Source organism: Cuculus canorus, chromosome 3 (assembly GCF_017976375.1).
Source record: "Cuculus canorus isolate bCucCan1 chromosome 3, bCucCan1.pri, whole genome shotgun sequence".
Taxonomy (NCBI): domain Eukaryota; kingdom Metazoa; phylum Chordata; class Aves; order Cuculiformes; family Cuculidae; genus Cuculus; species Cuculus canorus.
This window is the reverse complement of record NC_071403.1, coordinates 113,789,603-113,861,691: the sequence shown is the minus strand read 5'-3', so window position 1 is coordinate 113,861,691 and position 72,089 is coordinate 113,789,603.

Sequence of the window (72,089 nt, the reverse complement as noted above, 5' to 3'; positions counted from 1 at the left end):
TAAGTGTTCTGAGCAGACCTGCTGGATTGGACCTCTATGGAAATTTCAAAATAACCTAGATTGACTCTTAATCACTAAAAAACTAACATGGGTCATTAATGGTACAAAAATTGTTATGTGGGCTTCAAAAATACTGAGACTGAGTAAACATGAGCACCCAGAAGTCCAGGTGATGATCCATCTTAGAAGCCTGCATTCTGCATTCATCTTGTCTTGAGCAGGAAGCAACGTAGCAGACAGTCTGACTCTCCTCCTGGGCAATTCAGCTGGCCAAAAAATTCAGTTAACCTTATTTATCTGTAGCTTAGTTCCATTTTTACAATGTAAGCATAACCCCTCTCCATTTCACCAGAATCTTTGGAATGACTGTTAACAGAAGATGGTAAGATATATTTTGTTTGCTTTTTGAGGCATCTCTTTCTTAATTGTCATAGAATCATAGAATAGTTTGGGCTGTAAGGGACTTTAAAGATCATCTAGTTCCAACCCCCCTGCCATGGGCAGGGACATCCCACTAAATCAGGCTGCCCAAGGCCCCATCCAGCCTGGCCTTGTCAACTCAGTTCAGAGCAGCTATTGGTCTACACATCATAGAAGGTGAGAAAATTGCAGGGAAGGATGGAAAGTTATCTAAGGGCTAACTGAAGGTCATTTAAGCCAGCAGCTTTTCACGTATAAAGCATCAATAGTTGAACACTAGAACCAGTGTTATACTTTATACATTAGTACAAGAAATAAGGCACACTTACTAAGTTAATTAATTCCAAAGCAGCTAAAACAGACTTCATATATAAAGAAAAAATAATAATTTTCTTGAGCAGGACAACATCATCCTAAGTTTAATGTGTAATGGAAATTTTATATGAATTTTACATACAAGAAACTTACCTGCATGAAACTTCAATAACACAACATCGAGCAATAAAAGTGGTCAAAAGACAATTCATTCCATAATATTTTTACAAGTTATAACTCACAACTGCTATAGTTGTACATGCCACTTTTCTCAGCTGCACTGAAAGAGCAAAGTAATCATTATGTGTTTAAAATATTTTTTTGTCCCACTTTTTCTGGTTAATGCCAGAACACTGTAAATGTTAATTTCATGCTTGGGCCGTTTATTTCTCTGTGTAATACTACATATATTTAATGGGGAGAAAGTTATTGTCATTTGGTTGATGTAGTCAGTACTTCTGCAAACTATACAAGAAAAACATTTTCTTTTCCCTCTTCGGAGCAGATTCGAATAACCTTATTCATATCCAATAGTATATTACCATATAATTAATTCCGATTAAGTCTATATAATTGCTTTTAAAATGTTATGCACTGAAAATGGATAAACATTTTACTCTTCGTTTAACTCTTACAAATCACTAAAACTTCAGCCTGTAATATTTCTATAATTTAGCACCATTGTAAATTTTGTGGCATAATCACTAAGTTTCACTGAAGTGAATGAGGTTTTTTTATCAGCATCAAAGGGCATGGGGTCATATCCTATTCCAATTTACTTATAGACTGGAATCTTCAAAAGCACTCAGCCTTGTTCCTAACCCTCCTCCAAATTATGCCAAAGTAAAAATCCCAGTAATTTCAAAAGGAACACATATAACCAATATGAAGTACTTTTGAAAGTCCTACATATAGTTAATATTTCAATTTTAGCACCTGAACTACATCTCACTACATACACTCACAGAAAATATATATTATCTGAACTGTTTCTGTTAATGGTCTTTCAGAGACTCTTTGATACAAATGTTAACACAAAAGAGCAGGAAGAAGAGAAGAATAACCTTGCTGCATTTGTTCAAAACAAGGCATAAAACAAGGAAAGTGATATTCTGCTGCCATTTAAATCAGCAGTACAATTTCTATTTGCTACAGTAACTCCAGAATTTCCTCGTCAATATATCTCAAATTACTTAAAAGCTTCAGAACATTCCTTCAATGAAGTAGCTTAAAAAAGAATAAAATCCAATCCAGATATTGATAGATCAAGTGCTGTTACACAAATATTATACGCAACAAAACTGTAGCAAAAATTTACACTTGCTTGAAAGCACATATTCCTGAAAACCTGTCGGAAATGTATTTCTGACAGCTAATTAAAGCTATTCCATTCCATCAGTCATGCTTGTGTGAGGTCCAATGAAACCTGAATTTAAATGTATTGCGAGGAATACATTTCAACAGTCAAATTTTCTTTTTTTTCCCTAGTATATCCAGAGGTTAAACTCTTGGTATTGTTGTCTCCAATGGAAATTTTGCACAAAATTTTAAACCGATTATGTTTTACCAAGTTGCAGATATTATTCAAGTTTCCTTATTTCTGAAATCGTAGAGTTACAAAAAGGATATTCTAGAAAAATCCGGAAGTCCCAAGGCAAATATATCTTCACCATATAACCCTTTAGTCTGAGTTGAATCTCTTACACAGATCAAAACGCTACCTCAATTCCCAATCCGAGCAATTTCTTCCTTAATCAAAGCAGATCATTTCTGAGAAGTTTCTTGTTGCACAAGCACCTCAATGCTCTTCCTTTCAAGTTTATGTTTGGGGTTTCTGTCTCAAGGCAGTTCTATTCATGTAGTCATATCCCAAACTCATATTCCGTGCAGAATAAAAGTGAAAAATTCCTGTGAAGCTACAGCCACAATCTATCTGCAGATACGTGGAATTAATTTACCAATATCTGAGTCTGTCCCTGACAGGATCAATTGTTTCACTCTAGCAGCAGGCTCTATAATTGTAGTTATTTCTCTGCAGTCTACTTGTATTTTTTCATGGAATCTCCACTTTCTAGACATTTACTTTACTCTGCCAGTGAATGTGTAGTTGTATACACTAGAGGTGCTATAAGAAACCATCCTAACTTCTAACCCATGCACTGGACTTAATCCTGGTGGATGAGGAGCATCACTGACTCAGTGAAACAAAGTATGAACTGTTCTTATGAGTCTTCACAGGTGGTGTACAGAAGAATTCATAACAGCATAAAAAAAGGAAGCAAAGTATACCTTTACCATTTGCATTAGGAAGAGACTTCAAATTAAATACAATATAGCTACTTTGTGCTCTGTCTACAATACAGTCATTTTGATGAGACAAGTTAAAGAATGAACCCAAGAAGCCAATTTTCCCTTTAGAAAAAAATTGTTGAAATCAACAGAACTTGTACTTCTGTAGCAGAAATCAGCAGCGTTAAATTTTTACTTTACCAATTACATCTAACTTCTGAATATTTATTACTATACCTCTTTCAAGTGTCAAGTTTCAAGTATCAAATATCAGGTATCCAATGTGATATACTATGATGCATTTGAACAACAGTAAAGACTTGGATCAATTAAATGTTTATTAAAACTGAACATTAGCCAGTGACACCAGAGATGGCTTCTCTTTTTATGAATTGACACACAGACCTCGTCTGAGAACAGAGGCTCTCTGTGGCAGGAAGAAAAAAAGGAAAACAGTAGTAGTACAGAGTCTTCTCTTGATCACTGTCTAAATCAACGAGAACTCTTGCATGACTGCTAATTCTTCTCTCATCAACTGACAGTGGAAATTTGCTAAATCCATACATGTGATAAGATTCTTTCAGAGCATATGAAGGGATATTCCTATTAGTCTTTTCTTTTTGACAGTTCCCTGACAGATGTAGCATTTGGATTAAAATATTTCCTTTAATTGCAAGAAAGAAGACATAACAACACTGGATCTATTTGTGCCCTAAGACCACCATAAAATAACTGTTATTTGTGAATGTAATTTACAAACTGCTAAAGTAATATTAGTAAGTGGAAGCACTCGATGCTAAGGGGATTAACCATAGAGTAAAGAAACTTTATGGACAGATCATTAATCTCTGACTGCAAAGAGTTTGACTTGATTTTATGCCAAATGGTTGACTCTAAAGAGTTTGCCAAATGGCAAAAGCCAAATTATAGAAGAAATACATATTAAAATAAGACCATTTAAATTTTACATCTACTGTGAGAATAGGCAAACGCCATCACATTTTGACATAATCTCAAAATGCAATTCCTAATCCAATAAAAATATCTAATAAAAAATGGCATAAATTTGTAATAAAATTAATTAATGAGTCGTGGACCACATTATGTTTTCATTTCCAACTTGTTAAAACAGCAAGTTTCACCTCTCATTCTCATGCGTTACATTTCTCTCACTTTTCTCGGTGTTTGTGTGTGGGCACATAAACATATTTCCACCAAGAAAGTACAAGGCTGTAGCTGAAAAATGTACGTGTTCTGCTAATAAGAACACATGACAATCAGAAAATATTTCATCACAGCTTTTCAAAAAGAAGGAAGAGTAATATTATTAGACTATGTACATCGGGCGAGAGAGGCAGAGGGCTGTTTTCAGATGATCTACAGTAGCTGTTTAAAATGTCATCGATATTCATATGACATTAAAATTTTGACAGAGGACGGAAGAGTGCCCTGTTGCCTACTTTCTGCCGGGCCCTAGTACAATAGGGAGAAACGCTTGTGTTTCCCAAGAGAAGCTGTCTGCAGTGGCTGACCCATGGACTTTGGTGTCTCTTGGAAGACAGCTATGATGGGCAAATAACCTGTGAGGAGCACAGACTCCTGCCAGCACAGAAACAGGGCAGAGGCAAAAAGGACCAGGACAGAAAGCTGCCTCGTGTGGTAATCTGGCTACGTTGTCCAGGTCTAAGCTTGTGAGTTAAAGATGCTGTGAGTCAGCTTTCATCCTGAGAGGAACAGATGTATGGTGACCTAGCTTTAGGGAGAGGAATAAGAGAGAGAAATAAAACCATGAAGGATCAGGTTTTAGAAGGGAAAGCCCTGAGGGCTAATCCAGAACCACAAAGTAGCCTTGCTATGTTATTAAATACTGTGTTTTGTATAAGCATCACTTAAACCATCTCCTTAATGGGATACGGCAGCTGCATGCCAGGGCCCAGCAACATTTAGAAAACAGCTGAGGAGAGGAAGGATATAAAGCTTTCTACAGGATGAACTCTGTAAGTTTATGATGTAATGAGCTGAGTCAGAATCTGGCTAGGATGCTGTAGTTAAGCCTTTGAATGTTGCAAAAAAATGTCCTACTAGCTATTGAACCACCCCAATATTAATTTTGCTGGGAAGAAGTCTAGAAAAAGTATTCTGCCCTCTGCCACCTAACAACTCCAGCACCAACTTGGACCCAGGTTCTGTACAATCTCCAGGGGAAAAAAAAAGCCACCACTATTGTTTGTTGCAGTTGTTTTTTCTTGGTATTCTTCCAAGTAGAAGCGATCTTAAGAAATAGTACCAACTCTGCATGGTTTGACAGGGTTGCATGCAACATGGTGCATCTCCCAGAAAAATCTGCCTAACAGCAAATATAACAAAGCCTTCTACTCCAATATCCTTGAACTTGTACAAGCCAAAACAGCCTGGGAATGGGTTTCAATGCTTTTGGCCTTGTTCTTAACTTGTTTGCTCTAATCTGATTTAAGTCAAGTGTTCACATTATTTCCCTCAAGAATAAACACCAGTATTTGCCCTCAGTTATATTTCTTCTAAATTTACTCAGTTTATCTTAATTGTATTTATGATAAAACCGAGAGGAGACATTACAAAAAAAACCCAAGCTTTTTTTTTTACATAAATACTAGTCACTAATGCAAGTATAAAGACTGTGACTACTGTGATGACCAGGAGCCAACGTAATTTCAGCTTCTAAGTTCAGTTAAATTTACTCTTTAAGGACTTATCTACATTTAAAAATTGGCCATAATTCAACTCAATTTGTTCAATTAAATTATGCAGACTTCACATGTGGATTTACATCAGTTTAAAGCAGCACTGCTTGCACCCAGTCTAATAAGTTATTCCTTTCACCCTAGAGGTGAAATTTTGGTAGGATTCAGTGATGGTCTTACACGAGCACTGCTGAATATTTTCTCAAGTGTTCCATTTGGCAGAAATGCATGATGTTACACCCACAGCTATTCCACTGCATTTTTTACATAGTTTTCATCAAAGTATTTTGGGTTTTAGCTATCTTTGCCATACATAGTTCTTTTTAGGGGTCAGAAGCGAAACCAGGGTTTGATTTTGAACAATTGCAATTTCCAATAGGAAAAATCTCCTTTCTCTGACCCAACCTTGCTGGACCACTTACACAAATAAGAAATTCTGTGCAATATTATCCCACTGCAACTACTATAGATAAAATAACTCTACATAATGAATTAAATTGCAAAGAATAAATCTGAAATGCTTTTCTTTTCAAAGCATTGTAAAATCATGTCTGAACCACCGCTATGCCTGGCAGATGACCTATCTCACATCCTGTACACCTAAGGCACATAAACTCAGCTCTTGGTACTCAAATTATATCTCTTTCATAACAAGTCCAGGTATAGTGTTCTTGGCTAAAGTATAAAGGCCAGAAGGGCATCTAGTTTTGATCTGAAAACATCTAAGTTCATCATCCAAATATTCAAATTTAATTATTCTGTTTTCAACTTGCAAACATAATTCATTTTACCTTTAGGTTCTATTCATTTGTGAAACAATGATTTGCATCTCCCCAATCTACTGTCCACCCTGAAGCCACCTTCAGTCCAGGTTTTGTGCTGGATTAGAAAATAAAACTATGTATTAAGCAGAATAAGAAACAAACCAGGTATACAGCTTTACTTTTCTCTCATATTGTACAAATGAAACTCAGTTTGATTCATCACATCAGTAGACAACGTATTTCCTAGCCTTATAAAAGGACACACTGCTATCCAGTGTGATTGTGCAGGTAATGTGAGCATTATCAAGCTAGAAGGACTTTTTCCAAACAAACCTTAATGTTTTTATATATGTATATAATAAATGGAGATGCTACTACCTGCAATCCCATGACTGTTGTAGTGGGCCTTGTTCTCCATCATCCTTTATGCCTTAATTTGCAAATAAAGAAACACAAACTTTGGATTCCATAACTATAAAGGACTTATAAGAAATCACGTTGCTGAGAAGTAGCTGTATTCAAAAGACATAAACTTGCCTTTTAAATTTCCATTAGTCCTCCACTTTTATTGAATAATGATGTCCAAATACAGAACGGTATACACAGAATAATATGTTTTAGCTACTTTTGGGAACAGAGAGAAAAGGATTAACATAGGTCCATTTTAAAACCTTTTGCTATCTAGAATCGGAGAATCAGGGAATAGTTTGGGTTGGAAAGGACCTTTAAAGGTCATCCAGTCCAATCTCCCCTAAAATAAAGAGGGACATCTTCAACTAGATCAGGATGCTCAGAGCAGTGTCCAACCTGGTCTTGAACGCTTCCAGGGATGGGGCATTCACAGCTTTTCTGGGCGATCAGTTCCAGTGTTTCAGCATCCTCATTGTAAAAAATTTCTTCCTTACGTCTAGTCTAGTTCTGGTCTCTTTTAGTTTAAAACCTTGTCCTATCATAACAGACCCTGTTAAAAAGTTTGTTCCTATCTTCCTTATAACCCTCTTTTAAGTACTGAAACACTTGAATAAGGTCTCCCCAGAGCCTTCTCTTCTCCAAGCCAAAAAACCTCAACTCTCCATAGGGGAGGTATTCCTCTAATTATTTTGGTGGCCCTCCTCTGGATCTGCTCCAACAGGTCCATGATCTAGTTCTGTGAAACTTCTAGTTCAATGATGTCCAGTGTTATGACAGATTGAGTCAATTAATATTTGCTTCATACAAGAGTGGGTCAAATGTGCCTTTATATAACTCATACAACTTTTATTCTGCTGTAACTTCATCTATTCCAGAGAGTCATCTCTGAGATGTACAAGCAGCAAAAAGAAAGTGAATAGACCAATTTTCTCAAGACTAATATAATTCAGTTCCTCTTTAATATGCAACTGTTTGCATCCCCGCCCCTTATGAAAAATACTGAGAACCTAAACAAATATTTCAAAATTTTAAACAAATATTTTCTTTACTCAGAGAAACAGAGACTATCAAAATCTGTCAGAACTCATCGGCAGCCTTCACATTTCAATGTCTATTCTGCCTAGTTTTTTAATTTCAAAGACTTCCTAGCACTTGAATTGAGATGATTCTCAACTACTACTGCAACTCTTTTCCTTATTTATATTTGACATGTAGGAAATGAGAAGAGATGAACAGACGAGGAATGGTCAACATGCACAAACCCTGAATCCATCTTCAGGTTTTATAGCCCAATGTGTTGTATGATAACATTCTGGCTGTTGTGAGAATTTAACGATGCCTCAAAGATTAAAATTCTAAGGCATGAGATCACTCACGGATAAAAGTACTTTTAAAACAAACATGTTTTTCCTGACAAATATTTTTATGAGACAATAAGCAGCCCTTCCTTTTACAGTTCCCTTAGAAAATAAGCAGATGCTGATTCACTTCCAAGCTGATGAAAAAATAAGAGCTCAGAGGAAAACAAAGCAGATAGGGACAATACTGTTAATGTAAATGAATGAATACATTCCATTGACAATTCAGATTCTCAGTCAGACTCTAAACAGCAAAAAAAACCCCAGACTTCTAGGGAATGTAAGTTTCCTGCTGAACTCTGGCATGTGGTAGAGAGTCAAGATTAACACCATAAAATATTTTTCAGAAGCTAAAATTACTAAAATATTTTGATTTATAAGTGGCAAAGAGACTTTACTAAACATTTCCTTTTTTATAATCTTGAAATGAGCTATTTTGAAATTTTTGAAGTATTGAAGTATATTACATTTTAGAAGTACAAAACAAAACACAATAAAATATTATTTAAATTTTTAAATTATTAAATAGCTTTCCTTAAATCAAGCCCTTACTATAACATAATTATTATGTTTTATTTTAAAAAGTCCGCAAAAACCTATATGCTAGTCTATAAGTTAATACGACAACAGTTTGAAATGAGTCCATTAGAAGTACATACTGACACATTCATTGAAAACATTCTAATTTTGGCAAAATAACATTTCACCTCACAGATTGTTGACTCTCTAAAATACTTTTGGTCTCTTATTCTAAGAAAATGGCCTCATGCTGGATTATGCATCATGACAACTCATAAATTCATGGGAAATCTCATTTTATACACACTGCAGACAGCTTAGGACTCTGTTCCGCCTTTGAAAGTGACTCAGTGTGACACACAGACAGACACATCTAGTATTTATAGTTTCTTTTGTCCAAGCTTTGGATGCCTTTGCTCTCATGTCAAGTCATAAAGATCTTCGGGCAACACAGAGTTTCCTGAAAAGAGTTTAATTGCTCACTGACATTATCTTGAGTGAAATCTAATTTAAAATGAAGACTTTGCAGGTCTTGCCAACTTGTGAAACATGCAACACTACATCTATTACTGAGTAAGAGAATATCTGTCATGACATTTAATCCGCTCAACATGAAACAAAAGTGTGGTAGTCTTCATTTCCAGCTTTAAGCATATAAAAGGTAGATGATATAGTCTAAGCTATTGACCCTAATCTGTCTCTGTGGTCAGTAGAGAGAAATAGCCATTTCACGTGACAATTCATCTGACCTTTCTTAGGTACATAGTTTAAGATGAGACAAGCAGTCCTCTAGGGATTTAAAATGAGATAAACTGCCATCTAGAAATCTGATATCTATAACTAACCTAATCACCTGAGGCTTCTTCTGCAGTCAGTGGAGAGAAACAGGCTTCCTTGCATGACCTTCATCGTCCCCAAGGAATCTAACCTCCCGCAATACGGCTCAGACAGGTTGCAGCACTGGAAAGCCTGGTAGCAGGCTAAAATCACTGAATCCCTGTATGCAGCATAACTTTGTAACTCATCTGTCAAAGAGTGGAGCCCCACATCAGTCCTTCCAAATATTCTTGCTGTTCAAGCCTGACTCTTTAGTCTCCAATTTCACCAGGGCATCACAGTACCTGCCCAAGCTATTCCAAATGCTCGCACACATACTGCAACAAGGATACAACAAAGGATCATTAAAAAACTCAGTGAATATGGAGGTAGGAAACATCCCTTCTGTATTTTATACCGGATTAAAACTTAATGTTAACAATGGTGTGGTTCTGAATTAATCACATCAACTTCAGTGTAGTTATTGTGGCCTGGAGCCAGTAGGAGAGCACAAAAGCAGTGTTTGTGAGTCTTTCCTCAGCTTATGGCAGCTGTTTAGCTCATCTTTGATCATACTTTTTTTTTTGCAGCTAAGCTTTTTGGTCACACTATCTTTGCAGAGATAGCTCTTCCAAACAATGCCCATGTTCACATGTCAGCAAAGGTATTTGTGCATGTGGATTAGCTGATTTTTGCTTGTCATGCACTTATTCGCTTTTGTGGGGGTTTTGTTTTGTTTACAAAAAAGATATTCAGCTACTCAAGGAACATAAGCAACAGCATATGACATGGCTGAGCAGCTGCACGCGAGAGTTAACATTGCTGCAAAGTGCTCAGTTGCAGAGGATAGGAAGAGCTATGCCATCTTAGGTCAAGAGGCTGGTAGCTAATTTAATACAACAATGAACAGCAGATGCTCTTAGGAAAGAGTATCAGGACAGGGCATGCCCATGGCAAGGCATCCTTAGAATACACTTCCAGTTTCTAGTACTTTGTCGTTCAAAGACCTCCTGAGCTGATGTGAGGGTCTTTGCATTTAACAATCCCAAAAGGATTTTCTTCCATGTGAATTTATCACTTTTTTTTAAGCCTTAGAAACTTTCGGCATAGCAAACATCCAACAGCACAAAGTTCCCCGGCTTAATTGCACACTGCATGAAGAATCCCCTCCCTGCTTTCAGTCACCAGTTGTTAGTTTAATTTGATACTGCCTGTTTTTTATGGTCAAAGAGATGCACAATGGTTGTTCCTATTAACCTTTTCCAGCTCCTACATGATTTTGTAGACCTGCACCATATGCCCTCTTGTTCTTCTGTTCACAAGACTGAGCACTATCTGAGTAATTTCTTATTTCAAATGGTTCCATATCATTGGCCATTTTTATTGTTCCTTTTGTACGTTTTCCTCTTCTACTAAAATGTTTGTAAGCAAAAAGGAATCAAGAGAAATAAAGATTTATGAAGGTGAAGGATGAAGAGAAAAGTACTTATTTTAAAAAAAGTATATATTTTGGGAGCATACGTTGAGAGGAAATAGAAGCAAGACTAACTATATTTTTTTTCTGCTTAGATAAAGGTGATGGCGAGAGATAAGACAACTCAAAAAACCTCCATTTTCCTCACATATCTCCATCTTTTAGATTTCTCATCGGTGGTAATAAAATGCCTCCACAGAAGTTTAAGAAATTGTCACTCAAAAGTATGACTTTTAATCTTCTCCAAATCATATTTCAATAATATGCACAAGAGTTTCAAATGCACTACCTAAGGCAACCTTCGGGCTTTTATGATGCTTTTCTACAGAAGTTCCAGAAGGTGAGAAAGATAAAATTCTGTGCAGATATTTGAAAAGGATAACAAGAAGACTGTTGTAAAGCTAAGCTGTCAGATTGACATTGAACTCAGGCAAAGCAAGCGTGGAGTCCTGGCTGATACAGGACTCCACAAAGACCTAAAGTAAGGAAATAAAATAACCTAGCAAACTGTATAGAAAACAAATTCTGTCAAATTAATAATATATTTTTATGGGATTTTGGGTCAACTGATGAAGAAAATTGTATTAACCTTGTGTTTCCCCCAGACTTTCAACTTTAAGTAGCTGTACTTTTAATTAGATGATGCTAACTTAGTCTAACACAATAAAATATAACAAAGCACACACCTATGGATTAAAAATGGATAGTAGACATCCCTCAAAATACTCTTAGAAAATGAGACCATTTCTTTGGAATTGCTCTTGACTGTATTTTACTTAATGTTTTCTTAAAAATCTGCAACAAACGACAAAATCACAGTTAAGACTGATAAGTGAGAGCTGCAATAGTAATAAGTCATGAGGAGCTCAGGTCAGTGGTACTCAGCTTGGAAGACTGCATGCAAATTTTATTTTAATGTGGTCATGCATGAATAGTCACATTGACCGAAGTTCCCTTTTGTCAGTGTTTCCAGAAGGGCTAAAAAAGTCTTTCCATGTAGAAAGCATCCTGAATAGACGCTCAAAGTTCATGTTATCTCAGCATTTGACCTTCATGCAACTGCTCCAGCAATATTTTGTTTAGGTTTTGCATCACTGTTTAAAAGGTACTTGAAGGACTGAAGACATTCAGAGGTGAACCAGTAAAAAAGCTTTCCTTGTACCAAAAGATTCCAGAAACAAATTCCCTTTCAGAGGGAAGGTTAAGAGACAGAGAAGTTTATGAACACACAAAATAAAACTTCGCTCATGATGTCTTTGGTCTAAGACATAAAAAAATACAGTGGCTTGAAAGCTGAAGCTGAAAAATCTAAGGCTAGAAATGAAGAACAATTTTTTTAAGAGTGAGGGTAATTAGCCAATGGAACGACTAACAAATGGTTTCAATCAAGACCAAATGTTTTTAAAAGCATTTCATACTGAAGTTCAAACTGAAAATATAAAGGTCAGGCTAGATGATTACAATGATCCCTTGTGACTTCATAATCTACTGCTCTAAGGATCCAAGCACATCCTGAAGACTAAGTCTGAAAGCAAACAAACATGAAATAAACAATTTAGGAATAAATAATTTGTGAATTTATGAATATGTATGCTGTACATATTCATACAGACAGTATTATTAGTTCAGAAATCATTCAGAAAGAGAAAAAGGAATAATCATTCTTTAATAACTCATTTGAGGGTAATAAATCATTTTGTCCTATTCTGAATTTACTTTTTTTGTCACTGGAAGTTGAATGATGCCCATTGAATATAGCTAAAGGTTGAAGTAAAATAAGAAAACCAAAAAATGTTCCAGTGACTTATTGAAGTTATTTTTACATGATTTCTGGCATTTTCATTCTGAGTGCCACATGATTTTCCTAATCATTGTCAAAGCAAAACTGTCTGGGTACAGATAACATATATGAAGATGTTTTCTGCCTCCTTCAAAGTTGCCTCTTTGTACCTTCTTGAAAAGTTTTGTGCTCGAAACTATCTATTGATCGCTTACTAGAAAGACAGCATAAATGGAAGGGTTTTTCTAACACAGGAAGATTATTTTTTTTCTCTATTTTTCTATTCAGAAATTTTTTCATTAACATTATGTCTTGGTTTAAATAAGACCGATCTCCTTTATGGACACAAAGGAACAAATGATGTTTTTTCAGAGTTTACATAAACGCAATCCTTATATAATGGTGGGCATTTCCTCTTTGGAGCTCACCACTGAATCAGGACATTCAAACAAACTCAGCGCTAAGCTGTTCCCTGGGGCTAGGCTCAGTTTGTCCAAAGCTATGCTTATTACATGTGCTTTGGTCAGCAGATATGCAATCTTAGACAATAGCTTCTTTCTGCAAACAATAGCCGGTATTAAGAATGTCATCAGATATAATGGCTATGAGTGGGACAATTCTGCTTTCTTATGAAAGCTTTCATAATGGAGCGGTCAAAGTGTGCGTGTGCGTCTGTGTGTGCGTCTGTGTGTCTATATGTCTGTGTGTGTTTTAAGAAAGATCCACCAGCTCGCTGCAGAAGCAGCCTGGTAGTCTCAGAAGGGCTGGTTCATGAAAGGTGCCATTTATAGTGCTTTCGCAGTACCATAGAATGGAAACATTAGGTAATAGTAAAATCCCAGAGCTAGACTTACTTAAATTCTGAAAACTTACTCACATTACCATGCTTTATAGGGCTTTAGGGACTTCATAACAACAATCTGTGCAACTGCAGACTTTGTTTAATGAAAAAATAAATAGAAATAGTTGCCCAAAAATTAGCCTAAAGACTGGTATTCCCTTGTTAGTGCCCTTTAATAATTTTCGCCATGCCTCCATTTGCACTCTGTCTAGAAAATAAAAGGCTTATTCATGCACAAAAACACAGATCTGCCTCCTCAGTGAGAATTTTTGTAACATTTCTGTAGTAGAATCAACTGTAGCAGCTCAAGGTCTTTTTCTGAAAGAGGAAAAACGGTTAGCTGGATATTGCATTACTTTCAGGGGATTTCTTCACTGTTGTTTAATTTATCTGACAGTTGCCACAGGGCTTACATGCCACTTTAGTTACCCTACTGACTTTTAAGAGTTGGATATGCATGTGGAAATTAGGGGAGCATTCATTTTTCCCCCTAATTTCATCAAATTACATGCACTGTGATTTTAGATAAATCACACTAATACACTGTTTCCCTTTTCACATTTACAGAGACTTGTGGGTTCGCTTTAGTTTGCCTTTAAAGCAGTCACTATTTGCACCCCAAGTCACTGGGTTAGTCCCCTCAATGGTGTCCTCTCAACAGCTCTCCTCAGTGCTCTGTCATGAATTTGTTTGGGTTTTTCTAACTGGGAAGTATCAGAGCCACAGCTTCAGACAGTCTCACTTTCCCTACAAGGCTTCCTGTGTATTTCAATGAAACAGATATAACAAAGGAAGCAATGTGAATTTATGCAGTTGTAGTGTGGCAGAAACAAAGAAGCTGGTTGAAAAGACAGACAGAAATATATCAGCCTTGCAATCTCAAGCGACCCTCAGGCAGGTACAGCACATATGCCTTCTGGCTTTACTGCAGACAGAATTCAAAAGATCAGCCTTTTTCTGACCTCAGATATAAGCATCTGGCCAAGACCAGCATCCTTCACAATTCTGGCAGTTTGCAAAGACACAGACTGGCCTGGGTTATAAATCGGAAATGCTCAGCACAGCTGAAAGTGTATTTTTTTTGCCACTGGGATAGTAGAAAACAGAGAGGGCAGAAGGCAAAGTAAAAGGCTCTTGAAGCCTATGATGCAAATATTTATGCGTGAGGCTGAGAGGAATTCTTGGGTCATCCCTCTACGCTGCCTAAATAAATCCTCACATCTAAACGGAGAGCTCACAACAGTGCCTAAGTTTGTAAACGTGCTGATGTCAGAATTTTGCTCTATTTACATGCCTTCGGCGGAAGAGCAGCCAACTACCTGCTTATCATAAATCTCTCCTCTTCTCTCCCTCCCTTCACCTCTTCACCGAAACCTCTACAATTTTCAGTACCGAACAGCAATGCACAAGTAGGTTATTCTGTGTATGAAAGCAGTGCTTGTGAAAGATGTTGAATACACAGTCCCACAGACCCACATCCTCTGCAGTATAGCAAAGGGGAAAAAAAAGATACATCATGGATAGCAGCACTGTCAGCTTCCTTGCTCTGACTTACCAGCTTCACCGAGCTTGAAGAAACACCCACTGGGGTGAAAAGATTGTTCACCCTTTATAGCCAGGTTGTTGTCCTATAAGCTAAAATTGCCATATAAGCTGCTAATTAGAGCCAGCGATGGTTATGGCTTTTGCAATGCTGACAGATGTGACCTGCTCACCCAAAGCTTCCCCTGAAGGTTGTGCCACTTATGAAAGCTATCAGATGTAAAAATCTGCTACACTATGGTACATTTATACCTGCCTAAAGATGAAATCAGAGACAATAGAGCAGAAAAAAAGCCCTCCAGAGACAGCTCAATCCATCTCCATGCACCAGAAGATCATGTCTACAGTTTCGGGAGCTCTTTGTCTAACCTAACGTTATAGGCATCCTCCGACAGGAACTCCAGAATCTCAGCATGCAATTCATTCCAGAGCTTCATAAGAACTTCCAAGTGAAGGATTGTTTTAGTGGTTAAACTAAAGTATTCCTATATTTCTTATATGCCATATTCCTTCCCTCTTTGCAGGGTCCTGCCATGCAAACACGTAAACACGTCTTTCTCGTCTTTTCTCAGCTAATAATTCTATCTTTCTCCAAGTGTGACATTTTCTGGGTCATTCTCTGATCATTTTGCTATTCTGCTTGGACTCTGCCCTGCTGGGCTATACTTTCCATGTAATGCACAGCCCAAATCAGATTGGACACTGTTACAGTTGAGATTTTGCAAACCTGAAGAATGCAGGAGGGTTATTGCAGCCTTTTACAGGGGCTATTCCTGCCTGTACATCCCAGACTGTTTGTGAGAATGCAGAAGCAAGACGCAGCTCACCCATGTGTATCACGTGAGCCAAACAATTCATTGCTGTCACCCCATTTCTTCTTTCCCTTTATCTGACTCCTGCCCCTCCCCAAAATAAAAGGGAAACTCTGGCCACACTCCAAAATCTCTGCAGAAGCACTACTTCTCACCAGTACTGCTGTGTGGGAGGTGGACAAGTCTCTCTTTAGGAATGCATTTACCAGCATAGGAATAATTCTAGATGCTTTATTTTCACCACCTAAATCTTTTCGTGTTTCTATGACAGAAAAACTACATATCGTCTAGAAGAGGTTTGTGTTAAACAACGTGTAACAGTAGAAATATCCATAGGGTTAGGCCCAGATTATTTTTCCTTAAACCTGATCTCTGAATACAGACAACACTCAAACTGCATTAAAACTGTTATTTTCATGACAGCAAATATCTCTGAGCTTGTGTATTAATCTGGAACTTTCGTGTATCACAATGCCCCAAACGCACAGCTGTCAAATGGATTATTTCTGTGATTGATATAAGATGTATGGATATGACGTCGAGAAAAGGCTGCATTGTGGGACAAATGTCCCTGAGCTTTTGTACTATAACTCCCAGAGAACTGGTATAGGTTTGAATTGCTTTATCTTGGCATAACGCAGAATTTCAGTAGAAGCCATATTAGTTCCCTCACTAGAAAACCACAACAGTCCCTCAATATAGCATTTACAAATCATATAATTTAGAATTTTTTAAATTAGCCGTGTAAACAAATATAGGCACAAATGCAAATATATATGAAGAGAGGCACAAAAGGGTCACAGTACAGCAGTTAATGGTGACATGCCATGGATTCTACTAAAAGTAAAGGCTTCTGTAAAAATTAAAATGCATCCATTTGTATGTCCTTTAGGAATTTCCCTGTTTAAATATTTGTACTTAGTAAGAAAATTTTGAAGAAATCTAAAAATAGACATCATATTTGATGGGATTGCCTTATTATAAAAAAAAAAAAACAACCAGCCACAAAATCTATCACACATGTCAAGAAACTTCCCATGTAAAAAGTAGTTTATAGTAGCCAAGAATCTCCTTTGGAACAAGAGGTACACTTGTAACATTGTTAAATTATATCAGCTCTATATCACACTGGTGTTCGATTCCTCATGAAATAAGGGCCCATGCTTTGCCATCAGTGCTGAACAGCATCCTTTCTCACCATTTGTTCCACTGAAATGATAGTTATTCTGTTAGAAAATGGTTTATGTTAACATAGTCGGGATCTATACGATGAGTGGGTGGAAACAGCCCACCTTTCTATTGCTTCTTTCACAATGCTATCATTAAACTCAGATGACATTAATTATACATAATTAAGTGTATACAATTTTATATTACGAAGATACTTGCTACTTTTCACCGCTTTTGTCCATAATTTTACATTTTCCTATGGCAGCGTAGCTTAAAATAGTACAAAGATACATGGCATTTATGGCTCAGAAAGACCTTTGGCCTTTGACCTGAAAAGATCTTTATGTTGAGGTCCATGGTGGATTGATTTTTGACAGTACAGTGACAGACCCTTACAAAAAAGGTATTCATATTGACCAAGTCAGTGGATATTCCAGGTCAAAATGTCAGCAGTTGTCTTTTTCAGTTGACATCCTGGTCTGAGAAAGTTGGATTTAAGCTTTTCTTGACTCTCATATTTTGATTTCTTGCCATATACGGCTGTGTCATTAGCTCCCTGGAATGCCTTTCAGTTTCTTCCTCGAAAAATTCTAAATAAGTTCTCACTTTACCTACTGACTGAATAAGAATACAAAACAAGGGACAGCTGTGAGGCATCTGCGTGTCACACAAACACTGCTGGCACAGTTCCTGCATTCAAGAGATCAGCGAGAGCCTGGTAAATAAGCTTTCTTCACTAAAGAACACTTTTGTCCATGATCATTGGAGCTGTGCTTTACTCATACACCCTCTGAATTCCTCTTTTCTTCAGTAATCACACATGCCTTGCATGACGGCTGATTCTATTCTACAGTCCTGGGCCATGTAATTATGTGGGTAATTGGCAGACAAGATGTTGTGAATACCTGAATCCCAGGTTAATTGAAACTAACACCTGCCTGAACTGTGCTGTTGTAATGGATGCAATAATATAAGAAGATCAGGTCCTATTGAGTTGCGTAATCTTTTCAAGACAGGGGTTTTGATCTCCTTTGATTTGAGGGCAGTGGTAAACTAAAGTATTACGCCTTTGTTGAAGCTTATAAAAGATGAATCTGAGGCTGAAAATGAAGATCTTTCCAGTTAATCTGTATTGAGAAAAATCAGTGAGCACACATCTTTTGCATCTTTCAGTTAGAAAAGAAACAACAGATACAGCTGTCAACACAACTGTAGTCAGTAACAACATCACAGTTCATCCTCGAGTAACCTAAGCTGTTACTCAGGAAGTACAGACTGAAAACTTTGGTTTCATGGGGCTCAGCATAGTCAAAATTCCCACTAGCATCATCAAACATCCAAACTGGGCAGTGTTATGGCATTACGCAGGGGATACTATTCTAGTATTCTTGCATTGAGGTTGATTTTCTGCTGCCTTGTCCTTCACGCTGTCTTAGCTCGCAGGCAATTTGTTTTGGTTGTTCCTGTGTTACTTTTGCATTGACAAAATTGTGATAATGTTGTATCCCTACAACACAGATGGACAAGCAGACAAGCAGATCTTCTGTCAGAAGAGCAGAGGAGGTATTGAGACAAAGACTTCCAAGTCAAAGAAAGTCTTGAGAACAGGTATGCCTTATTTGCTAAAAATTCTCAAGCAAACATAGTTTTCCTGTTCTTTTCCTGAATCTATGGCAATCTTACTTTGATTGTTTTCATATATAATGGTGCAAAGTGTATAATGGTCTTTGTGAAGGGAAAATGAGTCGAAGAAATATGAAAAAGCCAAATTGTAGCCAGAAGACTTGGAATTTTCAAAAGCCCATGGTCCTCAGATTACTTACACAAGTAATCTTATTACAGACTTCTCTGGGAACTGCTTGACCACCCCAGTTGCCACTGAAAATCACAATCAATTTATTTGTCTCAGGACTAATGGGGGGAAAAAAAGATTTCAGGAATGAAAAGATTTTACTGTAATGACCTGAAGCAAATCGGAGAACAATACGCTTGCTTTAGAAGTCATGAGAGGCACAATCACAACAATTAAGGGCAAGAAAGAGAAGTGGGGAGGAGGGAGTTGGGAAAGTGGAGGTCCCAAATTTCAGCAGTTATGTAGTCCCCAATCTAAATGTAATATGGCTGCAAAAGGGAGCACTTTGGCTGATATCTTTTCAGACATTTTGACATGAAAAATCTGGTAGTCTTTTAAACAGAGACAGGTAGCTAAATGTAGGATATTGTATCTTTCTCTGGGAATGATATAACTATAGAAAGTCTGTAATAAAAGTAACAACAATATTTCATAACAGAAGATCAGTGCAGTTTTAGCAGCTGAACAGGAAGCTTGAATATGTTTATCAATCTAATGTTTTCAAAATCTCTTTCAGTAAAAGGCTGTGTCCTCTATACATCTTACTCTGCCACTATTTTTTCACCTAACAGGGCCTGATTTATTTCTTTTCCAGCTGAGCACTGCCTGAATAGCTTCCCTAAGGTCTTTGTTTAGATCTGGTCTATAGATTCCACCTTGCTCCCACTGATGTTAGAAGGAAACTCTCTTAGCAGACATCCTGTGGGATGACAATAACTATTTCTTTTTTTTCCGGTGTCTCACAGTGTGGCATTCATCCCATAAAAATTATGAACAATTCTTATATCTGCTAATATATTCATATTTGCGAGCACAAAGTCTACTAAAGACATTCTCGGTACCTTTTCAAAGGTGTATGTGTGCTAGGACATTGCTAAATCAGAATGTCTCACTGTGGTGTTAAACTCATGGATATGAAATATGGCAAGTAAATAGAAAATTAAAGCTGTGTATGAATGTAGGGTTAATCATATTAAAAATGGCAGGTATCTTGCACAGATAGGATTTCACTGAGAAATATCTATGGTGCATAAATGCTGTTTTATTAAGAGCTTCATCCTCTCACACTACCACCTTTCCTGTAGTAAAGACAGAAGTACGGTCATCCTTTCCATCACACATCTTTCAAAAGAAAACACAGGGAGCCATTGAAATTAAGCATTGTGGTATATATTTGGCTAAGATACTAACAAAATCCTAAGGTAAATGCCTGAAAGAATGCAAAAGCTGAGGTGACAGGCAGGGATGTGGGGAGAAAGACACTGCACTGCTGGGAGAGAGCCATAGCTACATTTCAGTCAAATCTGACCTACTTTAATGAAATCAGGTCATCTGTGAGCTCTTCATTACCCCCAGACTAAACAGTACAGAGCACAGCAGCCAATGTCTCTGTCTTTTCAGAGTACCACTAATTCTCATTACAACTTTGTTATGTGTTCCTTAATATATATTGACTTAGTCATCTCATCACACCAAAGCTGGTAAACAGTGCTGGGGAAGGAAGTAAAGTAAACACGATCAGTGACTTTTTTTAAAAGAAAAATAAATAAATAAATAAAAAATCGCACAGTAAACACAGCCATGCCTCCAGAATGTGTCCTCAAGGGAATACGGAAACAAAAGGAGGCACAACTGTCTCACAACATTATTCATGATGGATGGAGCTCACCTATCACACCCGCAAATACTTAACTGTTACCAGCCATGTTAGCAGTCAAAGTAGAGGCTGAAGTCAAGCGGAAGCTGGTATTGTAGGCTTACACCCAAATTCTGCTCAGTGTTCAATCTTCCATAAACTAGGAAGGTGACAGCCCTGTAGCAAATCAAATACACTGGTGGAGTTTTAATGTGATACACACATCTGCACTTTTGTTTGTACAGAGACAGACTGTATACGTGTGAGTGTGCAGGTGTAGGTATGTTCCCACACATGTATTTTATTATGCAGTTGTGTATATATACTTGTTTGTACACCAAGATGTCTGTGCTTGACAATAATCTACATTGAGTTGTATGCACTGCGTTTAGACCCAGAAACATATATACAGAAGTATCTCTAGCTGTATATGCAGATATATCTAAAGATGCATACATATATGTATGAAAGCATATTCAGCAAAAGATATGACCTTATGAACATCATATTAAACCTACATTATTTACAGTACACACATCTCTATAGTGAATAAGGTATAAGGTATATGTATGAAAGACTACTGTGTGCCAAAGAGAAACATTCATCTCTTACTATGAGAATAAATGTGTTTTATTACTACTGTTTATCACAGAAATGTAATCTTTGCAATTTCTGTTCAACATTAGTTAGAAGAGCATTTGTCTTCGTTTTGTTTTGGAGACCAAAGGCTCCACTTATTTGTCTACACAGGGCCATCTGGTGCCACGTGAGATCTGTCGTCTGGTGCCATAAGGAATGACACCAAGACTCCCGCTGCTACTCCAATAAGCCACAGGTCACCATAGGTCCTGTCCTATACCTGCAGCCTTGTGTAGACATCTTTGACACCTTAGCTCATCTCAAAAGACACTGTATACTCATGTATATACAACTGCAGTGGGCCCTTGCATTTTTTTTCTACCTGTAGACAACTATCATTAAAACATTTTCACTGCATCTCACCGATTTTCTGTTTTCTCTAACCCAATTAATTTGGAAATCTATTTGGTACTTACAACAGAATGATCCTCCTTCTCCTACTATCTCATTGTCCAAATTACTGCTCAGTCTGTCTTTGTCATCTGTTTGTGGGTGGCTCAGCGTACTCTACCGAAACTTGTCTAAGTGACTGTCTAATTCCCATTGAAACTATTATTACATATATAGATACTCCTAAAGTTCTCAATCTTCATGGTATATAAAATCAATATATTTTAAAATTATTGTTTAGATTACCAGAACTAGAAGGAGGAGCAGCTCATCGGGCTGTGATAGACTCAGCGTTTACTGACTATAGCAAAATAGAGTAGCCATATTTTGATTTCTTGTAACATCTGGATAGATACCCCCTTCTGTCTTCTATTTTTTAAAGCCTCTTCTGCTACCCAAACAGCTTATTCTCATTCAATCCAGCTGAATCTTCTATGTCATCCATATGATGGTTTTAAATTACCATAGAAATAGAATAAAAGAAGCAGAAAAAGGATGAAACATATAGGAACAGGTAATAACCAATATGCTTTTAACAGAAGATGTATAACAGTGGCTAAAATATTGCAAAAATATACATCATTTAGGAAATCCGAAAATTCTTGAATAAGCGTAACTAACAACTGTGTCCCAACAAAGATCTTCAGTTTCTTTTCTAAAAGAGTTGGAAACAGAAACTGCTGAGTCTTCTTTATAGGCTGTGGTGAATCATTCTCTGGAGACAGAGAGAGGGTAACAGAGAATGTAAGGTAAGACTAATTAGTATCTGTAAAACCCATCTTTAAGCAGCATAGTTAATGGCAGGATTTTGGCAGACAAATATCGAGAGTGCACTAATGTTGCTAAGCTAGCAGTGCCCTGCTGAAGAGCTGGAATCTGCATGCCCTGCAAAAGACTACCGATGGGACAACACACGGCATCACTGCACCAGCAGCACCTCTCTGTCCTACCACCTGCGCCAAAGGAGAGGTCTTTCTTGCAAGATTTGCTCCTTCCAATGGGACAGATCTATCCTCTGTTTTGGCTATGGTTGCCATTGTCTTTCCTGCAGAAGGAGCCAAGGAAAAGGACTCAGATAGTGATTTTTCCCTTGGAAGAAGCAAAGGCTGAGGTGGCATTCTTCTTTGACATGAGGGAAATGCCTAACACGCTGTTAATCCCGCAGGACCAGATCACACGCTGGCCCATGCATATGCTGCAGCTCCAACTGAGACTGTGCCTGGATCCACATCGTACCCAGACTCATAACCCACTACAACGTCACCTCATTTACAGAGCAATCTCACCCCTGCAGCCTGTGGCTCTAAATGTATATCGCAGAGTTTTGTCTAGTACCCATTGAAAAGCTGTGAGAAAAAAAACCCTGACGTAAGATAACTGTTGGTGTCTGAATATCATATCTGAAACTCCGCCTGGTAAGTCACTGTATGCTGTGATCTGCTTTGTTTCACCATGGTTGGAACCTGAGATATGCTTTCCGTGCACAATGATGACCAACATAAAATGCACCTCAGAGTTAGACTGCTTTTATCTATACATTTTTATCAAAGGATTTAGCCTTTAGGTGTTTTCTCAAAGTAAATACTTTTATTGAAGTTTGTATATTATTTCGAAGCAACTAATTAAGGAAGTGAGGATTTTAGCACTGAGCAAAATCTTTCATTTTCTGAAAACCTGTTTGTTTTATATTGCCATATCATATTTATATCCAAGTATAGGCTCATTTGGACAACAGAAGCATTAATTCAATATTGAAAACTAATTAGAAAGACTCCCGCCAGTTTCCAGCATCTTGGGCTGAAATACCAATGGTCAGAATTGGTAGCGAAGTCCGATTTTCTTAAAAACTTTCAGGAAACTGTCATTGTGAAGCTTCACATCCTCAATTACAGTTCATTAGTCCACAGGGGATGGCTTAGGGTGCCTCCACAGAATGCAATTCAGGTCATGTAATGCTACTTGAAATTGCAGAAAGAGAGGTACAATAGTTTTTAGACATATCTCTGTCAAATTAATTGTGGACTATAGATTCAGAAATACCAAATGTCAGGAATCTTTTCTTCATTTTACCATAACACAGGTGTGTGCATGCACTTCCGTAGAAGCTAATGATTTTTTTTCTCCTCTGATATATCACTAAGGAGAACAGACAAAGCTATGTGTACAACTCTATCCACAGCAAAAGCCAGATAAACCAAAAGAACCACTTACAGCTAGGCAGATGTTCATAATCTTAATTTTATTTCCTCCAAACAACAGTGTTTGATTTAATACATGAAAAGCAATAAATTAGGAAATGTCATGACACATGAAATAGTAGAAGAGAAACATGGCAATAATCTATGGAAAATATTTCTGATTTAGTTTATCATCTGTGGCTTTCCTGGCTTGTGTCTCAGAGATGTTCAGACTGAGGTATGGCATGGGCCATGTTTTAATAACTATATTGTGTTATTAAGCATGTCAGTATATTACCTATCTGGAAAAAAGAGAGCGTAGTCATAATTGTATAGTCTGGCAGTTTCCTGAAGACAACAGGCAGCGGATACCATTTAATTTCAGAATGACCACACCAGGTAGAAAATCTAATCATGCATAAACGCATCAAACCATATGTAAAGGTGCTGGGCACAGTCTTTTTCATTTTTTCATAAATTATTTTACTGCTTTGACTAAGCATGGATAAAATATACCTTTGCTGAACTAAGCTTAAGCTAAAGAAAAGCCAAGTCATTGTTTTCATTTGTTATTCAAATTCCCTCAAGGACTTATCTGACATATTTATCACTTTACATCCACTTTAATTAAAAACCTTCATGGGATTTTAGTTTAACTGATTGTGTATGCTAGCAACAACACTAAATATACGCATGGAATTCATGTATACTCTTAACTTTTACAGCACGTATAATTCTCAGCAGTAATTTGTAAGCTTCCACCTATCATCACCATGGACTAGATTTGCAATCCATCCAACAGTTCTCATAAAACAACTTGTACGTAGGTTCTGTAGCCAACAAGAGGGAAGACCATAATATATTGTGCAATGATGCACAGTCTGATATGATTTCCTCCAGGACAAAAGAGGCAAAAGAGGCTGGGAGGGAAGAAATATGAAATCGCGTACAGACATAGGCAGACGTTACTTACAATGATAACTTTTGCTCGAGAAAATAAGTCTGCCTGAGATCTAGAAACAGTGGAGAAAGCCTCAAGAGCTCCAGACATAGCTCAGAATATGAACCATAAATGCTATTAATTGTTTTCAAAAGGTACTCTCTATATTGACCCTGTGCTACAGTTAGCTTCTGCCAATATCTTTCGCAATTTATACAGAACTACCTTGAACTGAAACTCTTCAATCTTGTTCAACAAACTAAACTATCTCAACCTGAATAGATCTGGCCCCAAACCAAACATTTAATTTTGACTTTATGGACATAAATATTTGATTTTCATATTAAAGTTTTTTTGCTTTTCAGGTTAGAAATGGCAATAAATAACAAATCAATATAGGTAATACTTCAGTGAAAACATGATTTTCTTAAAAAAAAATTCTAGAATATTTTTCTGTCCAAATGATTTTAGTAAATAAATAGCAACAGTGTATGTATAGATTCAGATATGCATAACAGTGTACCTGTTAGATGTATGCACATAGAATCATACTTATTCACTCTTTGGAATAATGTCAACAATCTGATAGCTGATAGGTCAAGATTCTCCATTTCAGCTAGTTGAAAAACAAGTTAAAATAGTTGGAAAGCTGGAAAAAATCATAGAAACAAGCACAAAGAAAGACTCTTTCTTGGTATGTAAAGAAAATGCTAAATAAACAATTTGTGAACCCAGTAACGAAAGTCAACACTTAAATCTGTATGAGCTCTCCCTATGTCTATTTATTTTTCTGTCTCCAAATATTAAATGCAAACTTCAATACAAAGCCAAGAATTAGGTTCCATACATAGAAATGCCTTGGTGATTGTAAAAATTAATGCTGTGGTGTCTCTAGTTGGGAGGTTTGGAAGAAAGGGAACCAAAAAAAACAAGGGGAAAAAAAAAAAGAAAAAAGAAACTGTTCCACTTCATCTAGCAGTGCTGCAATACATCACTCCAATTAAATCCCAGCCAATAAGCAAAGGGACGTGTTAAGTAAAATTCATGAGCTTTGAATGCATGTGAATGAATATGCCAATCAGAATCAATGCCACCCATTCATCTAGTGTAACACCATGGTGATGACAATGAGCTTGAAACCAGCCTTTGTTGTCATCAGCTGTGCAGTAGTTGCCACAGCCCCAGCCTGGATCAAATGTGTGGGACATTTAAATCTTCAGCATGGCACCAACACACAGAACATCTTATTCATGCCAAAAAAAAGGAGCTATAATCACCATTCGAGTAAATTATTCAGGATCAATTCCTTGAAGGGCACAAATTACTTTCTTTAAAGTGACCAAGAAGCTGTTCTTCTCCTTGCTTGACTGTACTATATGGACACAAACACAGCTTTTTGTAACCATGCAGTGAATTTGTCACTTTAGAAAATAAGTTGCTATATTAATGTTCATAGCTGAGACTTCTGCAGACCCTAATTGATAGTGCAGTAGGGATATCTTTGCGGGGACCCTGCATCTCAGCCCTTTTGAGCGCTGCAGTGGCAGATGGCTAGCTCTCATTGCTTTTACAATAACCATTTCATTTGTGATGCTTGACCTGAATTCCATTCCTTGTTTAAAAGTGTGTCTCAGTTCTCAAATGATATTTCACAGAATTGCCATTTCCATAGTGTTTCCACATGCTGTTCTCCAGATAACATATTTGACCACAAAACAGGGTGGAATAAAAGACTGTGGAAGTAAGTGTCATAACTGAAAATGTTTAATCTAAGAATATGTATCCCAATACTGATGACAGCTACATTTTTATTGGATTTAAATCACACTACTGCTATTTTCTTACATGCCAGTTTATATCACTTACAGATCACATTGTATTTTTAGGGCTTTGTGCAAAGAGTTACAGTTCTCTTTCTTCCATTGTGTTCTCAGCAGCTATAACATTGTAAATGTGCAATGCTATGCCAGAGAAACAGGACTGCGAGTGGTGACATAAACTGAACTTCTTTGAATAAATTAAGCTTGCATGCTTTCAGTAATAGATCCACCCATTAATCAGTGTGTTTAAAAAGATGTGACAACCACTCCATAGATCTGATATTCCCCCAATTTACCAGCGGATATTACTCGCTGCTGAATAATTTCTCTGCACATTTCTCCGGTTATTTCTCAGTTCCGGAGTAGGGAATTAATCTTAAGAGGAAGAACAAGTGATCTTAAGGAACTTTACTTGAAAAGAGGTTCTTTCTGAAGTTTCTTCTGCAGCCAATTAAAATCTCAAGCAGAGGGAGCTGAAGACATGGTTCAAGTACACATTTGATTGAGAAGTATTAAACTTGATGCCTACATTTACCAAGAAAAAGATGCACCATTCAGCTATTCCCCCTCACTCTCTGTGACTGAGTCCACAAAGCGTAAGCAAAACTTCATAGGGAGGATAAATGTGAGGACTACAAAAAGCTAGCAGAAACAATGCTGCAGAAATGATGCCGTCTGCCAATTAAGATAATATACTCCCCTGCATTGTCATTCTTCTGCTACTGACTTGCTCTTTTCCTATTGCAATTCTGCAATTAGTTTCTTTTAAAAAAAAAATATTTTTTACCATGCCCGAGCTTCTTTGTAGCACAAAAGTGATCCACAGCAATTTGATACAACTTCATGCAACAGGTCCAAGTATGAAGACTATGAGATATGAGAAGCAAAGATAACGTTCCACCTAACAGCAAAAGGCATATTTCTTTAGACTCAAAGTGAATGACTGGTTGTTTCCAACTGTAACCAAACCCATACTTTATCATCTTGCAGTCAATAATAACTCAAATTCAAACAAATTATGTATCTTTGAACATATATTTAGTTCTTTTTAAAAAGAGTGATAAATAGTCGTTTCCATAATTTGAGACAGAAACATAGTACTTGATCTGTGATAACAGGAAAGCATGGAAAGCATATCCTCTGTTGACATTACAGCCCTTTAGTTTTCTACCTAAATGTGTTGACCTTCAAAGACCAGAAAGCTCTCTGTTGTCCCATTGGGTATAAGGTAAAGGGAGTCCCAGAACCATTAGTCTTTTCCTGAGGTTTATCCTCAGGCAGCCACTAAGTAAAGTGAAAGTAGACAAAAAAGTCAAGTGTTGACAAGAAGTAACAGATGTATTTCTCCAGCTGTTCTTTGTGATACACAACCACGCCACTACCACCAAAGCAAAACCAGTTTATTAATGTTTTGAGCTGACTGAAGAGAATCCAGGTACTTATTCTCATGCTGAGGAGGTTTCTGAAGTTCATTACCACGTAGAACTTACGGTTAAGAATACAGTAAACTTGGAAAGCTCTTGGAATGGTTCCTGGTCTCCTTAGAAGAAGTTATCACATTAGACCTGCTAAAACGCTTTCTCCCACCAGTTGCTTAGGAGTCAAAATCTCAGTCCAGAGCTGGCCATGCCTTTCTTACATACACAGGTGACATCAGCACACTCGGCATGAAGCTATTAACTCAGACTCCAGGTCACTTGGACTCCTGCTTTGCTCTCTGCTCTGTATCACAAGTTGTCACAAGCTCCTTAGACCTATTGTCTATTTCATTCCACCAAATAAATCTCAAGATTTTGCTTTTAGTCATCAAGAAAGCATTGGGCTCATAATAGCTAAATGATTATATGAAGTCTCTGGTCAACAGCTCCCCTGTGGCGAAACAGTATATGAAAATCTTTTTGTATTCTGGAAAGCTTAGTGGGAACTAATTTTTTTTATGCTGTTCTGTTCGGGTTTTGCAATAATAGACTCTGGTCTGAAAGGCAATTACGTGCTGTTATACTAAAGTGGACAATGGGAATAAGTCACAAACTTTGCTGTTTCTTGTCTACTGTGTGGTTTAAGTGTTCATCCAGTGCACTAAGCATCTTCGTGTGTTTGAAATTATATGGCTTATTAGACAGAAAATTAGATGGATTCCCTCTTTCTACAAACACTTAAAAAAGAAGGATACATTCATATAGAGGACTCTAACAGTATTAGATGTCACTATTTTCACACTTAACCTTACTTCCTAATAGGTGGTCAAAGAAATGTCATTGTTTGTACTAAAAGAGGTTTCACAAAAAAAAAGTATTCAGAAGTTGCTAAATAGGCATGCAGAGACAAATTAAAAACAAAACAAAAAGCATCCCAAAAGAACAAAATCCCACCACTCTGATAGCCCACAATAGATATTCAAACTTGTCATAATCGTATCAGTAACTTTCTTCAGCACCTCCCAAACCAAAAGTTATAGTTCCATCTTTTGACCCATTCAGCTTCAGACCCTGGGCTGACTTACAAGAAAATTCCGTAGAAAACTCTTAATATTGACCATGGTGGTATTTTTCATATGTTATTGGGATACTTGCCTGTGGTATTAATGAGAAAGGCCAAACTCATGTCTGTCTGACTGCTAATTAGGCACAATTATGATCATAAAATCTAAAGCTCGTATTTTCAAAAATTTCAAAGGAAATCTACAGATTTATACCAAGATTTTAAAGATGAGCTCCTCTTGCTCCTTCTGGGATTTTGAAAAATGGACTGAATCTGAATCTGCAACTAAGACGTACCACATTTATGTTTAGTATAGACCCTGATTAGCATTAGATTGGATGTGATATGTCTTATAAATGAACAGCTATTCTTGGAATAGTTCTTTTATGAGTAATTCAATCACAAAACATGTTCACATGCCATTTGCAGAGTGTTCTGCAGACTGGAAATACACTTTATTAGTGTAGAAGATTTAGAATCATTATTTCTTGTAAATACTACAGCATGCATATACTAAGAAGTAGAAAATAAAATTACATTATTTAAAAAAATATATAACAAGTCACCAATTATTTCAGATTTAGGGGGCTGCTTTTGGGCTAACTTAAGATGTAAGAAAATAAGTGCCAATTAATTAGGATCTGTGACAGTGTTCAGTACCACTTCTTTGATCTTTCACCAGTAGCTGACAACAAAGCACACATACTTACAATGCTTTAGTTTCAGTCAAGTGATCAGCAAAACCTTTTTGGTTCATTTAAATAACAGAAGCTGGTAAAGTACAGCTATCTTTTATAGTATTAAGCAAAGATTTGCGCTCAGATGACAGCATTTGGCATTTATTGAACACATAACTCGGAGACATTGGCATCAGATGGATAGCTTGAGTTAAACTTAAAAATGGATGAAGGCACAAGCCAGAGGCTAGAATAAATTCCACAATAACACCCCTGATCAACCATTGGTTTTCTGGCTACTTAACCACAGATATAATATTGCTCTGTGAACAGTGTCACACAAACATCCGGGCAGAAAGACATGCTGTGGATAGTTCACAAGCAGGAGATGCGTTTGTTTCAATAACATCAAAATTCAGAGGAAGCATAAAGCGTCAAAAATAAATATCATGCATGCTGGAATCTATATTTCTGGATCATGCCTTTTTCAGCTCGAGTGTTGGGATTTTTTTCTGTACATGTGTATGAGGTTTTGAGACTTTCTAAAAGGAATAGCTGCCTGTGAAAATAGGAAGTGTTAGAAATATAATCAACAATATCTGCAGTAACATGAACAGTGTTCAAATTTTAGGGTTTTTTATATAGTTTTAGAATGACATTTTTATATACACACATTAAAAAAAATTTTTCTAATGTGATATTTTAACCTGCAATAATAAGGCACTGTCTTCCTTGGATATTTTTTTCTCTATTGCCCAAGTATTTTGGCCTAGTAGGAGATGTAGTTTTCTTCAGGAGGCAAACTGTTGAGAAGAAGCAGAAATTTAACTATATTGGTGTTCAATTTTAATGCAGTGCTTGCTCAAGTATGGAGTTAAATCTCACCTCTAATTAACCATTTAAGCTGAAGCCATACCTAGGTGCTCTGTGGAGTCAAGACTCAGAGAAGACAACTGCAGATAGACACTGATGTTCTCAGGTGATGTGGGTCAGATGCTGGGGAAGATCTGCACACGGTTTAATTTGCTAGTGTGCATGCATGTGCTGTGTGTGAAAAGGTCTTGCAGCTGGCAGGTATTTTTTGGCACCCAAAAGTTTAAACACACTTAGACTTAAATGTTGTCTGTTATGTCTCTCTCACTTTCAGGGAATAAGCATGTTCTCCAGAATAAAAATGCTTGGGAAAGCTCTGAGATTTGGCTGCCTAAAGATTCAGAAAAGTGTTTTGCTTTTCCTTTTAATTGCTTTGTGTGTTCTTTTTTTTTTTCCTTTTGGTTTTCTTTCCATGATTCAGCACGCCCCTCTAATTTCCCAGAAATAACCACACTCCTCTTCTCAGACGATGGCCTTTAGCTCATAGGTGATGAGTTCTCTCCACAATCTCAGTTTTGATTTCGTTTATACTCTGCCTTAAAAACATGCATTATCATATCCTCCCTTTCTCTGACAGTGAAAGCTCCGAGACAGCTGTTCGTGGGGACAGCCACCCACCTCCCCTCAATGTAATGTGAGAGATGGCACCAATCCTGTGTGGTCCCTCCTCTGGCTGTAGCTGTAGTCAGCCCTGCAAACCCTTCCATAGTCACGTGCAGCACATGTATCACATAGGATGCGTACGGGGGGAACACTGGGTGCACAAGGACTGCTGGTACAGTAAACTGAGCTCCTGTAGGTGTCAGAAACAAGTGCAACCTCCATGGCATGAGGTGAGGGTCCCAAGTGCCTGCACTTGGTTGGCCACTCAAGAATAGGCATGGAAAGGTGAGACATTCTGGAGTAGTGACTACAGCTTTAGGTCTCTCCAAGGAAAAGTCGGAAGAAGCCTGGGAGCAGAGTGCCCCAGGTAGCCCTGCTGAGGAGCCTCTGGGCTCTCCCCTTTCCCTCGGGAAAGGCTTTCAGAAGAGGTTCTGGCTGGGCTACCTTGGCTCATCCCAGACTAACCTTCGCCCAACCTCTGACCCACGGAGGTGTCCAACACACGTGCCCCCACAGGTGAAGTGTCAGTAATCAGCAACGTTTTAGTAGCTACTCCAGAGCACATTCAGATTGAAACTGTCTGCCTTCCTTCAGGAAAAGTGTTCTTCAGTGTATTCATTCTACTTGCCTTTGATCAAGCTTAGATAATGTTTGTAAAGGAATGGCTCATTTCAAGAAAAATAATCTTCCTGGTTTCTCTCCTGTGGCCAAAAGTCATCTTTTCCATGTAGAGCATATTTGTGGCCATGTCACATCAAATCAAAGTTCTACTTGCCCAGCGCCTCTTCCCATCAGTGGCCAACAGCAATGCCATGGAAAGAAGGTAGGTCAGAACATATCTTATTTCCTACAGCAAAAGCTTCCAACCATCAGTGGTTTAGCGACGTTTTAAGACCCAACATATCTGAAATGGTGAAGTTGCAGCTTGCAGGGGGGTTACAAAATCGCTTCATGCATTTAGCTCAAATGTAGTTCAGGGCGTTATCACTTCCTCAGAAACCCAAGAGAACTGGAGGTGGGAGGGGGGCAGGTGAAATAAATCTGTGGCACACTTTTGTGCCAACATAGCCCCTAGTAAGGCTAGGGGCAAAAATATTTGTTTCAAGAATTTCTTATTTTGGCTTAGTTTAGCCCTGTTCCAAACTGATGTAGATTAAAATATTGTAAGTTTAGCCTAAGCAAAAAGAATTTAAACAGGGTCTTTCGCATTAGATTAACCAAACTAGTTAAAAATTATAATTTAGCTTAAACTGTTGTAACATTATAGATGTAGATAAAGCAAATGAGTAACTGAGAGAACATGGCCTCAGGCACACATTAAAATATCCAGTTAATCACAGTAGTAAAATGACTAGCCCAGCTCTCAGCCATAACATGAGTCTATCTGCTATCATACTTAATCAAATCAAATCATCACACATTTTTTCAGCCATAGAATATAACATACAACCTCATACCACCCATCAGCAACAGACCAAGGAAATAAATATCCTTTTCAGCTTGTTCTGAAAACACCGAGACTTTCAAGTGAAAACACTTGAAGAAAAATAGAAACACATCCTACCATTGCAGGTAAACTTTCCCTTTCCTTAAAATAATGTATTTATTGGAGTAAAAAAAGAAAACAGAATCTGCCGGTCAGAAGACTGAAGCTCATTGCAGCAGTCTGTATTGCATTTCAGTCTTCCCTAAGAAAATGCTTTTGTTTACTGTTAACACATGTAACAATTCACATGAATACACCAACACAGATGAAGCAGCACAGGATAATTCCCACTTCAAAGACCTGCCACATCAATTAAGAGATGGCTTATGCTTTCATTCTGAAACTTGAAATGCCAGCTGAAAAACTAAGCATTCTCATCATCACATTAACATTCAACTCAGCCCTTCCCGGCCCTTTTGCCATGCCTTAAGGTCATTTACAGCAGTAATAATAACAATACTAGACACTCAGCCAAGGTAATGTCCACTCTTCTGTGGGACCAGAAGCAATATAGGTTTCACTTCCTGAGTGAAATCATTTTAAGAAAATGGTTTGATACTCAAGAATCAGCAATAAAATTTTGCTACTGTGTTTCTAGTGAAGCGCGTAAATAAATTATTTTAATTTTTCATTTATGACAAAATCATTCTCGCTCTCCCTGCCACATAGTAAATTTAAGTATGTAGGTGTTAAGCAATTTAAATTTATTAATCTCGAGGATTCTAGTTCAAAGCAAATATTGCAAAATATTACTTTTAAGATTCATTTGAAGTTTAAAGACTTATTTTCAATGAGTTTATGCACATTTTGTCTTTAATTTTTGTGAATATTCCAATAAATGGCTTGACAGGCAATAATATCAAGGATTTAAAGCAATTATATTTTTAAATGCAATAATTGTTGAAAAGTTAAATTTCCATGAGGAAAAGCACCATGCATTCTCTCTTTCATTCATATAAAATAAATACAGTTCCAAATCCCAGACACTGAAAATTTATAACAAGCTTCTAGAAACTGACCTGCTAAAGGAAAATTGTTCCTAGAATTTTCAGTGTTAGTTCTACCAAGCCTTCCTGAGAAAACTGCAAACTTCTTTTATAAAATTTGCAAACAGAAAAAAGGATTTAGGGAGCTTTTTCTTAAGTGGTTTATTTTCCTTAGATAGTAATAATGCTTCAGATAAGACTGCCTTTTTTACTCTTCCTAAATGCTTATGTAGCACAGCCTTTGAATCATCTTTAATGACTTTAATCATGACTGTATCTCAGCCGTTAATTAAGGAAGCACTTCTTGAAAAATATCTGATCTTATAGAAAATAATTTGGACCTCACAGAACAAGTCTGTGCTGCAACAGAAACAAAATGTAGGTCTCCTGCATGCTGGTCCAAAACCAAGATGCAAAACCGTCTTTTCCAGCCCCTGTCCCACAACACTTACATACTGTAAACCAAGTAGGATAAAGGCAAGGAGGATGGGAAATACAAAGAGAAGAGAATAGCATACGTAGTGCCACTTACTGAGGAACTAGAAAAAGACAGAACTGAACTGATACTTCGAAAAGTGTAATGCTTCTCACTAAATGTTGTCCTGTGCAATACATATCTGAGCTCTTCTCTCTAGGTTCACCCCAGTGAGTGAAGGGCTGGTCATTGCAGACCTTGTAGCAGACAGTGTAATTCAGTTCATCTTAAAGTAGATGCGTATACTCACTAGATCTCTACCCACAATAAGAAAATCCAAAGGTGATTAGCTGGGAAGTGTATGCTACTCTTTCAGAGCCTGCAAATTAAATGAGATGAACCTCATCCAGTGCGGTGTTCAGTGTATCCTTTAATCCATGTTATGTTTCAAGTACAGAAATCTGTAGCAGATGCACTACAAGAACAACAACTAACACAGCTGGAGATTTCTTTTATCAGCTGGGAAATATGGGCACTTCTGCTGCACAACATGTGGGAGATGAATCTGTTATCTCTAAGCAACAAGATGCACGTCCTGGATACACCAGGATTAATACTAATAGATAACAGAACAGGTGCAACAGACAGTTAGCTAGGACTTCAGGAGACTTTCAGAGCAAGATGCATATTTTCTGTACAGAAAAAGATAATACAACCAGGAGAATCCTGATAAATGATAGTCCCAAACGTGGCCAGTGAGGCTGTGTTTCCGAGTAGGGTTTAAAAAGACAGCTTTCTCCATAACATATATTCTGCCCAGGCTTGTCTCGTTGCTGCTGCCTTCATCTACTCTCTTCCCAGAATCTCTACTCAGAAAAATCAAACATAGTTAAGTCTTGTGAATAGTTTTCTCAAGACTGTCCAAGTTAGTTTTTAAAATAGGGAACATTAGAGTTGCATTGCAGAAGAAATTCCTGGCAAAGCTGAAAATGAGAGTGCTTCCCATTTGTTTTGGCACGCTGTGCCTCTTGAAAAGCTCACAGTCCAGCAGCTGAAGCTGAAGGTAAGCTAAGCAGCTGCTAACAGCTTTGCTGTACTCATGAAAAATCAACAGCTTATCACATCAGTAATTGTGAGTCATACTTTCAATGCTCCCTTTGCATTTGCTTTATACAGTATGGACATTATATTCATGTCACATTAGAGCATGAATGCAGCACTGGCCAAATATATCTGCTCACACTGATACAGATATCTGTGCTATATAAAACTGTGAGGCATCCCCCAGTACATTATATTACCTGCTTTGGCCTAAATTATACCCTTTTTTATGAGGCACCAAATGAAAAAGGAAGAAAAGCCACAACATTGCAAATAACAGATAAAGCATCAGGACACTGAGAAACAGCATGGTTTAGTGGATATTTTAGTAAGTAAGCTGGGTACATAAAAGGCCTAGAGACCTTCCACCTAAAAATGAGAGTACTGAACAGGGAACGTGATGGAGACCTGAAAGTCCAGAGTGGTTGTAGAAGATCAGAGCTTTTCTACTGTGTTCCTTCCAAAAGAAGAACAAGGTGTCCCAACAATCAAAATGAAGTATTTCTTAAAGTGGTTCAGAAATATGCTTGTATTCATTCTGAACAGGGTGTAATGGATGTTAAATAAATCACATGATGTCTTAAATGATATTGAATGGAAAAAAACCCTTTTAAGTATGATCAGTACACACACATATAGAATCCCCACATTTTTGTCATCAGAAGCTCCTGACTATCAGTGTGATGAAGAGCGGAAGAATACCCTGAGGAAATATCACTACCTGCTTATTCTGTTCCTTAAACTTTTTCCAAAATCACTGCTTTTGGTTTCTGTAGAAGAAAGAAGAGCTTTAAGCTGACTTAGAATGACCAATTTTTATGAAATTACACTGCAGTAGGATACGACAGCTGTAAGTTCCAGTTTCTGTCTCTCTTGCACATCTCCTGTGTGATCTGGAAAATGTTTTAGCAGATACATTCATTAGGACAAATGATTTCTTTTTTTTCATATTGTAGTCTCTGGGAATGATATGGTTAGTTGCTATTTGTGAACCTTAAAATCAGTCACCATTGTCTCAGTTACAAGTTTTGCAACAAAATACTTCCTTACTTCCCTGACCTCCTGGTGAATTACAGTCTGCAAGGCTCTTGGACACAGTCAGAGTTGAGACCTTGGGCAGAAAAACACAGCTCTTACAGAACAGGCATATTGTGTTCTGCTTCATCCCATCCCATGCTCAGTGTGCCCGGCCCACAAAGGGGTGAGCTATGAGTGCTCTGAGTGACATTTGAATCAGTTGGCATTTGTATAGCAAGGGGAGCGATCACAAGTCTGTGATCAGCTGGCAGCATCATGGGATAGGAAATCCTATTTTCACTTTTAACAATATTCGTGATATAACTGGCAGAAGATAAAATCATTAATTTTAGCAAGTCAATCTGATTCCACAAGGAATTTGCCATATCAGATGTTGAGCATTTAGGTCCTGCTCAGAGCAAGTTTTGAAGGATATGCTTTAAACATTAAAGATATTCAGTCACAGAGGCTGGAAGTGGATAACCGTTAAGTACAGAAGCACCTGGTAAACTGTGACTTGTTTTAAATGACAGGTAGCCTGGCTTTCACCACAATGAAATTACTTATCCACCTCTTTGGCTACAAAAGCTCTTAGGCAACTCTTGATCTTCGTGTACGCTTTTAGTCTTCAGGAGGTTTTAGTCTCTTGCTCGCCAGCATCTTCCTTGAATTATCTGTAATGAATGAATCCGGTTTGTATTTCTAAGGCAGGAAAGACCAACTCTTCTTCAAAGGTTACAGTTACAGTGAGTACTTCCACTTCCTGACTACCTGAAGACTGTTTTACACCTTTTAGCTCTACCAAATATCAATGCGTTCAGATCTTGCATTGACAACAACCAGTAAGAAAGTGAGAGATGTTTTAAAGACTTTTTAATTTCTGTGGTAATGGCTATAAGTTAAACACATTCGAAATGAAGACACAATGCAGTATGCAAGCATATAGCTTAAGAGTAAGAATTGAAGTAGTTTAAAGCATATGTGGAACACAAAATACCCGTATCCTGTTCACAAAACCATATAAGTAAATAGACACGTTTAGTCAGTCAAGCACCGTGTACCCTATAGAAATGGCCATTCTTACAACCAAAACTGCAGTGGACAGCATTTTGCCTGCGTGCACCGGAGAAATGAGAACCTATGATGCTAATTATGCCAAGGGATACTAAGCCATTAAACCATTTCTGGTCGACTCAGCCTCTACTATTCAGTGCAATTATGTAAAACAGTGAAATGGTAATTAGTGACAAAGCTTGGTACATGTGAGCTTTACAACAGCTCACATATCTGAAGATAAGATTTCAGTAGTCTGTAATTGACCATTAAAGCATGAAATTTTTGCAACACTTTCACCTTACTGAGATCACTATTGCCACTTCACTATCAAAAGTCAGTTCCTGAAGCTATAATACTATAATGCTAATATCAGAATAGCTGCAGTAAGAGTTTTCATAGCAGACAAGCAGACCAAGTTTAAGGTTAAAATAATATATAGTGATGTTAGGTGCCTTCATTAAAAAATACGTTTTTATGCAGCTGTATGGAATCCATATGAATGGGGATGTTCAATTTAAACAAAAAGTAAAGCCAATGAACAATTGAAAACCAAACAGTTTGAGAAAAGGGATGAAAGAAGAACAGAAGAAAAGGGAGGGAGAAAAAGAGGAAAAGAAAGAAAGAAAGAAAGAAAGAAAGAAAGAAAGAAAGAAAGAAAGAAAGAAAGAAAGAAAGAAAGAGAAAGAAAGAAAGAAAGAAAGAAAGAAAGAAAGAAAGAGAAAGAAAGAAAGAAAGAAAGAAAGAAAGAAAGAAAGAAAGAAAGAAAGAAAGAAAGAAAGAAAGAAAGAAAAAGAAAGAAAGAAAGAAAGAAAGAAAGAAAGAAAGAAAGAAAGAAAGAAAGAAAGAAAGAAGGAAAGAAAGAAAGAAAGAAAGGTTTTCATTCATTTGTGTGTCTTTATGGCAGATCAAAAGACCAAAGTCCTGTACTAATTCAGTGTTCTCAAGCACCGAACACTGCAATACCATGTCATTAACAAACCTGATCAATTTTGTTTCATGCATGTGCAAAAAGGGGAAAAATGAAAAGATATTGCACAGCTTGTATATTACATTTCAGTGCAGTGGATATGTTACAAACATTCTAAATAAAAACAAAAATAAATTGATTGACTTTTGATCAAAACCATGTGCGAAGAGTGTCTACCTGGCTGTTTGTGTGCATTTAGCTGGGGAGGCAAGTAGTCAACGCTAGCATATTTTAGAGCTATTCTCCTTACACATTTTAGACAGAAGTCTTAGTCTGATAGTAAATCTGGATTTTACCACACATCTTCACACTGAGCATTGCCTTATCCTCTATAAATTAAAAGTGGTAAATCGGCAGTAATGTTCTAATGGCTTTGAATAGGCTTTGGGTTTGGTCCTTTACAAAAGCCTAACTAAGCTCACTATAATTTTTTTACTTAGAATGTTTTTACTCAGTATAAAAAAATATATAAATTGATTGTTGCAACACAAAACTGGGGGTGACACACGGGAAGGCTGTGCTGCCATTCAGCAAGACCTGCAAAGGTTGGAGAGCTGGGCAGAGAGGAACTTAATAAAGTTCAACAAAGGTGAGAACAGAGTCCTGCACCTAGGGAGGTGTATATACAAAATATATATTTTAATATACAAAAATGTATATTAAAAAAATTGACAACTGACTTGAACGTACAGGGGAGACAAAGTTATTGGAATTAATCAAGATATATTTACTAAGAAAAGGCGTTACATTTTTTTTTTAATTTAGTATAGCTTTTTTCTTATTATGTTTAATTTGGTTTTTGGGACAGACAAAAGTCTTTTAGTACTGCTCTTTCAAAGAACGTATATACAAATCTGTATTTGCTACAGAAGAAAGCAGTATACTTATAGGTAGAATTAAAATAATAGAATAGATTTCCTTGGTGATTTTGAAACAAAACTGTGTAATATATAAGATTATTCAGGTGTGCAACTGAAAAGAAAATCATAAATGGCAGCTGGAGGAAGCTTTTTAGTGGCACCTGGCAAGGATTGTTCTTAGCTACCATGTCATTAAAAATCTTCATTAATGCTCTCGAACAAAAGAAAACAGCATGTTTATAAATTCATTATTTATTTCACATTAGGAGGTACATGTCAGCACAGAGGAATGATGCACAACGATACAGAGACTAACAGAAATGAGTGGCTTAGATAAATATATGTTAGTAGTTCTCAGGTAAAAGAATAAGAAATATGAAGTATTCAGTGGGAATAGAAATCTGGAAAATAACCCTGTCAACAAGCTAGTGAACGGTAATTATAAGTAAAATTTCATTGCAAAAAGTCAAGAAAATGCTGCAGTTTGGCACAGCAGATGTCTGATCACAGAATACAGCACTTCCACATGGCTCCTGTCCACCATATCTACAGCTCTCTATCATACCCTCATCCCACCACAACTAATGAAAGTTGAGTTCTATTGGGTTTTTCATTAACATTAACAAAAAGAGTACACTGTGAAGAGTTTCTTTAATGCAGTCCTATATGTTAATATTGATGTGCAGAGCTGTCTCTCCTTGTGAGCCGAGGAACCAAACTACAAATTACTTGTCAAATTTCAAAGCCTATTTTGAGGCCAGCACCTGTTTGATGGCCACCTGAAATTTTCTGCAAGCAGCTGTGCCTGTCCTAGTAAGTTTAACGAGACCAAGCTGTGGGTCTACAGCAATCCATAGCACAACCATAATGCTGTCTCTATAGTTCAGGTTGTGAAACCAAACACCCATCCAGCCAACACTGAGGCACAGCTCAGGAGTTAGCATGGCCCAGAGACCATTCCCAAGAGAATACTTTGATACAGTCAACATGTTTGGGGAAACTATGGGAGTTTAGATCTATGGGTAAGAAGTATTCCATACCCAGATTAGTCTTGGGGTCAGATCAGTTCATGGATAGTTTTATTATTCAGTCTGTATTGTAGACATGTGCTTAAAGGTCTTTTGCTTCAGATTGCTGGCATTTTCCCTTGCCTCTTGCAAACAAATTTATTTAGCTGTGCCCTTTCTCTCTTTGTCCCTATCTGTGTCCTTATCCCTAGGACACAATAGTTATGCTAAATCTTTATAAAAAATATTCTATTTACTTGTTCTTTCACTTAACTTAAACAGACTTTATGCCCCAAACTCCTACATTCCCTACTTGCCTTGACGTAAAAACCTACATTTTCAAAACCAATGAAATTCCAAATAATGATCTTTCAGAGTCTCTCTCAGACAGAAAAAAAAGAAAAAAAAAAAAAAAAGAAAAAAAGTTTAATTGTGCACATACACAGAAAATGTCTTTTTGTCAGGTATTTTCAGTCACAAAATCAAACCAAATACTGTCCCAGTCCCTTCAGAGTTATTCCTGTCTGTGCCCCACTTTTTTCTAACTTTTGGGTGAAGTGGGAGTTGCAGGCTGCTTCCTATGAGTCCCCAGAGAATTCCCACTGTTTTCTGCAGGTTTTCTTGGCTGTGGCAAACAAGCCCAGAATATTTGGGTTTTCCTCTGCAATGTCTTGCAGAATTGCTTTGTCTGGGAAGCTGTATTAAACTTCAGCACCATAGTACATAGATTATTTTTCTTTCTTAAATTTAATTGTATTCATGATGTAAATGTTAAAACCAGCTTCCTTGCAAAGGGGTCTTATTGTGGAGGATATCTTAGAGATTGAAAGGATCTCTAAGAATTTAGCTTACATTGTGCAAGAAAGCCTTAGAAAACTAAACCTTCTGTTTTAAGATTTTCTAGTCTCAAATCATAGGGATATTTTCTTTTCAGAGGAGACTACGGTAATGAAATATGACTTTTTCTAGTTTAAGTTGAAATAATCAAATTAGTCAGATTCCTCTGCTCCCATTTAGCAGCACCACTAATAAGATTGCTGCAAGTTTTTAGCTTTTTCCTGAGTACAAATAGTACTGACTGCTATTTTATAGTCTTCCTAAGTGACATTGTAAATCCATCAAAAGAAATGGTTGGGATTTCTTCTTGAGACAATAAGTAGCTGCCAACATCATGAGTGCTTCTCCCAGAGCTGTTCCACAGAGCTGAATCTTTAAAATCCACTCAAAGCTTCCTACCATCCTGCCAGCCAGGGGCTGTGCTGGCATTCCCAGTCTGGGCAAAGCAACTTTAAAACTCCACAAGCTTTCCCAAAATTTTTTTATGATTTATCACTGAGGATTTCACCTCCTCTCTACAAATTTGGTAAATGCATCCTTTTAAATCCAAATGGCAATTTAAAATCTCTCACTTCATTGGTATATGAATTTATTAATGTGTTTGAAAGTGGCATGATGTCAAACAGTACTACAATATTAATGACATAACCAAATCACGGTCACTCTGAGAAAGAAGCTGTGATTTCCCTACACATTTCCAGGTTATGTAGCAGACGTAGGTCCTGTGTTTCTATCTGAGGACTCAGGCATACCACCACACTGCAGATACTAAAGTACGATAATAATTTAATAGTAATAGTAGTGAATAGCACCAAAAGAGCATTTGATAACAAGCTTTGGTACTTTTCTGTATCTAACAGCAGTCAAACATCATTGAGAAGATTCTAGATATTCATTTCAAGCTGATGCTTTCAATTGGAAGCAAATGTCATCGTGCGACTATGGTTTTATTGGACAGCAACTGTGTCGTTTTCTTATTGAAACAGAATTACAAACTTGTTCTTCTACGTTCTCTATCATATGTATTATATGGTCCCCTGTTTAACATATGGTCTCATATATTATTTGGTCCCCTGTGTTTCAGCCTATTCCTTGTTGAGGTACCAAGAATAGGAAGCAGAATATGCAGCAGCTTTTATTTCAGTCCATCTGATTTACTATTATAAGCTACAGCTAAGGGTTAAGGTTCTGGCCCACAGCCTGTTATTATTAATTCAAGCCTTACAATCATCATTACAACAGGCAAAAGATCTGACATACTTTTACCGGAAAGGTACAAAGTAAATTGTACTGGGCTATTGGCAAACAAATGTTAAAAGTTTAAAAAAAAATGATCTCTCTTAAAAATACATTTTGAAAAAAAACATTAAGTTCTCTCAGGGCATAAATCCTCTGACCCCCCCCCCCCCCCGTGTGGTCCTCCAGCACAAATTAATCACTTTTTCATAAAGGCATCTATGAATTAAAGCAATTTCAAGCATAAAATATAGGTTTGATTTCCAGTTCTCAATATTTTAGTCACAGCAGCAATGTTGGTTAGATTGACAGTGTTGGTAATATTTTCTCCACTAATTAAAGCCATTAATTGTTTAACTAACAATAAACAAGTCACAATATCTTTCTCTCATTACAACTTGGATCTATTATAAAACCTTTCCTCTCAAAAACGTAGTAACTGAGAAAAGCTCTTTCCTGTAGAAGTTAGCATTTGTCAATATTACATTTGATCAGAACTTAGGAAACAAAGTACTTTACAAAATTCTGAAACATATGCATAGCTTTTATATTGCTGATTTCTGGAGCTTTTTTCGGGGGAAAAAAAAACCCCAAACACCTGCATTATAATTTGCAAAACATGGTTCATCCTTTCCCGGTGTCTTTTCTCCAATGTCATTAGTCATTACCTGGAAATAGAGACTTTTTGTTTTCAAGTGAGTCAGTATTAATTTCTGAATTTTTATGAGCTACCAGGGGGCTTCATGAGAATTGCAATTCCTGTTCCTTCACGTCACTATACTACTTTTGGAATCATACACCTTAGACAGAATATCTATCTAAGCAAGTCATGCATCATTCATGTAAAGTTCAATAGCTGAATCTTTTCCTGACAAATATAAAAATTTCTTTTTAACATCATCCTGCCCTATTTATATATTAAAAAAAAACAATGTAAGCAATTTAACTAGAAGCTTACTAGAAGCTTTACTGAATTAAAGTACTTTCCTTGTGGTCAACAGGTTCTGCTCTGCTAAGAGCCAAGGGCATTTGATAATTCTGCAATGTAATGGCTGGTTCTTAAATTGCATCTTTTTAAAGGTATGTTTCCTCCACGGGAAGAAATGAACCAACAGAAGAACGGCACATCCACTAAGACCACTTTCCCAATCTGACCTGTAAGGGGAATTTTTCTAAACAGAGAACCATAGTATATAGAGAAAAAGGCAAAATGGGTTTGGTCTGAGGAAAGATACCTTCTTTTCTACCAGGAATTCACTTATTCTTCCTCAGAATATTATACTGTGATCTGAGTTCATGATCTGGAAAAAAGAAGTCAGTAAAAAAATTGTGAGATATGATGACTTTTTACAGGTCTGCTGCAGTATAGGAAGAATTAAAAATCAATTAGACTGCAGGGGAAGGGAAAGACAGCTTTAAACAGCATTACTATTTCAAACAATAATATTTGGAAAGAAATTTCCTTCTCTGCCCATCCCAAATGATGAATACATGATCTTGCAGTAGTTTTCAAATATTCTGGATAATTCATATTGTTGTATTAATTAAGGGTCAGACCTATAGGTACATTGTGGCACAGATTTGCATTGTACTTTATCACACTTTTTCTACCTTATAGATTCAAGAGTTACAAGTCACAGGTCCTCGTTATCTTGTTTTAATTCACCACTGGAAAAACCTTGTCTAAGCAATCATTCTTCCATTGAAATTGTGGAGGTTGCAAATGGCAGACAGGAGGGAACCAGAACTTCAAATTCTACTGCAAATTGCCTAGTTTCTGGAGGCTGCTGAGGATTCTGTCTCGGGCTTATCTCATCCTTCTTCACCCTCGAAAACACTGCTTAAAAGGCATGAACCCACATGAGGGGCTTTACAAAATTAAGGCGTCATTTCTGAAAGCACTGAAGGATTTGGCTCGGTTCTAAAACTCTCTTTGACATCAAGGGGAAACAATAACCTCTTGAGCGGGAGCTAACACACGGCGTGTTCCATAAACCTACCTCCCCACAAGTTACACGCATTCCTGTAAAACTAAAGATTTGAGGCATTTCTTTAGACATATACATATTCTTCCGTTCACGTATAGGTCTCGCAAATGGGAATACAGTCACTTTTGCTTGTAGCTAAAACAGCGCCTATTTTGTGGGCTCTGCAGCTGAAGAGTGGGGCAATAACAGGTAAGATCAAAGAGCTTAAATAGCCTCTGCGGTCAGAATGACAAAATGCTTACAGCCTCGAATAGGATGTAGTCGTTAGACTGGGGAAATGAACGATTTTGCTGAATAGGCACAATGGTAACTGATTTGGAGTGAAACAATGGGCCTTCACCTCATTGTAAGATCAGGAAGATTTGCTAGGTACACAGGAACACTGCAGCTTCGTTTTGAAGTTAATACGGGATGTATAAAACAATGGGAGAAATGATCCAAGCAGGGCAACATTAGAGCAAGAACATTGATGGGGTCAGGGTATTTTGACCTTTAGGGTTAACCAGATCAAAGGGTTTGCTGATTAGCAAAGTTGCTTTTTTTCTGTTTTTAATTACCGTAAAATTGGTGTCTCCATGGTTCTTTTTTTAGTTACCTTTGCAGGTAGACATTGTCTATATGAAGCAGAAAAAATAATTCATGACAAGGTCTTTGTAATTTGAGAAGAGAAGGTGCATCCACTACAGGAAACCAAATCTGTGGAATGTGATTTCTTAAGGATGATACTAATTCCTCCTATAACATAAATGCCTGATCAAGTGCACACTGCAGCCAATGCAAAAGCTGCCTAATGGCTTCAGAAAAGTCTGTATCAGCCTCTAAAAAAATCTACCTAGCTTATTTTATCGAATAACCGGGCCTCTTTCACTGTTTCACAGCATAACATTTTAAATATATGAGAAAGTCACAGTTTTCATTGCAAATATGGTGCCATAATAATAGGAAAGGGGAGGGGAAAGAAGGTGCTTTTTTACAAATGAATGTAGTGTCCAACCATATGAAAAGGTCACTCTTCTATGGTCTTTTTTACTTCTGAAGTACAAGAAGCAGACCCATGTTGTGGTCTGCTCTTTTCGCAAGGCAATGAGAAGGGAGAATTAAAAACTTCACTTATTAGAATTGGGCAACTCAATTCATATTTAGGCAAATGGATCTAAAAGTCTGGCACTAAACGGCACGCCTATTACCACCAAATTTTTCCGTGTTACTCTGACTCTTTAGAGTTGTTTTAATTATCTTACATAAAGAAATTGCTCCACCATAAATTTCAGTTTTGCTCTTCACTCCCACTGCTAAAGGAAATTAGTGCAACCAAAGCATTTAATAAATATTCAGTCACTTTTGAGTATTGCATTGCCTCCTTGATTATTTGGAAGCCATTTCAAGTTAGCAGCAGTTTTCCAAGAACATAGGGAGTAGATTTAGATCTAATACCCCAGATACCATTTAGGAAAAGACTGGGAGCTCTGCAGTCCTTCTTCCACGATCTTCTTGTTTTCTGACAACTTGTGAATTTCCAACATCATTTTCTAATATTTCTGTGGATGACCTAGAAACTCGTCCTCTCTACATATTCAGGTGATCTGTTCTTCAGAAAATCCTGTCTACCAGTAAAAGATCTAGGTCTAAGGGAGCTGGTTCTGGATCTTTGATTTTCTAATTAAAAAAACCCAAACAACAGTCTTTTGACACAGAAATATCAAAAATCTAAAAAATGTGACCTATTTCTGTTATTATTTTATTGATGAACTCGGTTATAAATTTTTAAGACAGCTGCAAAAAAAAATCTGCCAAATTCAGATGAGCACTGTTATCTTTGTATCTCCCAAATGTTATTCAGAATGTTTTGTGCATATTTTGCAGACAACTGCATCTGTCTGAGCTTGCCTGCTGCAAGAGAGAAAGATGTTTTCCAAGTTGTATTTGTAATGGAAAAGTAGCAGAGCACAAACTTTTCATATGAGAAAAGGGGCACGATTATCAGAGAATAATAATACATTTGGATTATTTTTGAACTAGTTCTGTTAGAACCCAGACATACCTGCGTCTTTCATCTGGAAGCGATTGCTATTTAGAGGTTACCTAGATATCAGTTCAAAAGACTGATCCATTCTGTTGACCCATTGCTTTCTGATATATATATGCTCACATACAAGTAGTGCCTATTAGTGGTCATGCGCCCATAGGAATTATTTAAAAGACCCTTTATTGCAAATAATTTCCAAATAAAGATCTTTATAGTTGGATGACTTATTTCAAACTGACGTACGTATTTCAAACTGACATTTCTCAAGTCGTTTCTCTTTGAGAATTACAGGTTTACAGATCAAAATTGAAGTTTGAAGGGAAGTTACGGAACAGGGAGGAAGCGAAAATGTAATAAATCTTTCCTCGGATATTAAACGGCTTTTTCATATGTCTTATACTTTGTTCAAGAAAATTATTTATCTGTAACAGTGTTTCTCAGGAGTTAAGAAAAGTGAGTGAAAGAGAGATTTCTCCTATATTAGTTAAACATCCCCTACTAACTGCATTTTAAGAAGCTGGTGTGTATACTTTAAATATCTATCGTTATGTATTCTAGAATATTTTAACTCAGCTGAAGTCATCTCCAAGAAAATTTGGGTTAATAATATGCTTCCATTGGGGGGATTAGACCAAATTCAGCATCAACAGATGGCATCAAAAGATGCTCTAAACTGGGAAGTGCACATACACACTAAGAATTAGTGTAGCCTTTCTACATTAGACCAAAGAAAAAGAAAGCAACATTTTTCCAAAGAAACTAGCAGAACAAGCATTGATCTGTATATGAGCATCCCAGAAATGTTAATGCATCTATCCTGAAGTAAGAAAGTTATTTTATTCTGCTTTAGAGTAAGAGAACTGAGCACAGAAATAGAAATTCTAACGCTGTAGCTGTCAGTGAACACCTTACTGCTTTGAGTGAGGTCAAGGTTTCGCTTGGAGATATTGAACAGAAACTTTCGTTTAATTTCATTTCAGTTTCAATATGTTAATTTCTAAGCTCGAAGCCGCAAGGTTTAACTACTGATTCTAGGTTTTACCAGTGACATAGAACTTTTTGGAGAGCGGTAAAATTTGGATTCCTAAAATGTTTATGGCATTTAGTCACTTGTGACAAACATTTGCTTTAAAATAATTTCCACATTAGCTCTGTGATATCTGCTAACGACATTGCCGCGTACCAAAACATCTCAGATGATGCTGTTATGGGGGACTGCCCAGGAAGTGACTCCTCCTGGACACTCCTCCTAGCCACTGTACTCCTCCGGCTCAGGAGGACAGTGGTTAGGACATTCTTGGAGATCCTGTGATTGCTTTCCAAAATTTTGGAAAGCAGTCTTTATGGAAAATATCTGAAACTCCCTCAGACTGGCATAATTTCAGACCTCAAAGACCAGGAAGGCATTCACAGCAAAACCCAGTTCCTGAAGGCATAATTTATATGGAAATTTTGCAGAGTTTGGTATTTAGGAACCTGGATTCTATCCATTGCTAACTTATTATTTCTTTTTCTAATTTGCCCAGAAAGGTTATGAAACGCATTATAAATCCCGCATTCAAGAAAAGAGATACTATTCTGTTCTCCCATAGTCATGCTGTCACTTAAGTATATGGATCCCAAAAAGATGTAGTTGTACCCATCCTCATTCCAGCTAGGATTTATAAGTTAGCCCTATACAAAAGGAATAACATGTTCAAAGATAAGATCAAATGAAATGCATAATGCAGGCGTCAGCTTGACACCCACCGTGTTAGATCCTAAATCAGCTGCTAGAACATACCCGGTGAGCAGCTACACACTGCTGCTGCGTTATCAAAGACCTCTCATTTGGTTGCACTCTGTTTGCTGAATCTACCTCTACACTCTATTTGCACATGAAGTGTCATGAAGCGAAATTCCAGTGCTGAGTGGGGAGAGGTGGAGGTTTGCTTGGGGAAAGGACAACACGACTTGCTGTGCAGGCACAATGGCTTAAGAAAGCACGATGTCCTGAACGCTGGTGAAATGAAAAACTCTTACACTAGGCAAATAAAAATAAAGGATTGGTGGGTTTAGTGCGTAGGAATATTTGAGGCTTATTTTGACTTTTAAAGCTGCGATTTTACGTAAGTTACAGGTGACTTACTGATTTCAAAGGATGGACACGCCAACACAGTAACCAAGTGTAGTCTTAGGGCATCATTGACATGACATACAAAATCCGAGATTAATTTTTGACAGAAAAATCTCTCCCTTCCCCCTACAGTCTCATGTATGACTACACTTCCCACTCCCGCTAGCTTTTGGAAGCCCAAAGGAAGCAATGCTTGTGACACAACCAGCACGAGGGGCAGCAATGCAAACCTCAAGCCCCTGACTACTTAAGAGCGTAGTGGAGGAAATGATCATTCTAGCAATATGTTTTGCCCCAGCAGAAGCTGGTGCGGAGTAAAAGCTACAGAAACATGGGCTACACAGCCACAAGGTGGGCACGAGAGAAGGCAGGGGGGAAACACCCAGCCCTGCGCTTATCAAAACTCTGGCAAAGCCTCTCTGCTGCATCTTTTTTCATCCTGCCCCAGTCCTCAGCCCCACATTCTGCAGGAGACAAACAGCCTGAAAATCAGGCCCCTTTAAAGAGCTCACGCTAAGCAGTCAAAATCAATTAGCACTTTCAAAGTAGGATGAATGATAATGGATACAGAATTGCCTTGATACTCGAGGGACTGGGATTCAATCCTTACCTCTCTTAGACTTCCTCTGTGACCTTGAGTAAACCTATCTGTTGCTCTTTTCCTCTAAATCATGTTTTATATTTTTTTACCTCACAAAGCTTTTGCAAGGTTTTTGAATCCTTTGATTGCAAAGTACCTACTTTCCATACTTCATGAATCTTTACAGAGTTATAAAAATGTAAGGTTGTGCAATTTTCTCCCCTTGACACATTGGGCTAATACAGCTCATTTGGAGCTCTATTACTGTTTTCTAAAATGATCTATAAAAAAACATCTAGAGAGACAATGAAATAAGGTGTGTGCAATAATTATATTTTCCTCAAGAATCTCTGATAAGGGACAGGAAGAGAATGAATACATTAAATTTTATTTATTTATTTATTTTTCATTGAGATAGATGAATAGCCCAGACAACTATTCTGCTTTCTGAATGAAAAATTGATTCAAAAGTGTTGATGAAATCACCAGGGTGCAAACAGCAAGGAAAAAACTCAACCATACAGCTAAGATAGTAAACTGTTTCAAAGGCAAAAATGACAGTCATACTTGAAAATTCAGAAAAGGTGAGCAGCTCTGAAAATCATCCTCTGTTCATCTGTGATGTTCATGAAGGTGCCTACTGTAGTGGTAACCGAATATTGACACCTCCTGTGAGTATTCTGCACGAGGTAGCACCTTTCTGGATTTTGTGATCAGGAAGTCATGGATGTTTTCTAGGAAAAAAAGATGTTCCATAAATTCATGATAAGCTCTTATAGCAATGTTTTCAAATTTAAACTATCTAAATATATTAGAAAGCACATACACGTATATATATGTACACACACTTATGAACACTTTCAGATCCACGTATACACGAAGGAAACCCACAAAATTCAAAGTTTGTGTCTTCACGCTCTTAGTTGAAGGGAAATTTCTTGCTGCTTAACCTTTAGGTTTGTTTTATATTAAGACAGTTACACTTTTCTTTATACTTTAAAAATTAGGGTGCTTTTTCTCCCCCCTACCCTTGTTTCATGCAGATGATGAACCCTTTGAAATGTGCTTGCTCTTGTTGCCCACTAGAAGGAGAGGGGTGAATGCCACATATCTAATTGTGTGTCTCCACAGAAACTTTCCTCTAATTCCTGGTTGCTAACCCACATTCTTTAAGTCCTCTGGCCTCTTTCCCAACACTCCTCCTCTGTCTCACAAAGAAAAGAATTTGCTTTTTTTCCCCCCCTATCCAAGGTCTTTTCTCATTTCAAAGCGAGCTACTTGAATGACTATTCAGGGTGTGCAGAATGAGGTCTCTCCACAACACTATGCTATAGTAAAAGCCGTGTGCGCTTATAAAGGCTTCTTGAAGGCAGCCCTACCCCACAGTGGCCAGGCGGCATACACAGCACCCTGACCCAGCCATCTGTATGCAAATCCCCACAGACTAAGTAAACTTTCATAAAAATGTTCTGGCCCCTCTTTCTGTGTGTTTAGCAATTATTAGTGCACATTGGTCCTTTGTGTTATATTATTATGCTTTGTGTGCAGAGGAGACTCCCTGGCACCTGCGCTTGTAGGTGGCAGATGGCAGTTCTTGGCAGCAATATGGAAGTTTTCCTGAATGCAGCTAAGCCACAAACTGGCATCTTTTATTTCTTTATGCGTGTACTGAGGAGAAAGGATTAGTGGTAGATTACCAGTAGCCTATCAAGGTATTTAACACAAAAAAAAAAAAAGGCAAGGGGGGAAATTCTAGCAAAGGTTTCAGGGGCAGAGAGGAAACTGTACAGCAATAACTTGCATTAAAAATTGCCAACAGATAGCTATGTATCAATACAGTCTCAGAGAAGTTACTCTTTTCCATTTTGACAAAGGTGAAAAATGGATACCTTGCTGCTAAATTCATGTTTCTGGAATATTTACTATGGTTTGCTGCTTGGTACTTAACATGGAGGTTTAATATGACTGCTACGTTATTTGTAAAGTATCTCAAGGTGTCCAAAATGAGTTAACGCACAGAGCAGCCAAAATGCAGCTAGGATTGTGGAGAGCCATTAAATCATCAACCACTGCAGCTCAGGGTGCTGAATAGCATAGGTGGAAAAGAGAAATCTTGGTTAATATCATCCATTTGAGAATTCCCAAAGTCTGGAACGGGATCTGCCTGAGATTAGACACCAAAAAAATCAAGAATTCAGCAAAGCGCGCATGAAAATTCTGGGTGGTAAAACAAGGCAAATGTTATTATTATTAAAACAGAATAGAGTAAAACATAAAAAAGAATAATTCTTAAAGAAAGAAATAGTTGGAAGGATGAGGAGCTTGGAAATTGTTCTTGGTCACTCTCTAACTCTGCCAGCTCTTGAGGTACACGGCTAGCCGTGATTTCTAAGAATGGGTATTTCTATGGCTTATATCATCTTCCTCAGTAACCATGTTTCCAGGACTACAAACAGCATCTTAAAAGAGTCTTTTTCTGTATGTTTCACTTTTATAGCATGTTTCTGTGGTATATGATTTCTGCCTTTTAAACCATTTTTAATAAATGCTATAATTCTGTTTGACTACATCCAGTGTTAGACTTCTAAGAAGATCACACAGGAGCATAATGCTCAAGGGAGAAATAGTCTGCTACGGATAGAGCGGTTCTCACCCCATTAGGTGAGCAAAAGAGAGAATGTTTGAGCCACAGACCTCAGAGCACAGGGAAAATATTGTCTCATTTCAAGGTAAGCCAGGGAGACTGCCAGAGCAGTGCAACCTTAGGTGGCCTTTTTAGGGCAAAGGTGTATGAAAAATATATGGAAATATATAAACAGGAAAAAAAGATGGGGCGAAAAAAGAAGGGGTATGGGAGGGGGAGTTGAGAATAAAAATAAAAGAGCAAACTATTAAGTAACAAAAGCAGTAAAACAAATTGAGGAAAACATATTCGCATTCAAAAAAAGCCCACACCACAGAAAACAAAATAAACAAACAAAAAAAAATCATCAAACCCAAAGATGGACGAAACATGCAAGGAGAGAAAAAGAATTAAAGGAAAATAGAGACAAAATGAAACATAGGCTGATGATATTGTACCCAGACATAGAAAGGAATAATGGGGGTCATCCCTTGAAAAAAAGTAGGAACAATTGTTCTTGGAATAGCACTACCACAGACACAGTCTATCCATGCAAAAAACATTTGAGATGAAGACAGTAACTCTTAACTGGGCAGGTCTTTGGAGAGGAGAGGGAAGTCCCATATCTATCGGTATTAGCCAGTACAGAACACACTGCTACATGTTACGTGATAAAATTCTATGGCTGTACAGATGCCTTCAAGTCTCTCATTCAGGAACACACTTAACCTTCTTCCATATGTTCCTGTGTGTTTCTTGTTACCTTTCTGAAGACACATGTAGTCCACTAACTGCAGGGATGGAGCCATCGCAAAGGCACAGCATCTGTCTTTCTGCCTAATCTATCCTTCCACGAAGCACTTCGCTCTAACAGTAAAGGTTTAAACCTGTTAATTTATCTTTCAGAATTTCTCTCTGACTATGGAAAATGACATGGTCTTGAAAACACTGGGGCAATATTCCAACAGTGTTAATTACAGTAAATGCTGAGAAGTGAGGAAAAAAATGAAGGTATTTTGTAATCAGACTAAGAGGAGAGAGATTCATAGATTTAGCCCACCTGCTACAGTAAGATGTATTGTACAATGTCTTGGACAAATACTTGAATTTCCCATGTACAGGCAAAAAGCTTTTTTCCAAAAGCTAATTTAAAGCATGTATTTTAGAATACAAAACTTTTTGTAAGGACATCATGTGGTAGTGTAAAACCCATAAAAGGAAGCTATCCATCCTGCAGAAACCAAGTGTTGATTTTATTGCAATTCAGTTCATTCTTAAAGACAGAAAATCCCCCCTGGGGCAGACAGGACAGTAACTGCTGACACTGGCTTTCGCAAAGAATTACTTATCACTATTTTTTTGAATAAAAATTACTTTGTTTGTATTTTAGAACTAGTAAACTGATGATTCAGTAAGTATGCACATATATATACACACACACACGTACATATACACACAAACACATACACACATATGTTTGTAAAGAGGCCTTTGGGTGTAACATTTAAAAGGAGTTCAGTTGAAGAACTTAACAAATGACAAGCCTTAAGACACAAGTAGAAATTATGGAGCTTGTGACCCTTGCTATACTGAGCTATTACGAACTTAACATACTGTAAAGCAGATGTCCAGACTCAGAAGTGCCTCAAAGGTATGGCAGAGACATTGAGTTTATACAATATAAAAACTTTCTGAGCTGGGTATTAATTCTTCCTCCCAATTACAATTGTCCTATGCAGCTGTCAGAAATCACAGCATGACTGAAAGGAAGCATTTTTTTTCTGTTTCCATTTAATTTCTTTTCAGTGGTAAGATGGTAAAGTGATTTTACGGAGCACAGACATACATTCGCTAAGGACCAGTGCTCACCATTGTTATCTGACTGTGATGCTCTAGAAGTTAATAAAAAAAGCAGGCAGGCAGACACTCTCCTTTGGAAGACTTAAAAGGCATCTGCTTCTCTCCAGTGGGTAACGGGGCACCTAGCCACTCATTTGAGTTTACCAAGCATTTAAACTGTATGTTCAAGTAAGGTGGCTATTCAATGCAAGCTTGAAGACATTCAATGAGTACCAAAATGTCACTTCAAATTTTTGTTTATCCAAAGATGCAGCCAGGAACTGAAATTCTGCTAGTTCTCTTGGGAAACTGTTCAACAAGTTGGTTTGGGCTCTTTTCTGAAGATGCCTACAGATCTGTTTCATCACTGCTTCCTCCTCTGCTTTGATTTATCTGATGAATCTAACTTGTAGTTACAGAAGAAAAAGTATCATCTTGCAAAGTACTAAAACCACATGGCACTCAATGAAATTACAGTTTGTAACAACATTCATGTCCCACATAGACCCATCCAAAGTCTCTTCTTTCCTGCTGCTCAGCTCCCTCATCTCCTTGGTGTATCAGATTGTGGAGACTTGACTGCAAAACTCAATTCCTAAATTATCTGTAGTTGACAAGAGTTCAAGACCTAATTTAATTTGATGGATGAGGATTTAATTTGTTTTGTGTCCTAACTCTGTGAGGCATGTGTGTGTCCAGTGCTATTCAATAAAGTTAGGCTACTTCTGAATTTCCCAGTAAATTATTTGAAGTGTTCCAGACATGATGTCTAAGGTAGCAATTCTTTTCAATTCAGCAAGGCATCCTCATGATTTTTTGTAGTAGTAGCCACACCCAAATGCCAGTGAAACCATTGGAAGTTTCCCAAAGACTTTCTGAGGTTTGATTCAGGCTCTATCTAATTTCATCCAGATATTGTCTGATGAGAAAATACGTATGTGCTTCAAAACGCTCCCACAGTTTGCAAAAGGGATGGGAGTGGGATACAAAAATTGCAGAAAAAAAAATATGAGAACACTTATCTGGGCAAGTAATCTTTGAAACGGAGTATCGTAAGTTAAAAGCCAGTATCTCACCAAAGCTGCGAAACCCATCCAGATCTTGATTGAATAACTTTTGATCCAGGCGATAAAGAAGCTTCATTCCTTTCATGAAATAGTCAGCACTGCCAAGCCTTACTGAACTCAGCAATTCAGAAAGCGCACAGCATCTTGTAGAACTGAAGGAAAACGCCTTTTGAGGGACAACACCACCTCACAGATATGCTTGTGCAAAAGATTATTAGTATTTTCACATATACAGTTGAACATGGGGGTGAGGATTTGTCTCATCTTCCTGCAACCACTGAGCAGTTAGGCATTATTCACCTTGGAATTCACTTTCAAAAGAGAGGTAGGCATCTCACAAGAGATTTCTCACAGCTCTCTTAGGCATCTGCCTTGGTATGAGATTATTTGCCTTCTGGGGATGCTCATCTCTCAATATCACCTGCTGGGAGACTCTAGAATATTTGCTTGGAACACACACACACACACATATATATATATATATAAAACTGAAGTCAACTGAGATGGATCACAGTCTGAAAATAGTGGTACTTTTCTGCATGTTATACAATTTATTGCCCAATATACTATGTAGATATGATCATTTGTGTCCTAGCTTTACAGAGTTGATAGGACTGTCCATTTCCATTCCACTGCCATTTGTGACTTTAACGTGGGAACTAACCCACCTCTGTAAAATCAATGAAGTTCAATGAGAGCTGAACTGAGTATCATTTCAAAATTACAGTTACAGGAACATTAAAAAAGTCCCGTCCTGAGGACCTCCCTCTCTGCCAGGGGAATTCCACTGAATGAAAATTAATAAACCAAACCCACAACCATAAATATCAGCTTCCTGCAGAAGAAGTGAAATCATAAAATGCTTTAGGAGCACATATCCACGCAGAAAATTTTAGCAAGTAAAAGCAGTGAATGGTGAGGAAATTTCTGGGGAAAAGATCATAAAGGAGAATGAAATGAGAACTGTAATAGAAGCTTATCTTTTGAGTAAATGCTGAATGATTCACCTTATTCATCGTTGCAGCAAACGTGATCAAACCTTGTGACACAATATGCTCCTAAAAGCACATAGTGTGCAACACACTTAAAAAATCTGTGATGACGGGATGACAGGCGAAACCATGTTCCCCACAAACTGAAAACCTGCAACGAAACTTGATAGGCTAGTTAAAACAAAAATAGCTTTATTTTGTTTGCATACATCATACTGCATTATACTTGAGACTTTTAATATGTGCGAGATTTTTAAATGTTGCTTGGCATTCATTTATTAGGAGGAATTAACTCTACTGGCCTTGAGATAGATTGAGGGCAACAGGAGGATGCAAAAGGCAAGGCTCGTATTCATTGGAGTTTCGTGGCAATTACAGTGTTTCAAACAATCATGTTCTAAGGTTGATTTTGCAGGCTGTCTTAGTCACTATCTCCAGTCAAGGCTCTTGTGTAAATGGAGTTTGTTCTATCTCGACAGTGTGCCTATTGTAACTTGGGGCCACCTGTTAGACAGCATGAAGTGTTGCCTAAAAAAATACACAATAAGCAGATTGTTTGTTACAGTTGTGCACAGACAAGTGTATTAGTGTTCTTCACACCATATGTCTATATAAACAGAGCTGCAGTGAGCTATTCGCCAGAGACTCAAACACTGATGAAGAAGCTTCTCTTAAAAGACCCGGGGCTTACAGGCGTTGGTTCACCTGTTAGGCTTACATCAGGATTTCAAATGCTTGGCTTCAACAGAGATATTCCTTCAGAAGTTTCTGCAGGAAAGAAAAAAACCCACATAAACCAAAAAAAAATCCAACAACACAACATAAATTCCACATTTGGTGGTTTTAGTAGTTCTGTACAAAGGGAAGGGGAGGGAAATTGTCTTTGCAGAAGCAATTTATCATCCAAAGTAAAAATAATATTATATCATTTTATAATACATGTAATAATTGTTGTTGTTGTTGTTGCTATTAAAAAAAAAACACCTAAATCCATGTGTCAAGACTAAATCTGAAGCTTCATAAGATAAATTTGTGAGCTCAGTCATAGCCAGGGTTCTTGCAGTCTTGTGAGACTACCTTGGGCAGCCTTTGTTATTCATTTCACTTTTTCACAAGAATACATTACGATGGAAGGTAAGGAATAAAAATGCCTCCTTGTTTTGTGCAAGGAAAAATGTTGCCGTTAAGCAACAGGCACCACTTATAGCCATGTTGTAAGAAAGGATGGAATGGAATGGAATAGAAAATACGCAAGTCTTTTAACACGGTCCATACGAGGATAATCAATTCTATAAGCTCAGGTCTCAGTAGTTATTTTGTGATGCGATCATAAAAGTTATACCAAGGTCTAACCAGCTCTGTTACACGAGTGCTGGACTATACGTGAGGAGGCACATGCTACTGCCTATTCCTCCTGTCGCTCTGGTAGCAGAGAAGAGGCATGGAGCAAAAGTCTCTTTGGCTGCTCTCCTCCTGCATCAGTTCACCTTCTGGAGTTGGTACAGGTGTGGGACATGAACTCTTCTGGCAGAAAAGCCCGTTACAGCTGAGTCCTCCTGGAGAAAGGACACAGAACCAGAACATGAAATGGGAGTCACCATCTGCTGCCTACTCTCCTCCTAAAGCAGCCTCAACCTAGATTATGCTCTCTGAGGCTAAATGACTATATGACTCTCTAGCCCTTACAAAGAAGGATTTTTGCAGAGGCTAACAGCACTCTTCCTACACCACAAAAGCCGATCCCAACATGCAAAACACTTATCAGAGAAAAAAAAAAATATGAGGGGATTTTTATTCCTCAGCATAGAAGAAAAGAACAAGAGCAATTTATTTTCTAATGACTCTTATAAAAGTTCACTTCACAGCTGAACTCCTCTAAGCAGCAGAGATGTACTGTTCTAACTCCAAATACATACTGGACTTATTTTAAGCCTGTTTTTCGTGTAGGAAGTGTTTACTCTGATAGTGTTAAAAAGTAGTCGTGCAGGTTTTGGCTCTGTTCAAAACAAAACCATTAGGAACCCATCTTCTGTTATTTTATGTATATTTTTTTTTTCAGAAAGGAGTGATTGCTTTAAAGAGTAGCATTAAAGAGAAGATTTTTAAAAGGTTCTGCTTCAAGGTTAGTTAACCCACATTTTTTCACAAATTACCATGAAAGCTTTCCCCTGTGCTGGTTTCTTTCTATTAACACAAAGAATACAATGCCTTCCAGTTTTGCACATTATATTGGTCTCCATTTGGAATATTTTTTATTTAATAATATAGGTATAATTTTTAAAAGTCAAGCTATTGTGTTTTCTCAGCACCATTCTGTGTAATATTCCTGAATTTCTTTTCACTTCATTATAGAAAAACTTTTATACCCAGATGGATGTTAAACTCTGAAGCTGCACATGTTTCATATCCTTCTTTCCCAAGTTAAATATCCAAATTAGTTCATGGTTAAGTAAGCACAGTTTAGAAACAATTTTCCTACCTATGTATATGTTGGCACTTTGGGCGGGTGTTGAAACAAGTTCCTAATGGTAACACCCTGATGACATTAGCCAAGATGTTATTGTGCATTCAGCAGTCTACACCATGAGAGGTACAGTAGGAAGGGTTCGGCTGCAGAATAAATAGGGGAAGCATGATTATATCTCATGTATAGCTCTGGCCTATCTGCTATACTTAAGAGTAGCAATGAACATACCATGGTATGATTTCTACTTTAAGGATAGCAACCAGAGAGAGGGTTGTCCTAAGTTTTATAGCAGAGAATGGTGCTTTGAAACAATGAAGCTCAGGTTCCCAACTAGGAAAATGGTAGGAAGGGAGTTGAAGACTGCTAACCGGCTAGAAACAGATTCCTGTTTGCTTTATTCTCCCAAGATCAAATCCAACCATGTCGACTGATGTCCACTGAGCAACTTATGTTTGACATTCTCCTTAATAAGACATGTCAGGGTCCATACTGTCACTTTTCATTTTGTAACTAGAGATTAAGATCGTTATAGCTATGAACATATGCACCACTATCCCACATACTGTATCTTTGCCAGAAGCCCTCCCTAGAGAGACAAAAAGTGTACAGGAAAAGTTTTATTAGCACTGTTTTACAGAGCATTCTAAAAGACTGCGACTAAATCACAGCAGGTCCCAGAAACAGCAGGAAACACGGGCAGAGGGGAAGGACACAGCGTGTTGGGACTCCAACAGCCTGCCAGGAGTGTTAAATGGGCTGTTCCAAAACTGAACTGAAGGAGTAAGGAGTTTATACAAACAAGCAGTGCTGATGGATGGCGTATTTGGCCTCAAACCCCACTCCGGGACTGATAGTTGTGCACTCACTCAGACAGTTCATAGGAGAACGCACTGTGAATCCAAATCTCTAGTCAAGAGACCAGTCCTAGCACGAAATCAGAAAAAAAAGGGGAGGGTAAAATGAGCTATACAGTGGCCAGACTTGTGAATAGAGTGAAATATCTTCATTTTTCTCATAGAACAAACAAAAGAGAATCTCCTTCCCTCCCAGATTCTGTCTTGGATTATACGAAATCTTTCCTTTCGTTATCAAAACTGTTTTCTTATCTACTTGTGTTTGCTTTATTTTCTTATTATTAATCCTAAATTACATTTAACATAGAAATTTTGATTATAAAAGTCTGATACATATATTAGCAATGTCAAACTGAATGCTTTGCTTGGTCTTGTCAATGTTTTGCTTGTGGTGGATGGGAAGAAATACAGGGCAGGAAACTTAAAGTTTTCAGTTTAATGCAACAATGACATTTTTTTACTCCAAACCCACATTTCTTCATGATTTTAAGAGGTGCTACATATGTGATTTCTCTTTCATCACAAATCATTGCTAATACAATGAAACTGTAGACTTCAGCTGCTGAAGAAATGGAATTTTCCAAGAGCAATTTTTAAATTTTACCCTGCAATTACATATTTCCTCAAAAATGAAGAAGCATTGTCAAGGTTTGCAGTGGAATTATAAAACCTATTTTTATTCAGTGCTAATTATTACTGTAAACATCAGATTCTGTCTGGAAATCTTTGTACAATACAGCTAACAAGAAAGTTGTAAGGCTATGTATGATATCCTAGTACGTGTGGTCATGCCCCTCTTTGCTTCATAATGAACTCCAGGCAAATTTTCCCTCCAGTTCTTCAAGCAGTTTTGGTCTGGGAGAGATGGGGACAGGGAATAAATAAGAGAAGCAAGAAACAATGGCAAGGCAAAATATGAAGGGGTCCGGCGAAGGCAGTTAGCACAATGCCTGTGGCTCCGTGATAGCTGAGACGTCAAGAGCATGCATCAGAAATTGGGAAGCCAATATGTTAGAATTAGAGACACTATGTGTTAGCAGCAGACAGCTTGCCTTCATATTTGGCTAACGAATACATCTATACACAGGTTTCAGGCCTGCTGGTGACATTCACACAAGAGGATAAGTAGGAAAATAGGAATTGTTTTTACTGAAAACAAAGATTTTTATTGAAAATGTCAATGTTCAATTAAAAAGAAAAAAAAAGCAACAGAAAAGTCAAAATAGTCAAACTGTTCTCATTTATTTATTTTGCTTAAAACTTTTAATTTGACCATTTAGAGGCGTGACCAAAAATAAAAAGGAAAAGCAAAAATAAAAAGACAGAGTTTTTCTGCAATTGGGCAGAGCTTGTCTCTGTTTTATCTTTACCTGACTGAAATTTTAGCAGCTACTTCATTTGATTGTACGTTATGAGTTCAACACTAATCCTTTCAAGTCTCTAAATGACACAGGTCTCCTGTTAGTTAGGTTCCCAATTCCCTGAATCAAAGCCTGTGTCAACGGGGGCCTGACAATATTCCTGGCATGCACATTATATTGAGAGCTTCCTGACTGCTCCTTTAACATATACGTCCATCACTATTTGTTCAGGTTCTCCTGGGATCAGAGTTTATTAAACAACAGAACAAAAAGCAACCAAAACAAACCAAGAAAATCTCAGACTAAGGCCACATTTCTTTTGAACTGCCTACTTTCTTCTGTGTCATTAGGAATAAGTTTCTTAGAGGTACTGCAGTTTCTTGATACTGGAGCATTGCCGTTAACCTGCATCTTACATTTCCTCTGCATTCAGCAATAGTCCTACTATCGCGATAACTGGAATATTAGAAAAACGCAAACTCTTTGAGGCATGAAACTGGTTGTTTTCTTTTGTTTAATTTTTGCTTCAATTTTTGTCTGCTGAGTGCCTAAGCATACAGTAGAGCTGTAAAAATGGAAATCTGAATGATGCCAATAATGCATCTAAATGGTTTTTTTTTCAATCCAGGTTTAGAGGTATATCCTTACAGAACGCTCCTCTGTGCTGGCTGGTGTACAGGCTCACCAGGAGCCAGCTGAGATATTTCTGGATAGGGAGAGTTTGTTGTAGTTAAGCAATTATTTTATTTGACTACTGTGTGATCCAGCAGAAATTGCAGAAAATTGACCTTCTGCTAAAACTTAACTCATCTATTTCTAAAGGATTTAGGACCCCACCTGCAAAATATACATGCATTGCTCTATTCCAATGTATTGCAAGACTCAATTTGAATTTTTAGTGGAATCTTGAAACACTGGATAGTGACATCAAAAATTTCCTATATTCAATCAAAGTGTGAATCATCTTGCCTAATGGTCTGTCTGACCACCGGAGAGTACTGTGTTTATGACCCAACGAAGGTGATAAACAAGTGACTCTACATTCAAAATATCACTTGAATTCACATCCACATTTAAAACCAAACACGTTTCCCCCCAGTGAGAGAGGCAGGAAGTGAGGTGTGGATACAGGACAAAGGGTGGAAATGAATCCAGGTTTTCAGTTTTCCGACTATCTCCTGTTATTCTTGTCGCATTTCAAAAGTGTATAGTAACTCCTAAATAAATCCTAAAAACATCCTAAAACTTTCAAAAAATGTTATTGCAACCTTTTGATTCCTTCTTGGAATGTTCCTTGGTATTATTGATTATAGTTAGAAGAAATGGCTATAATTCTTTATCACTTTAGGGACAGAGAAATGGGATGGATAATATGAATATGAATTTTACATGAGACATTTTACTGAAGACTGAAATTTAATGATATCTGTATTTAACTCCATGAATTCTTCTTTTATATTTTTGACCCATTTGCACACAGTATTTCTGAAAAACAGGCTTTCTAGGGAGAAGCTCCACGACATGCTACTGATGATTACATGATACTGCTCTTTTCCATGGTTTTGTGTTAATATATCCAATTTATATTAGAAGGGTTTATATTCCTGGAGCTGGATGTTCAAACTGCAAAGGAATATGTAAAAAATAAGGAATATATTGATCCTAAAGTGGTCAGGTATATTTAAGGAGTCCATGGCATTTTTACTAACATTCCTGTACTTAGCGTAGTTTTACTTCAGTGATTACGCTCTATCGGGACACTTCCCTGCCATTTTACTCACTTTAAGCCACTCCTCGCTATTGCTGGATGGCGCAAATCTACATTTTAAGAAGCAAGAGCCAGCTCCTGGGCTGGTGTAAGCATCATTCCTCCATGGGATTATACTGATTTACATCAGCTCAGGATCTGAAACATATTTTCTATCTCTGTGACACGACTTAGGCTAAATTACACCCTATAAATTCATTCTCAGTTGTTATTTTCTGCCTCTCAAGCTTCCAATAGGAGAGTTTGTATTCAGGTTTCACAGCCAGGCAACAAAAGGCTTCCCCTGGGTACTATGCTACTCTTTTAAAAACTGAAGCACAGGGGCTGTGGAGGCAGAGCATTTAAATAGCAACATTCATTACTCTGGCTGAAGGAAAAAAGGTCAGCTCCAGCAGTAATCTCCTGCTGTAAATTTGCTAAAGAAACAACATGCCAGTAAAAGTACACATTAAACAATATTGTCGGCACTGAGATGCTCACCTCCTCCAGCCCCACCAGTGGCATCGATGGCATTAAACCCAACATTTGGGGGAACCCTTTGTGCCAAGAAGGACCCAGCAGTGTGCCCTGAACATATACATAGGTGTGGCTATAGGTACACATAGGTGGTGGCCCATGAGGAGGGTGTGCAGTGCATCGCACGCTGGCTGCCCTCCCCTCTGGGATGAAGGATCCCTGGTGGGATATCGAGTGGCATCCCCCACTGACAGACTTTTCGGCACGTTGCAGGCAGGTTGGCTGCGCGCCTGGCAATCCACCGGGCATGACACATTTTGGGCAGAGTGGCATTACTTAGGGAGCCATGTGGCCGATGTTGGTAAACATTATCCCGCACAGTCTGGCGTGTCACCATCGGCAGCGGGAGGGTGAGCGGCTGGCAGGACTCAGCCCGGGCGGCCGAGCTGCCTGGGGATGCCAGCCAAGGACCATCACCCAGCAGCTGCTCCCGTCTCTGCAGCAACGGCCACGAACAATGGGCTGGAAATCCAGACGATAGCCTGTATGGAGAGGGTCTATGAAGGTAGAGGGCTCTATGGAGGGAGAGAGACCGCTGCCCAGCCTGGGGGCAGATCGCCCACCCTGCCCCTAAAAAAAGCACACCCTGAAATACACAAAAAGCCACACAAAACAGCACCAGGCTGTGTTATCTGCCCCACTGCCCCTTCAGGCATGTTCCTCATTGCCATCGAGGTGTTCATTCTGATAGTGCCTCCTTGGCTACCCAGGCAAAGGAACAGGTTCAACAGTAAGGGCTGGATAGCATGGTGTTTAAAGTAATAGGAGTTGGATTTCAATGGATATTTGTGGGGCTTCCTGCCTCCTGTCGTGATTTGGGACTTGTGTCTGTGAGGCAGAGATTAGACTTCGTTAGGACCTCATCACTCTGGAAGACAGAAGAGCTTTCTCTCAGTTTTACATCAAAACTTCTAACTTTCAATTCTATTTCCTATTTTCAAATGTAACTCTTCTCCCCACAGGCAACAAAAAAAAGGTATGGTTTTAATGCACCTCACAACCCTCTTGATGAGTAACTGAGCTGGTCTGAGGTTGCCACTCGGAAACCTGGGGCAGCTTCCCTCATACACTTGCGGCAGGAAGAACTTCTCCTACTTCTAAGAAGTCTACAGCTGTGCACAAACAAGGAAATCTTTATAAAAGGAATGAAACACAGTCATAAACTTTGAAAAATACAGCAGCGGTCTCTATATGCACATAAAAAAACCCATCCATTCCTAGTAAGTGCAACAGTAATTTGCTGAAGTATTTTCCTACCAAGTTGAAGTGTTTTCCTACATTGTTGCACTGAGAAGACAAACTCCATTCACCACTCACACAGCGAGTTTGGATTTTGGGGAAGCCTCATGCATTTCCCCGCAATACATTCAAGCTTCCTGCCCCCTAACAGCTACAAAATCTATGGAAAGCACAGTTTCTTACAACATAGTCCTTTTTCCATACAACATTAGTCCTTTGGGACCAATGTCTCTTGTTGTATAAGTCTTCTGTGGAACATTTTATAACTTTTAGGAGAAATTTGCTCTTATTACACAACCATGAAATTTTTCATGCTTTCCTCAAAATCTCTTGGGAATCTGTTCCCAGGCAGAAATGTCACTGAAGGAACTGTGCATCATAAAGGACAAATGTCTTTGTGTGATGAGAAAGGACTGTATGGAATTGTCTACTTTTTTTCTGCAGGAGTGTGTGTATGTGTGTGTGCAAGATGACAAGATGACCTAGGATATGGAGGGAAATAATCAAGAAAAATCTCTCCAGATGCCAAGCATGTCATCTCTATTGGTAACACACCATAGGTAGTCCTATGAAGATCCAAATAAGAGCTAGAGCTTTCGAGTTTCCTATAACATGTATTCAATGAATATTTGTTATGATCGTGATTTATAAAATGTAGTAATGCTCTTAGGATTGTTCTGAACTGAAGAAAGTTCAGCGAGTGTAGAAAGAGTGTGTTAATTAAGAGATACCATACACATATCACCACAGGGAAGCTTTCAATCAGGAAAGTAATTAATTGACTATACGTTCATTTTGCATCCAAGACCTAATTCAGAAAAAAAATCAAAGAAAGAAGGTAAGACGTTACAGCCTTGTCTGGCCACATTCCTGTTGCATAAAAGAACCAAAAAGAATGAGGAAGAGAGTCTCAGAGTGATTCAGGGGCGAGAGACAGAGCTGAAAGGCAAAACTGAAGGCTGGACCTGGCTCTGTACATGACAGTTGAGACCTGTAAATGTCCAAGTGTCAGGATGGCGGGAGAGATTCCTTGACCTTCAAAAAACTCTTCTTGGCACTATACACAAATACAAGCCTCAATGAAGTTACTCGGTATAAAATAAAAAGTTCTGTTAGAAGACATCTACATTTGAGTGGGTCTGGTTGTTGTGAAAGTAATTGAAAGACTGCGGTGGAAAGAACGTTTGTCCATTAGGGCATGAAAATTTATTGACTATATTACAATAACTTTAGTGGGCTGTCTTTGGACCCAAGTCAAACAAGCACGGCATGGTGCATCATATACTGCTGCACACAGCTGTTTGCATTGATGCAGCTAAATCCCCTCACCTCCCAGCACAGGCTGACCACATCCAGCCTCCTCATCTAGAGTGCTCCCCAGCATGAGCTAACCCCTAGCTGCTCCTGGCCACTGGTTGTGTCAAAGCCCTGCCTGGATGCATGCTGACCATGTAGCAGTGGGGACAATCAGGCCACTACCAACGTCTGTGTCCTGGGCCTCTTTCACTTGCTAGGTCATAGATAACCTGATAGATCCGGATGCTAAATCAATAGGCTTCGGTTGGAACTGGAATAAGCTCAGTTGGTCTTTCCCTGTTTAACTTTCCTAATTACATTCTTACTTTCCACAGATCTAATTAATTGTAGGACAATGTCAACATAATCAAGACAAAGAAAAAAGAAATGGAAGTAAGCAGCTCAAAACAAAGAGAAAAAATCTTGCACTTCTGAAAATGCATAAAGCAGACCCTGCTGTCTGTGGAAATACATCTGAACTTCACCTCTCAGCTGAGCAACTGAAGACACTACTGGTAAACTCAGAACTCAGAGCAGAAAATTGAGGATGGGTCACAGTCTGAAGGAGGTTTTCAAAACCTATTGTGTTTCTTTGAAAGACAGTGGAGGAAGAAAGACAAGAGAAGAGGAGGGAAGGTTTGGGGACAGGATTGGGAACCAACAGCTTCTACTTTGAAGCCACAACACCTTATTCTTCGATAGCTCTGCACAAGTCACTTGGTCCTTCTGCCTTACCCATCCACCTCAGCACAGTAGGGAGCACAAAGCTTTTTGGAGCATTTAGCAGTCTGAAATACCAAGGAAGTTTGTCCATGGAAGAGTACGGATAACTCCAGTGCAGTCAGTGAAGCAACATAGATTTAGTAGAGGCCTAAAGCCTCATATGAAATGCCCTAAAAATGTTGTTCTGCTTGGGTATAGGAATGTACAAGTAAAAATTTTTTGTAAACCCAGCACTGAATTGCACATTTAGGCAAAGAAAAATAATAAAACTGCTTTCCCCCAAAAACCAGCTCACTGTCATTCGGGTCCTGATTCATAATCCAATGAAGTAAAAAGTATTCCTGCTGTTTCATCAGCTGGTTCATAGGTACTTCTTGTTATTTTGGTTACTGTTTAATTATTACTCTTTCCTTTACAGTCCTTCTACTCTCTTAACTCATTTGTCAATATATTACATGCAATGTTCCTAGTAACAATGCACAATAAAAATCAAAATGTACTGAATTAGCTCTACTTAGAATAGAAAACAGATGGGATATTTTCCAGCATGTTTGAAAAAATCAACACATTTATCTTTTAATGTCTAATAACTAACATTATTCTCATTTTGCAGCTTATATCAGCAATAGCCTTTAACTCACGAGCCTTGATAAAGCATCTGTAGCATCTGTGAGTCTCACTTTACAAGTCCTAGGTTGCACACCCTGCACTGAGGAAGTGAATCCAGATTTTTTCAAGGTTCCACAGCTGCCGAAAAGACTGTAATATCATTATTTAGTTTAAGTGAAGCACTTTAGAATGACATTTCCATCTTTTGTTTTCTTACTTAGTTCCATTCTACTTTCTTCCTGTAGAAAACTATGTCCAATATCACATGAGGATAAAACTGTAAGGCTCACCTAATTACTACTGCATTACACTTGTATGAACAGTGCAGATACTGAACATTAGACAAATCACTAATACAGCAATGCAGCAGTTCCTTCTGTGGCACAAGATTTCCCTGGGAATGTTATTTTATTGTATTTCATTTAGTGCTTGTTTGTTTAAGGGGGAGGAACAGTCATTGCTGCATTTCAGTTTGATTCAACAAGCTTTCTGGACTCGGTCCAGCAAATCATTTAAGCATGTGCTTAAATGTAATGAAAGGAAAGTTAAGTTCACAGTACCGCCTATGTATGTAACATACAGTATGGGCTTAAGTGCTTCATAGAAAGCAGGACCAGAAAGATAAAAAAACCCCACAAACCCATAAAAAAAAGGCCCATGTATTTTTATGCACACAATATTTAAAACCCTAATACTGTTAGAAGAACATTTTCCACTGCCTATGCTATGAAAACACTGCGTAGTTCCGCCCCTCCAGCCCCCCGGCCAACTAACTTCTCTAGATCTGACAATCTGACAGCTATATCCTGTGTAACTGCTAGTCTGGGCCTTTTTGAAAATATCCTATTAAGTTAAGTGGAAGCTTTGCCTGAGCAAGGTATGCAAAAATGAGTCACAGGGAGTACATGGAATTTTCTCAGGACTTAGGGCTGTGCCTGTTGTAGCCAAAGGCTAAATCTCCTGTGGAACTCAGTAGTGTTCCTCTGAGTACATTCACTTTCCATACCAATCTCTGTTTTAGTGGAAAACATAAAGCCAACATGAAAGTCATGCTGAAACAAACCACAAAGAAAGGTGTGTTCTTAACTTGGGTTACCTAAGCCAGGTTAGATAATTTAAGCTGTGGCTGCGAACCAATTTAAATCAAACTAACTAATGACTGCCAGGGTGGGTGGAACCACGTCAGGCAACAGTTAGATGTGCATCAGTCTCTGCTGCGTCGCAGCCCCAGCTTCAACCAGCAACCAAGACAGACAAGGTGACTGCAGCTAGCTACTACGGAAAATGAGATGCTAGCAGTGCTTAAAGTCTTCACTGCTTTAACTTGTCTGTGTAAAGATATTACTTAGTTTTTATGAGTTTTTGCAATGTAGACAGACCTTCTCAGAGACATAGGAACTCAGTAGAGCTGACTGCTGTCCATAGCAAAAGGAAAACACAGTCCCTTCCTCAGAAGGTTTACAATTCATATGTTAGATTTCCACTGTAAAAGCCCTAACTCCTAGGTAAAGAAAATAAAACAAGCAAACAGAGAAAAAAAAAAGCAAAAGCTTGCTTTACTATTTATGAGAAGCTCGCAGTGTAAAAAAAATAAGCTTTTTTGTTTTGCACATTAGATGCCTAGGGATTTAGTTGTTTATATGTTTGTTTGTTTGTTTGTTTCTGCCAAGAGCAGAAACAACCTTCTTGAATTACTCTGCAGTGAATCAATCTCTTTTCAACAGAAGCATTAAAGCCTTCTAGATTTCATTCATTAACAGAATAATACGAATATTTTGCTCAGTAGTGTTTGTTTGAATTACAGCCACCGGGAATGCAGAACAAAGCTAGTGTGGTTGCACAGACCTGCTCAAAATTCTCAAAATTCCATTTTAGATTGTTTCTGCTACAAGAACTGATTAAGCATAGAAGTTATCTAAAATATACTATTTCTGCTGCTGCATTTTTCTTGCTCCAGTTACTGCCTGCCAAAAATAATTTTTTAAAGTTTTATTGTTTTGTATTTCTAGCACATCACAAAAAAGGTAAGGGAACAGTTATGCTTTTGATCAAAGAACAGAACATGAGCTAATCATACATATTCTCTCAGCTACCTTCAAGCCCTCGTGCTAGGAAAAATGTCTTTCCCATATTACTTGCTTAATACAGACTTAAAGAACATCCCCATGTGTTTACACAAAGCAGAAGGAGTTGAGTCCCTTTAGCCCAGTTTCTGTAGCTTTTACTCATAAATAAAAGGTGGGAAGAAAGAAAGCATGGAAAAACATGCACAGGTACATATCAACAGATCTTTTAAATAAAGATAAAGCTTATCTGAAATTTTGTTGGTATTTTTCATCATAAAGGTGGGCATAGATTTGCTTCTTTTGTGTTCTCTCATGTTTAAACTTCCTTTCTACATGCTGAGTTCAGTACCAGGTTTCTTGGCACACCAGAGGTGTGGTCTCTGGGGACAGAGGGAAGGGAAAAAGGGTTATAGGATGTGGATCTTAACACGTGGTCATACAAAATTTTCCAAGGAGTCTGTTCCTATTCAGAAAGCTGTACAGAAGAAAACAGGCATTATAAGCCACAAGACACTCCTCTGTGTCTCCTTGTGCAGAAAATCTATCCCTGAGGCTTACAGGACTGCCCATAACCAGAAGAAAGGACTTAGCCCAGCACTGAAAGCCTGTAGCATTAGGAAATGGAAAAACACATCAGAAATGTGTGTTAACCCAAACTGGAGAACGTAAACAACTAATTTTAATTCCAGTCAACACATCCTTCAAGAGAACTCATGCTGATTTATGTTGGGGTATCTACATTTGGATCTCCACCTTATCTCTCTGGATAAGGCTTCAGGTTTGATTTAGCATAACAGCGAAGTGAGGCAATGTTCTAGGTGTTTGTGTGTCGGCTTTTGCCTTACTTTGTAAGAGCTATGGAGTTTCCTGTCTGATGATTGTCAATTCACTTTCATCTTCTGATCTTTAATTACATTTATTATATTCCAGAAGACTAAAATAAACTAAATTCTATGCTAACCTGAAACTTAAGAGCACAGGATGAGGATTAGGGTAGAGAATTTGTTTAGCTTTGTTCTGAGGTAGATCAAAACCAAACAAAATCTTTGGGCCCTGAGAAATGAGTCTATCAACTCTCAAAATTCTCTCATGCACTCCAGATCTTCTCCCCTGAACTAGTGGTAAAATATCTTAGCACTAAGCTAGAAGAAATTTGCTGGATTTATATCTTTCTTTTGCTCCTTTGCAGTTTCCTGTAGGTAAGTGAGCTGTACACCAACCTCTCCGGTCCAGTGTGGCCCAGGAAATTGCAAATATTTTCAGCTGTGTCAGGTTGTGCATATGCAAGTTAGGAGGTTCAAAGAGAAGTTTAATTGACACTAATCCTCATCTTGACTTTTGCTCACCTCCTTCTCTTTTCCCACTAAGCCTTCCCACCTTCCCACCTCAAAGCCACAGAAGCTTTACAATTGTTCTTATAAAAATATACATATTTAACCCTTTGGCAATCTCTTAATGCCCTTTTATTAAATCCCTTAACTCCTTTTATTAAGTCCAGGGTAATTAAAATGATTATAAACCTCTCTTCAGAGATTATACCCTTTAATCACAGTGCATATTTGCTGAGATGTAGGCGACAATTGTGGTATATCAAATATAAGAATACTTTGGGCAAAGATGCTTAATAATTTTTAAAACTAAGATCTTGATTAAGGAGGTTTAGGGCATTAAAAATCATATTTACATGTGGTCACAACAAAACACTGAAGGACTTCAAATACTTCTCCACATATACAATGCCACAGTTATAATTAGGTTTCTCAGTTTATTTCAACTTCAGCTCCTCCGTTGGCGTAATCTGTCCTAATGCTGTTGAATCCCAAGGTGTTATACTACTTTATACTAGCTCAGTTTTCTGGGCAACTAGAACAAATGCATATGTAAAAACCCTTCTCGGGTCATTATTCCCCAGCCAATAAAACAAAAATCAAAGTCTTTTCTTGTGGAGTGAGCTTGGATTTCCTGTCTGAGACTCCCAAATTGTAGACTCATCCTGTCAGCAGCAACCGTAAAGTGAATACATCGCCTTGAAAATACATATGATCGGATGTTGTTGCAGCATGGTTGTACACAAAGTAAGCAAGTTAAGGAACCCCTGTTACAGTGCAAAATATAAGTATCCATTGAGCTTCAAGGTCTGGGGTTTAATTAGGATGTAATTAGTTAGTCCTTCGCACTCACAAAAGCATGCTTCGTTGTTGCATGCATAGGTCATCAAGTAGGACCGAATAATATGAAATCAGCCCTGAACAGTTATTAATATTTTCTTAAACTACTGGCAAGTCACATAATCTCTGTGTTCACTCTGTTTCCTCATGCCTGTTCATATACAGCTTGAATTTCAGTTGACACTTCTAAGACCAGGCTCTCCAGTATTCAAAAGCTGAGTCTTCATTCAAGGAAACACAGAAATGATAATACAGGCATTTTAGGCCGGAGGCATTTTTATAAAGATGTGGAATGAAGCACATCAATACAGTATTTATTTATTCTGACACTTGCTACTAGACTGATTCCTGAAACTTCAAAATTAAAGAGATCTGATGAGAAATAAACTAGGCGTCCAAGATTTGTTTTCTTTCATTGCTATTTTTTATTTACGGTAAGGAAAAACATTAATTTAAATTTTTTAAGTAGGATAGACAGACAAATGCCTTATCCTTGACCACTTCTAATTGCTATTTATTTTCACTGGTGCTTATATAACTAAAGCATCCAGGAACTGCATATTGCCAAAATCATCAGCAGAAAAGTATAATTTTCTTTACCAATGGAGTTCATGAGTAACATAACTGCGTCTAGGTTAATAGCAAATGCATACACTTAAATTACATGAGAAGAATAACATTCAGTCTTTGAAAGGTACTACTGACAAAAGTGAAACAATATTAATTAATATGCATTATTCTACCTATTTTATTCTAACTGCATGCTTATGTTTTCATAAATAGTCCTTCATAAACAAACATCATTACGAAATTAGGAACTAAAAAAATGGGAAAGAATACAAAACCCAGCACAATATAACTTGGCATACCTACGATTTTCATTTAGAAGTCTTGGAAGTTCTTGACTTCTTGCCTTATACCCCCCTTCTGAAGTCAACAGACCAACAGCCACTCAGCAAGTGTTCTGCAGCTCACAGAATGGTACCCTGTATTTTAGACTTAAACAAAAAAAAAAAAATTACATTAAGGCATAATATAACTAGCAAGAAAGGTGAGACTGCAAAGCAAAAGAGAAAATGTGTAAGGCATAATATAACTAGCAAGAAAGGTGAGACTGCAAAGCAAAAGAGAAAATGTGACTCATTGACTCATTTAAGTGTTTGAATGAAAGGAGGAATTGACATAAGGTGTTAGGGAATAGTTATTGAAGACCACAGGAGCTGCGAAAAGAAAAAAAAAATTTAAAGGCACAGAGAAATAAAGTTATAAGGACTACTGGAGTAGGGTTATAAAAAACAAATTAAGGGAAACACTGAAACAATGAGAACTGTAAGAGGTCCAATAGCAGATCTAGCTGTAAAAGTTAGTTGTGATTTTCCTAAATGTTCATCAACTTTCTGGCTTTCTTCTGTTTGTTTTTTTTACAATAAAAAGAATGTCATTTAATTTAATTTAATGTGTTGTCAGTATATCAACATCTGAAATGTATCACCATGCCCCGAAA